This window comes from Impatiens glandulifera, chromosome 2 (assembly GCF_907164915.1).
Source record: "Impatiens glandulifera chromosome 2, dImpGla2.1, whole genome shotgun sequence".
In the NCBI taxonomy this organism is placed as follows: domain Eukaryota; kingdom Viridiplantae; phylum Streptophyta; class Magnoliopsida; order Ericales; family Balsaminaceae; genus Impatiens; species Impatiens glandulifera.
This window is the reverse complement of record NC_061863.1, coordinates 25,201,715-25,264,075: the sequence shown is the minus strand read 5'-3', so window position 1 is coordinate 25,264,075 and position 62,361 is coordinate 25,201,715. Positions and strand designations below refer to the sequence as shown.

Genomic DNA, 62,361 nt, shown 5'->3' with positions numbered 1-62,361 from the left:
TCGGTAACGACTTCAGTGGGTTTCCTTAATCAAGACACTATCTATGAGTCCTTGGCTCTTGCCGGCTCATTCTTCAATAGGCACGCGGTCAGAGTTGAGGCTAGTTAAATTTCTTGAATTGATAAAATAAACAAGAACTATTTGATTGAGTTCTTGAAGAGAAAGATTGAAATAATATTATTGATTGAATAAATAATCTTTACAATAGTTTATCTATTTATAATAGTAATAGAGAAATAACTAAATTGAGAAAATATAGGATTTGGTTATTATATTTAGCCTAATTAATATGAGATAAAATATAGGATTTGGTTATTATATTTAGTCTAATTAATAGGAGATAAATAAATAATTTCTCTTATTTATTTAATACTTTATCATCCCCCTTCAAGTGAAAAGGTGAGGCACAAACCGTGAGCTTGCTACGTAAAAGAGCAAATCGATGAGAAGAAAGACCTTTGGTGAAGATATCAGCCACTTGATCTTCAGTAGGAATATATTGGATGAGTAGTTGTTTACGAGCAACTTTTTCCCGAACAAAGTGAAAATCGATTTCAATATGTTTTGTGCGAGCATGAAATACCGGGTTTGCTGATAAGAATGCGGCACCAATATTATCACACCATAGAACCGGAGAAGAAGAAAGTGAAACTCGAAGTTCACTAAGTAGAGATTGAATCCAACAAAGATCAGCAGTTGTATATGCAAGAGCACGGTATTCAGATTCAGTACTAGAGCGAGCAACTACTTGTTGTTTCTTAGAATTCCAAGAAACGAGGTTGTCACCTAAAAAAAATACAAAATCCAGTTGTAGAACGACGATCATCGGGACATCCTGCCCAGTCAGCATCAGAGTAGGCAGCAAGAGTGAATTGTGAATTTGGACGAAGAAAGATCCCATGACGAGGAGTATGACGAAGATATCGAAGAATACGTTTAACCGCTCCCCAATGAGAAGATGTGGGAGTTTGCATGAATTGACAAGCTCGATTGACAGCAAAGGCTAACTCAGGACGAGTTAGTGTAAGATATTGTAGAGCCCCTACTATACTACGATAGAGAAACGGATCAGATAAAGGATCACCATCATGTTTAGAAAGGGATGAGCCAGCAGAGACGGGAGTGTGTAATGGCTTTGCTTGAATCATATCAGCCCGAGTGAGAATATCGTCAATATACTTGGATTGAGAAAGAAATAAGCCATCTTTGGTACGAGTGACTTCCATTCCAAGAAAGTAATGTAATTGACCTAAATCTTTAACAGGGAATAATTTATTTAATTGAAATATAATTTTTGTTAGAAACGATTTAGAGTTGCCTGTGAGAATAATATCGTCCACATATACTAAAAAGTATGCTGTTATTTGAGGTGCATGATACGTGAAGAGAGCCGTGTCAGATTTTGATTCTATGAAATCAAAAGATAGTAGAGCAGTCCGGAGAGTAGCATACCAGGCACGAGGAGACTGTTTAAGACCGTATATTGCTTTATGAAGTTTGCATATATGATTAGGAAAATCTGGATGAACAAAACCGGGTGGTTGTGCCATGTAAACTTCTTCTTGTAGAGACCCATGAAGAAATGCATTGCTAATATCAAGTTGATGAATGAACCATTGATAAGATATTGCCAAAGAAAGAATAACACGAATAGTAGTGGGTTTTGCCACAGGACTGAATGTCTCTTCATAATCAATACCTTGTTGTTGATGGAATCCTTTAGCCACGAGACGTGCTTTATGTCGATCAATAGACCCGTCAACTTTATGCTTGAGTTTGAAAACCCATTTACATCCAACAATATTATGAGATTGTGTACGAGGAATAAGAGACCATGTTTTATTCTGAATAAGAACATTATATTCATTTGTCATGGCAAGACGCCATTGCGGATCCTTATTAGCTTTGGTAAAACATGTAGGTGTAGTAGCGGAAGAAGTAGCAATGAGAGCTGATGAGGACATAGACCGTGCTTTATTGCGTGTGATCATATGATGAGTAGAAGATGTAGGTGCATTAACTGTTGTGATAACTGGTTGTGTTGAAGGAACAGTAATAGTAGTAGAAGAAGATGTTATAGTGTTTGGTGATGTTGTTGAGGTCGAAGAGGGTGATGATGAAGACGGTGAAGTGATATGAGATAATAGAGGTGGTATTGGTAAATTAAGTATAGTTGTTGGAAGAGATGTCTCGTTATCTTCTTGTGGTTTAGACAAGCGCACAAGGTCCTTATTTTTGAAAGGAAAAGTGAGTTCGTCAAAAGTGACATGTCGAGAGATAAATATTCGTTCAGACGGAATGTGAAGACACTTATAACCTTTATGAGATGAGCTGTAACCAAGGAAACTGCATTCAGTAGTATGAAAATCGAGTTTGTGTTGATTGTACGGCCGTGTGAGTGGATAACAAGAACACCCAAATGTCTTCAAAAAACCATAATCAGGAGAAGAGTTAAATATAGTCTCGAATGGTGAACGTTGATGTAATGTCGGAGTAGGAAGACGATTGATAAGATATGTGGCTGTTTCAAAAGCTTCACTCCAATAATGTAGTGGCATAGATGCATGAGCCAATAAAGTGAGACCAGTTTCCGTAATATGACGAATTTTTCGTTCAGCAATGCCATTTTGCTCACTAGTATGTGGGCAAGATAAACGATGTAAAATACCATGATTATCTGTTAATGATTTGAAATTTCTATATTCTCCTCCCCAATCAGTTTGCAATATTTTTATTTTACGACTAAATAAATTTTCAACAAGTCGAAGAAAGTTGATAAACGTATTCAAAACATCCGATTTTTTTCTTTAGCGGATATATCCACGTGAATTTGCTAAAATCATCCACAAAATGTACGAAATAACGACAACCATTAGATGAAAATTCAGGAGCAGGTCCCCAAACATCTGAATGAATTAGGTCTAAAGGAGCCATAGATGTAGATTTTGAAGCTGAAAAAGGTAGTTTATGTGCTTTCCCATATTGACATGATCCACAAAAAGAAATAGTATTACTACCTGAAACTGGTAATTTAAAGTGTGATATAACTAAAGATGTAGTAGCGCTAGAAGGATGTCCAAGTCGTGAATGCCAAATTTGAGTCGGAGATCTAATACCAATAAATGCTTGTTTATTAGAACATGTTGAAAACGAACTTTCAGTAGGTTCAACGCAATAAAGTCCGTCCTTGAGTAATCCCTTAAGAAGCACTATCTTCGTATCTCGGTCTTTAATAAGACAAATATTTGGGTGGAATTCAAAAAATACGTTATTATCTGATGAAAATCTCGCGACACTCATCAAATTTTTAGTAATATTCGGAACGTGTAAGATATTACGTAAGTAGAGAGATTTTTGTTGATTTAAAATTTTAGTCGTACCAATATTATAAATATTCATAGGCATACCGTTTCCGACTTTGATAGTTTGAGTACCTGTATAAGGAGCATGTACATGTAGATTATTAAGATCGGAAGTAATATGGTCGGTAGCACCTGAATCTGGACACCAAGTGGGATCTACAATAGTAGACGATGTAACTAACATTGTCGTAGAATTTGTAGAAGGATTAAAACGAGGGCACTCGAGAGCACTATGTCCTTGTACATTACATATTTGACAAGATGGATTATAAAAACAACTTTCGGAGCGATGACCAATTTTATGACAAAAATTACATTGCGGACGATTATTGTCTCGGTTCTGTCTTTGGTTCTTTCCGCCTTCATGCCTATAAATATAAGCAACATTCGCCGAAACGTTTGAGCGCGAAATATTTTCATAATGGAATTTTCTTTTCTTGAATATGAGTCGTTGTTCATAATTTAGAAGTATGTCTGTCATCTCATTAAACAATAGATCTTGTCCGGAAGTTAGAGCACATATCATCGGCTCGAACTCGTCTCCAAGCCCGTTGAGTAGAGTTAGTTGCAGATCTTGATCAGAAACATATTGTCCGGCAGCAATAAGTGCATCTGATAGGTTTTTGATGTGTTGAATGAAGTTAAGAAGAGAATCACTACCTTTGTGTGCGTTTAGGAGTTGACTCCGTAACTCAAATAGTCGGCTCTTTGATTGAGAAACATAGATTTTCTCTAAGGTTTTCCAAAGTTCTTGTGCCGAAGATGATTTTGAGACTTGTTGACGAATCTCGTCGGTCAATGTTGAAAAGAGCCATGCAAGTACCCTTTGATCTTGGATACGCCATTGTTTAAACTTTGGATTCTTGATTTGAATTGCATTATTTTGACCATATGTTTCTTGAAGAAATTTGGGAGGAGTTTCAAGATTTCTTTCTACTATATCCATAAAATCATAACCTATCATGATTGGAGTAACTTGTGATTTCCAATAGATATAATTATATTTATCAAGCTTTACGCTTCCAGATATTATTGGTAGAACTGAGGAGTGATATTGTTCTTCCATTGAAATCGTTTTCGGGAGTTTTCCCTTATACGCTCTGATACCAAGTTAAATTTCTTGAATTGATAAAATAAACAAGAACTATTTGATTGAGTTCTTGAAGAGAAAGATTGAAATAATATTATTGATTGAATAAATAATCTTTACAATAGTTTATCTATTTATAATAGTAATAGAGAAATAACTAAATTGAGAAAATATAGGATTTGGTTATTATATTTAGCCTAATTAATAGGAGATAAAATATAGGATTTTGGTTATTATATTTAGCCTAATTAATAGGAGATAAATAAATAATTTCTCTTATTTATTTAATACTTTATGAAGGCTCCTCCTAAGAAGAGCTTTTTTTACTAGTTATTTGAGAATTTTAATCCAAAAATTTATTTGATGAAAATGAGGTAATTTTGAATTTAAAATTGATTAAATTATTATAATATTATTTTTATTTAAAATTTTAATTTAAAATTTTAATTTTACAAAAATAAAGTAAAAAATATTTTATTATTTTAATTGATAAATTATGTAATTTAATGATTGAAAAAAAATAATAGAAGTTGAATTTTAGAAAGAAAAAAAAAACTAGGAAGAAAAAGCCCAAAAGGGAATAGGTGAGTATTAGTATTGCTCATTTTACTAAAAAAAACAATATAATACTATTTTTATTTATAAATTTAATTTAATTTTCTTTTTTAAATAAACAATAAATTTTATAAAAAAAAATGCATCAATACACAACCCAACAAAGGAAAGAAAGAAAAAATGAAGAAACAACACAACAAACAAATCACATAAATTTATCTAACAGGTAAGAACAGTATGAAAAAAAGGATAGTCTATATCTCATATGTGAACAAGTTATTACAAAAGTATGTTAATACAACCAATTATAATTATAAATTTATTCTTTTGACAAAAATAAAAGGCAACACTCATTACTCAAGTTTAGAATCGAAACCATTAAAACAAATAATTCATTGTAAAAATTAGAGTTATTTCTTGAATTCTAATCTCTCAACCAATGAACCAATTCCAATCTCCCACATTAACTAGAAGTTCTCATATTAAGGAATTTCCTTACCAATATTATTATTGGTCTTACTTATTCTCAAAATATCTATTGTTATTCTCATTGAAATGATATAAGAAAATTTAAAGTGTTAGATGGTCCTAGATGACCCACTTTATATTATGCATTTTCTTCCTATCATCCAAAAGTAAAGTTCTCTACACTTTCTAATCAACTAAGCAACAACTATTATAGAATTTGGAGCTTTCTATAGAAGCAAGGCCTTGTTGGATAAATAAGCTAGATCTTAAAAATCTTGTAATAAGATCAATTTTATAAATGGAAATGATAAAAACAAATTTACATAATAGAATCAAAGTAATCAAATTTGTCATCCCAATTCCCAACTGATGACTTGACTCATTACAAAAAGAAACTAACACAATACCAAAGCCAAAACACAATAAAATGGCCTGACAAAGACGATCAACAAATATAATATGTTAAGAATACTTGAATATTAAGCATATTAACCACACCACTACATTCATAATTCAACTTACACATTAAGAGCAACTTCAATGTTTCTAAAATAGAGCCAACTTTTACACATGATGCAAAATCCATAAATATAAACCACCTTTAAGAAATTATATATTTATCAACACAACATGAATGATAACAATGTTTAGAAAAATCCTAGCCATCACTGATAGAGAAACCTTTGAACACTAAGCTAAGAGTGTGAAATGGGAAAAAATTCATTTGATCAACCTGCAACTTGAGACAACATTATATCTATCAACACAACATAATCAATGACAATGTTTAGACAACTTCTAGCTACTGATAGAATCCCTTGAACATTTAAGGCTAAAAGTAATGAAATGGGAAAAAGATGCATTTCAACAAACTTGCATCTTGAGACAACAATATATCTATCAACACAACATGATCGATGACAATGTTCAGACAACTTCTAGCTAATGATAGAATCCCTTGAGCATTTAAGGCTAAAAGTAATGAAATGGGAATAAGATGCATTTCAACAAACCTGCATCTTGAGACAACAATATATCTATCAACACAACATGATCGATGAAAATGTTCAGACAACTTCTAGCTAATGATAGAATCCCTTGAACATTTAAGGCTAAAAGTAATGAAATGGGAAAAAGAAGCATTTCAACAAACCTGCAACTTGAGACAACAATATAAACCACCTTTAAGAAATTATATTTTTATAAACACAACATGAATGATAACAATCAATGCTCTATAGACTTCTAGCCACCACTAATAGAGAAGCATTTGAACAATTAAAAGTAATGAAATGAAGCATTTGAACAAACCTTCAACTTGACACTCCCTTCAATTTACATTTACCAGATAAGAGAAAAAAAGTGAAAATCTTATCACTTTGCCAAAAAAGAAACCACTGCATGTCTGCAAGAACTATTAACACAAGAAACATCACAAATATGAAAAGAAATGAAGTAACCATCTATTTAATTATGAAGTAAATATTTCAAACATGAAAAAACAAAAACATCATTATAATATCATTGTCTTTCGAATCAGCTAGATAAAAAAAATGACAAAGTAGGAGAAGATTCCAGTAGTAGATCAAAACCCTAGTTTTGTACGGCGCCAATGCCTACGCTTTGCGTTGTACCTAAAGAAAAAAAGAAATTAGGGTTCATTAATGATATGAATTGTTAAAAATTGAGAAGGAGAAAAGGTTATGTAAAGAAACAATACCTGATAGTATTATCAGTACGAAGACGGATCCAGTGAGGAATCGGCCTGTTCTGGCGCATCTTTTTTCCCAACTTCAGCTTAATCCTTAAGGTCTTGTGTGATGGCTGTATCATAGAAGAAAAGAAAACTCGAAATTAGAATCGAATCAATATTCAAAGGAATCACAGTGGAAGAAGATTATACCATTTTGGCTGGAAATTCGACTGCCGGACAATCAACAACAAAGCGTTTAGCGAGAAAACCCTAGTTTTATGAAGCAAGCCCTATTTATTTATAGGTTACAAGTTGCTCTAATAATTTTGAAAATAAATAATGAATAGATTAGATAATTTAAAGTAAATAAAATAATTAGACCTAAATACATATTCTTTAATCTCTTTATAATTATTACAAATTTGTACTAAGTAGATTCTAACCTCAATTTTGATTTGATTTTTTTTTTATAAATTTATGTATGACTAAAAATTATATATATATATAAAATAAATTATATAAATGAATTTAAAATATTATTATTTTAATTATTTAAAATATTGAAGTTATATTATTAAAAATGTCATTTGTTCAACAATTTTGAAGTTGATTTTAAAATATAAAGTGGTGTTAATTTAGTTAGTTAAAATATTAAACTTATATTATGAGGTTGCAAGTTTAAAAATTTGTGTATATTTCATTTTTATTTAATTTTTTAAGTTTTTTGGTGGGCGGGTCAACCCACGATCCGACCCACCCAACTCAAGTATCAATTTACTCTCAAATACATATCCAAATTAACCACAGTTTTCGATCCGATAATCCATACACTTTAAAAATTAAGGATTATATATATATATATATATATATATATATATATAAATTAGTTAGTTAAAAAGTTGAATTTATATTGTTAAAACATCTTGTATTCATCATATTTAGTATTGAATTTAAAATATAAAGTGTTATTAACCTAGTTGGTTTAAAGGGTAGTACTAGTTTTATTAGGTTTTAAGTTTGAAACATACATATAACATTTTTAATTTTATTTTTAACCGTTTTAAGTTTATGGGCGGGTCAACCACAATCCGACTCAAATATCTATTTACTCTCACATATATATCCAAATTAACCACAACTCTCGACCCGACAATCCAGACAATTTCAAAATTAAGGATCATTATATATATATATAGATTAGTTAGTTAAAAAATTGAACTCATATTGTTAAAATGTCTCGTGTTTATCATATTTGGTGTTGATTTTAAAATATAAAGTGTTATTAGCCTAGTTGGTTAAAGAGTTGTACTTGTTTTGTTATGTTGCAAATTCGAAATATACATATAGCATTTTTAATTTTATTATTAACCGTTTTAAGTTTATGGGCGGGTCAACCCACAATCTGACTCAAATATCCATTTACTCTCACATATATATCCAAATTAACCACAACTCTCAACTCGGCAATCCGGACACTATATATATATATATATATTATTTGTTAAAAAGTTGAACTTATATTGTTAAAATGTCTCGCATTCATAATATTTTGTGTTGAATTTAAAATATAAATTGTTATTAGCCTAGTTAGTTAAAGGGTTGTACTTGTTTTGTTAGGTTGCGAGTTCGAAATCTCGACCCAGCAATCTGAACACTTTCAAAATTAAGTATCATTATATATATATATATATATATATATATTAGTTAATTAAAAATTTGAACTTATATTGTTAAAATGTCCCGCGTTTATCATATTTGGTATTGAATTTGAATATAAAGTGTTATTAGCCTAGTTGGTTAAAATGTTGTACTTATTTTATTATGTTGCAAATTCGAAACATACATATAACATTTTTAATTTTATTTTTAACCGTTTTAAGTTTATGGGCGGGTCAACCTACAATTCGACCCAAGTATCCATTTACTCTCACATATATATCTAAGAGGAGTGATAGAGAGAGGGAATTTGGTGAGGGAATGACTTGGCATCACCTTCATTGGTTGTAAAATGTAAAAGTGGGAGGAAAGAGAGAAAAAAGATAAATTATTTGATTTTTTCAGCGAATAAGATTATGCCAAATCATTCCCTCACCAAATTCTCTCACCAAATTCCCTCACCTAATCATTTCTCTATATCTAAATTAACCACAACTCTCGACTCAACAATCTAGACACTTTCAAAATTAAGCATCATTATATATATATATAAATATATATTAGTTAGTTAAAAATTTGAACTTATATTGTTAAAATGTCCCGCGTTCATCATATTTGGTGTTGAATTTAAATATAAAGTTGTATTAGCCTAGTTGGTTAAAAGGTTATACTTGTTTTGTTAGGTTACAAGTTCGAAACATACATATAACATTTTTAGTTTTATTTTTAACCGTTTTAAATTTATGGGCGAGTCAACCCACAATCCGACCCAAATATTCATTTACTCTCACATATATATATCTAAATTAACCACAACTCTCGACCCAACAATCTAGACACTTTCAAAATTAAGCATCATTATATATATATATATATATATATATATATATATATATAGATCAGTTAGTTAAAAAGTTAAAATTATATTGTTAAAATGTCTCGCGTTCATCAAATTTGGTGTTGAATTTAAAATATAAAATGTTATTAGCCTAGTTGGTTAAAGGGTTTACTTGTTTTGTTAAGTTGCAAGTTCGAAACATACATATAACATTTTTAATTTTATTTTTAACCATTTTAAGTTTATGGGTGGGTCAACCCACAATCCGATCCAAATATTCATTTACTCTCACATACATATCCAAATTAACCACAGCTCTCGACCCGACAATCCGGACACTTTCGAAATTAAGGATTATTATATATATATATATATATATATATATTAGTTAGTTAAAAAGTTGAACTTATATGGTTAAAATGTCCCGCGTTTATCATATTTGGTGTTAATTTTAAAATATAAAGTGTTATTAACCTAGTTGGTTAAAGGGTTATATTTATTTTGTTATGTTGCAAATTCGAAACATACCTATAACATTTTTTATTTTATTATTAACCGTTTTAAGTTTATGGGCGGGTCAATCCACAATTCGACCCTAATATCCATTTACTCTCACATATATATCCAAATTAACTACATCTTTGACTCGGTAATCCGGAAACTTTCAAAATTAAGGATCATTATATATATATATATATATATATATATATATATAATATAGATTATCAACACTTTATTATAATATTAATTTATACCTAAACAAATTTGCATTAATTAATGATAAATATTAACTTTTTGCGTTATTTTTGTAAAATATATCTTCGTGTTACGTAATATCATTTTTGCAAACATTATTAGATCACTTCTTTGCGTCACACAAAGGAGTATTTTAGACTTTTTACATGCCAAAAAAGTCATTTTTACAAACATTACAAAAAATACTTGGTCATTTCTTTAAAATTTCTCTCATATTTGTTAAAAATTATATATATATATATATATATATATGATATAATTGTTAAAATCTTTTTATATTTTATGATAGAATTTATTTTAGAACAACTCCACAAGTTTTTATACATAATTTCCCATGTATAATAAATAAATTATCTTTCTTCATTAATTTAAATATTTGTACATATATATATTATATTCTTTCATAAATATATAATATTATCTTTCTATTTATTTATTTATTTATTTATTTATTTATATAAAATAATATATAATATATATTTCACTTAGCTTTATATATACATATATAATAATTTTAAAAACCAATATATATATATTATTTTATCTTCTCAATTCTTTCCTTTTATATATAAATATTTATATGTATATATAATTACATCATCAAATGTATAAGAAAAAAAACTTTATATATATAACCAAAATTTTTTTTTTAAGAGAATAGAAAAAGTATTATTAGTGTTTGGATAAATACCACACAAATTACAAAATTATAAACACAAACAATATATTTTTAATTAATGAATAAACTTGATAACTTAATTCAAATTCATGGATAAATTAGTATTTAATCCATATATATCAAAATCATATATTATATTATAATATTTAAATAAATTCAATTATACAAACATAAAACATGTCTATAATAAAATCTAAAATTAAAACTAAATTGTAGAATAAATGACAAGAAAATCACAAATAATTATAAAAAAAGAAAAAAAAAACAATACTTATTTTTTTTTAATCTTTTTCTTAGTCCATTTCTAATCTTTATTAAAAATAAGAAGAGAGATAGAGGAGAGAATTTGAGAGAGGAAATGAGGGAGAGAATGATGTGTCACCACATCATTAACTGAAAAAAAAAATAAAGGGTGAGGAGAAAAAAAAGAGAGAAAATTTGTTATTTTTTTAACAAATCAAATTGCATTTGTTCTCAAATTTCATTTCCCAAATTTACTTCCCAATCATTTCTCTTAAAAATCAATGAGCAAGGCCAAACACTTTAATTAAAAAAAACAAAAAAAAACATGATTAACTATCAACACTAAAAAACAACCACACCTCGTAAGTTAATCAAGTGAAAAGAATTATAAAAACGATTACAAATAATTATATAATAGTTTACATTAAAAAAACAATGGTTAGGATTAGAGATGGCAACGGGTACCCTACGCCGAGTAATGAAGTACCTATCCCCGAGCTAAATTTTCAATTTACTACCCGACCCCGAACCCGACATGTATCTCTATTTATATCTCTAACGGGTATCCCACTACCCAATACTAAATATTAAAAAAACTAGCATTTAGCCCGTGCATTTTCACGAGTAATAATATAAAAAACCGTGAAAAAAATTACGGATAACATTTTTAATTTTATTTTTAACCGTTTTAAATTTATGGGTGGGTCAACACATAATCCGACCCAAGTATCCATTTACTCAACATTATTATATATTAGTTAGTTAAAAAGTTGAACTTATATTAATATTAAAACGTCCCGCATTTATCAAATTTGGTGTTTGAATTTAATATATAAAGTCTTTGTACCCTAGTTGGTTAAAGAGTTGTACTTGTTTTGTTAGGTTTCAAGTTCGAAACATACCTCTAGCATTTTTAATTTTATTTTTAACCGTTTTAAATTTAAAAACGGGTAAACCCACAATCCGACCCAAGTATCCAAATTAACCACAGCTCTCGACCCGGCAATCCGGACACTTTAAAAATTAAGCATCATTATATATATATAGATTAGTTAGTTAAAAAGTTGAACTTATATTAATGTTAAAACGTCCCGCGTTTATCAAATTTGGTGTTGAATTTAAAATATAAAGTCTTTGTAGCCTAGTTGGTTAAAGAGTTGTACTTGTTTTATTAGGTTGCAAGTTCGAAACATACCTCTAGCATTTTTAATTTTATTTTTAACCGTTTTAAATTTAAAAACGGGTAAACCCACAATCCGACCCAAGTATCCAAATTAACCACAGCTCTCGACCCGGCAATCCGGACACTTTAAAAATTAAGCATCATTATATATATATAGATACTATATTTTAAATAACACATTTAAACTAAAATTAAATAATATTATATAAATTAAATATAATATATTAACTAATATTTTACTATAAAATATAACTGGCCTAAAACTATTAATAAATATTTTATCCTTAAACAATATACCGTTAATCATCCACACTATATAATATAAATTCATCCATATTACAAAAATACAAATAAACTTAAAAGTGATAGTACATATTTTTTTAACTAAACACAAATTTCAAAAATCAATAAATCAGTTTTCTTAAAAAAAATATCCTTCTTCAATACACTTCTTCAACATATAAATTATAACCTACAAAATCAATAAAAAAAAACAATCAACATTAACAAATTAAAAAATAGAATTAAGATTAAAGTATTTAAGTAATAACATACCTAGAAACAATTCAAGGTTAAAAAGTAAATGCTTCATTATCACATATATTATATACTAATATTTATAAAAATAATAAATAATAGTTAAACATAATAAATTTATTGATTTATAAAAGTGATTTAGAATTAGTAATAACTCATAATTTCAAAAATTCTTCAAAAGAATTAGGTGCCTTAAAAACTGACACTTTATTTTTGCCTTAAAAAACTAACATTTTATTTTTGTTTTAAAAAATTTACTCTTTGTTTTTGCCTTAAAAAACTAACCCTTTATTTTTGCCTTAAAACACTTACTCTTTTAAGAATTAATTTATGTCAAATGAAAATAATACAAAACATAACTTACTAAATAATAAATAACTTTAAAAATAACAATATTGAAATTAAAAATATATATAATAAAAATATTACTTACCTATATACGTATGTTGTAGTCTTATAGAAATTACAGAAGAAGTCAGCTTTATTGTTGTTAAAACAGAAGAAGAAGTTACAAAATAGAGATTAAAGATTAAGTTAATAAATAAGTATAAAAAGTTGAAGAATAAGTATAACTTTTATTAATTAATATTAAAATAAATAATATCAAATTTTAAAAACACTAATGAAAATATTACTTACTTGTAATTTGTTTTGTTATTGAAGACTTGAAGTTGAACAAAACCTAAAGAGAAGATATAGATAAAAGTTGAAGTAAGGTTGAATGAAGAATGAAAAATGAAGATTATGAGTATTTACTCATTAGAGAGAAACACTTATCTCTATATATATATAACGATACTTAATTTTTAAAGTGTCTGGATTGTCGGATCGAAAGCTGTGATTAATTTGGATATATATGTGAGAGTTCTTTTGGAATATTTATAATTTAAGGTTAGAGATTTGTCACTAAATGGACTAGAGAAACAACCCTTTTACATTTTTTTTGGAATGTTCTTAAATCCGCCACAACTATTAAAAAGTCCGAGCACCTTCATATCACGAAATGAGGCTTTGAATCAAAAGTTCAATTTTCCGATGTGATTCTTGAGTTTTTCGACAATTCTCTAGTCATGGACACATCACTTGATTGATTGCTAAGGCCTTCATGGACAAGTTCTTTATATGGCATAGAATCGAGTCACATTTTCAGTTCATGGTTTAGAGTGATATGTTAAGGGTTATGTTTTCTAGTTTTGGCCAAAATAGTTCGAGAAAAGGATTTGGCTCCTTTTATGATCGAAAAAAACAAGAGGTGTGCGACCCGGGGATTCGAACCTGGACGTCTAAGCTTCAACCTCAGATGGTTTCCACTTACCAAACTTGAGACTGAAGCGACCCACGCGTTGGATGAGTCCGGGTCTATTCTAAGGCCTTCAAGGAATTGGTCCACTTACCAAACCTAAGGAAACTCCCAAGCTAGTCGACTATGAGACCTTCAACGTCCCATGCCTAATAGGGGTGGACAAACCTACCGATCTGATCCGATCCAGTATTTTGGATCGAATATCTGCCTCTATTTTTAAAAAAATTTGTGATCCGTATCTGACCACTATCCGATCCGAAAACGCCTTATCAGATCGGATCGACCAGCCGAATACCCGCCGATCCAATTTTTTTCATATTTCTATTTTTTATAAAATTAATGTTTTATGTATAAGATTAAACGAGGCTGAATACTTATAAATTACAGCAGTTCCAAGCCTCCAATGATTGATTGATGACGATTTGAGATCTAAAATTAGGTCTGGATCTAAAGGGAACAAATTTACAAGCTTAGATCATTCAAGGAAACGAGAAGGAAAACAAAAAAGGGAGATTAGCTAGTCTTGATTGATAATTAATTATTTAATAATATTTTTGTTTGGGTAAACAGAGAATTATTTTAATTGACGGATGTTGTTTATTAAAAATGACCAAAATACTATTTCAGACAAATAATAAAAATAGACTGACTATTGTTTAGGCCCTTAAGGTTTGTAATTTTTATAAATATGTTATTTTATTTTTAAATTTTAAAACTTATCAGATCAGCTTCGGGTATCCGATTTTTTTGCCCAATTCGTATCCGATCCGAAAATTCGGTAAAAATATCGGATCGATATCCGAATCTGATGTATCGAATTCGGATTTTTTCGGATCGGATCAACGAATCGGATCTTTCGGATCGAATTTTTTCTCCACCCCTAGTGCCTAAGACCTAGCCTTTTCGGAGCACTACTGACGTTCGGATCACTTCTAAACTGGCCCAAAGCACGAGAAACGTATATTCCTTTTAAGCCTAAAACCCTTAACCCTATTTGTTTTTTTATTCCATTTTAATCCATTTATTAATTAAACACTCCAAGTGATTTTCTAAAAATTTAAAAACAATATAAAATAGATTAAAATATTTTTCTTAATAGTTTAGGAAATCATCTCAATTTTTTAAGATCATTAAAGGAATTTTCTCTATTTTAATCAACTTCCTAATCTCATAACTTTAGTTTTATAACTCTAAAATATATGAGAAAATTCCTATATGATTCTTATATTTTCTTGACCTATCTGAAAATTTATTCGAATTTAGATGACTTTAATTTTTTTTTTGACATTTCTACCCTCTCGCATAACAAATATGTAAGCTCATTCCTAATTGTTTTAGATACGTCCTATCACCACAAATACTTTAGACACGTGTTTAAACATAGGTGAAAACTAGGCTTAGACACTTACATCATTTAGAATTTAATTTATAAAATAGTGTAATAATGCCATGTCTTTAAAAAATCAATAGTTTCAGAGTATACTATGTCCTTTTGTACTAGAGTGTGGGTAATAGGGGTGATGGCCTTTTCCACACGTAACTAACACGTAACTAAGCAGCGAACCTAAAACAATTTCTTAAACTTTTCTTTCCTAATTTCTAACAGAGCAAATTACGTGGCACTTTGAGCCAAGAACATCATTTTGAGGATAAATTCGGACACACGAGGCTAAAATTAAATTATCCTATCCTTGCATTTGGGAATCGAGAGGAAGGTAAAAACATGAAGCCAAATGTGTCTCAAACGAGTTTCTTGAGGATGAGAAATTTTTAAATGCATATAGAAACTAACAACTCTACTAGGGACGTGATACTTAATTTGAAACAAACCTTTGGTTTTAATTGACATGGTCTTACACTAAAAAATCTAATATGAGGGGGATAAAATCCGAAGTTTGTTTGGTTACATTTTTAGCTTCATGGTCATGAGCACACTACCCTTTACTTGAAGGTAAGATTAAAGTGTACATTATACGACGTCACCCATGCACCTATTGAGTACGTCCTCAAGATTTGCCAACAAGACTTGGTGATTTGATAACATAACAATATTGTGAGAGGAATACCTCATAAAAACTCAAGATTAAACGACTTCCTCCTCACGGGTTGCTTGATCGGGACCATGATATCGGTAGTTTGTTGGTCTCTTATCCTTTGAAGCCTTAACATAAGAACTCGATCTCTATCCCAAGTCTCGTTTCTAATGTAACCAAACTTTTGCAAGACAAATACCTGACTACTATACATGTACATATGTGTATTCATATAGATAAATAAGTGTCCACAAGTACGTTTTGACTTTTAAAAATAATATGCATACATAAAAAATGTGTGTCCGTTAGATTATGCTACAATCATCCAAAGACCCAAGTCATGAAGGCCACAAATGATCTAGAAGAAGGAAAGACTTTGCATAAAGACCATTGTCACTCTTAGTCAAACCTTAACTCGAGATGAAGTCGAGACGAATGTGAAGGGACGTCAATCCGAGAAGGAGAACAAGACAACAACTACTATTAGGGATTATACTTACTTTCCCTCTAATCCTTTATGATTGAGTCGAATAAAATTCTTTTTTATTCGCTTTCTAGAAACGCGTGAGTATAGGTTTTAAAGCAAGAAATACAAGTGTTTAGGAGAATTACTAACCTCCACTTGGTACACAAATTCTCCAAAAAAAGGAGAAAATCTAGAACCAGAAAAGATGGGTGTCTATTTAATTTTTAAGAACACGTATGTGCATTAAACCCAGGTCATCATTTAAAGTATCAAAATGTTTGTCTCTTATCCCAAATTCTCATTTTAACGCAATTTAATTAATAGATCGAGAAATTGCGCCACCACGAAGAGACCCCTCAATTGGACGATCTCTTAAAGCTGAGATGGAAAAATCAAACAGTTCTAATGAAAGCGCTTTGAAAACCGAAGTCCGAGACTTGAAGTAGATGATCGCCAAGCTTAGAAAATTCACTCAAATCGCTATTCTCAACGTAATTAGATGATCTTGGATAATTTAGAAAGCTTGAAGAGTCCTACAAGGTTTTTTGTGTTCAAAATGAAGTTGAAGCTCTTAACTCCTCAAAATCAGTGGTACAAGACAATGTGACCCAGACTGGATCAAACTAGACATGCCTTCAGTATTTTATTCATAACTAAAGCTATATTGCTTCGAATTTGGAATGTGATCCGCAGTTACAAAGTTTAGACGCAACCAATTTGAATGAAATTGGTCACGTGACTCTATTCAATGGTTAAGATGGTCAATTTAGCTCAACAACCCGATACAAGTTCACTCATTTCAGTCCTGAAGAAAACTACAACATGATGTGAATTTGAAAATTCATATATTTTGATTGGCTCAACTATTTGGAGCAAATGATATACAGTTGGAAAGGTCATTGATTTATATTTCTTTATGATACCAAGTAACACTCACATTTTGGCCTACAACCCACACTAGGTCACTCGTAAGTCGAGCTATTCATTTCAAGACCACTAGCGTTCCATCAATAATTGTATATGTTAACGGACACAAATATTGTAACTTACAAGCACACTTTTCCACACACCCTAGCTCAACCTCAATGGTGATCTAAGTCAAAAAGCTATAACGATTTAAAGTTCGGTTGAACTAAGTCAATTAAGAACCGAAACCAAAAATGCTTCACTTCAAAAAAGGGTAACTCGACCTACACTTGACCATTTGGATCAAACAAAGACTCACATAAGCGGTTACCTACATGAATAGATTCAGCATAGACTCAGCTGAGTAGGGAAATAGGTCGGTTCAACTCATTAACTGAGTTACCGGTTTCCTAAAAATCATAACTCCTAGGTTACCCTTTCCTAAGGCTATTTAAGAAGGATATCTCATTAAATTGAGCATGGTTGTTTCATTTGCCAAGTTTTACATCCATACTAGAAAGTGAACAAGCTTGGAAAGAAAGAATCCAAAGTAAGAACAAGTTGAAGGAGATTTCGGTGAGATTCAAGCTTCTCTGTCGAGTTCGATTCCAACTTGTTTTCATTGGTTTAGTAGCTTCTTCAGGTAAGTCTCTCTAGTCCTATGTCATTGTAGTTCATTTAAGGTGTCGGTTATGTACACCGACGTTGATGATCATTTTATTCATAAAGTTTGATTAATTAATTTATGCTTTGTTAATTAGTTGATAATTTTTTTTAAAGTTTATTTGATGTTTGGTTTACCTTAACTACTAGAGTCCTATGTAGATTGAGTCTAGTATTAGGAAGTGGCTAGGTCTTGACTAGCCTTATTTCTCAATTTCTAAAATCGCCAAAATCATCAACATTTGGTCATCGGAGGAAGAATTGCCACTCAGTTCTTTAGAAACATTCCAAACTGCCTCCTTGAGGCAGCGAAGGTGCAATAAAAGCTCTAGACGACAAGGAATACTTTAGCGATGTCTGTGGAGCCAAAGTCTCGATAAACAACGAGTTACAAGAGGTAATTGTCGTTCAATTTTCTAGATTTGTATAGGAATCATCCTTCGATTCCTATGTTCTTCGTTTTCTTGTGTCGAAATTATTGTTCGAGGTCTTAAGAAGATAAGCGAGTCTCCGTAGAGACGAGCTCTAGTCTTCCGAAGTAGTGATGAGGCTAGAACAACACTCCGTCGAAGAATCCAAAGTCCAGATTGGAAGAACAGAGCACGACTCTATTTTTTATGTTGGATTCTAGTAGCCTCCAAACAAGCAAGCAACAAGGCGACAAGGACAAAGCTGATTTCGAGACGACGTCTATTGTTCAGCCTCTAGTCGAGGAATCTCTTTGAGTAGCTGAAAGCATTGCGTGAGGAAGACGACGGTAACTTTTTTAGCTTTTCTCGAAATTCTTCTTTTCTATTATCCTTAAAGTTCCGAGGTGCATTCAATTTGTCCCTCAGACTTCAAATCCTTTTAAATGTGTCTGGAAACTTTAATTTAGAATTAATTATTTAATTTAGAATTAAATAAGCCCTCCAACTCTTTGCCTTGTGTAATTTCAACCTCAAACTTCCAAATTTGGATCATTTTCAGTAAATACAAATCAATTTAATAATGGGATTATTGTTCACGTCCAATTTGACCCTAAATCTTTATATTTATCCAATTTTGGATATAAAGTTTCAATTTCCATCTTTTTGGGAAATTCGTTAAGGCTTGCTTGGTTCCTCTTACATCAAACAACATTGTATCTTCAATTGGAGCCTCTAAATGATTTTAGAATAATTTCAAAAATTCAAAAATGGAGAAAAATATTATTTTCAACAATAATAATATTTTTCATAATTTTTTGGGCTCGTTTGAAAAATGTCTTATTTTGAAACGTTAATATCTTAAGCTCCATAGCCCATAAATTTATGAAATTTTGATAGTAGGTTCAGAAAATTATTTTTTACCTCTTGGGAAATTTCAGAATTTTTGGAACATTTTCGAAAAAATATTCATTTGAGTGGAGCCATATTGGGAGTCTCGTAACCTCGAAAAGTTCTGAAATCTAGTGCAAAGTGTTTCTTAAAATATGTTTGATATGTATAAAACTCTCGAGATTTTCCAACTTTTTTGGGAAAATTCTCATTTTCGATTGTTGCATACTTTGGGGCTCCAATTCTCCTCTTCGATCCTTAATCCACATTTCAATACACTCATGAAGTCCATTTCGTACAAGGATTCACATTTCAGATCAACAAGCAAACTTTAAGACAAATATGCAAAACGATGAATTCACATGTGTTCCCGGGGAGTGCGTTTGAGATTCCACTACATCCTCTTTTATTTAGAAATACCTAATGAGAGTTCAGAATTACCTCTGAACTAAACATAAGACGTCCTATTAAATAGAATTAAGATACGTTAAATTGAAACCAAGAGAATTCTAATGGCTTGATGCCAACCTTTATTGAGATCTAATTAGAGCTAACATCACCCTTCTAGATTAGATACGAGGTTAGGGCATAGACAAGCAAAATAATCTAAACTCAGAATGCAAACGTGTAACATACCTTTACAAACAAATGGCCAACTACATTCGAGTAGAGACTATCCCACAGGATATGCGCATATAACATAATTACTTCGGCCTTTTCCTCATGCGTAACCAAGCACCGAACCCTTATTCTGTGCATACTCTATTTTCTTTTCATTAGTTTCTTTTTGAAGTAAACTAAATTGACGACTCTTAAAGTCAACCGGATTACTACGTCTTGTACACGTATTAATCTGGAACATGTTCGGGCCAATCAAAATAAATTTATGATATAGAACTCCACTTTGGTTCATCGTCTTAAATAGATAAGACAATATCATATATGGATAATTTTCTTATCTACTTTTTGTGAGATTCAAGAGGAAGATAAGCCATGGGATTATATAACATCACTTTCATAGAAAAAACTTTTTTCTAGAAGTGCACGGGTTTTGTTTACCATTCAAGTCCTTAGTTGCATCCCCTCCGTGGGCAGAGCACTCTAAAGAATAGGTAAGGCATGGGACATATCAATTTTGGATCGCACAAACCGCTCTTAAAGACAAAACATTTGAATGGATAAATATACTCTTAGGAACAGATCCTTTCATGCTCTAAAACAAAAGACGTTAGGAGAACTCTAAAATTGGTAGATGCATTATAAGAGAAAGTCTCACGTACATAAAATATTATAGATCGCGGGGGAGACAAAATAAATGCGTACACAAATTTGGCGACTTTGTTGGGGACTACTAGATACTTAGCTCAAAATATATAGTTGATCAAATTATCCTAACAAAGAAGGAGTTACAAACCTCCTTTCACAATAATCGTTTCTTGATGGAACTAAACATGTGAACACAATGTGAATCTCACATTTTCATTTGCTTGATTGCTTGTTTGCATGTGGATTAAACCCAACAAGACTCAATGCCTTTTAATTGAAGAGGTGTGTAAATAGAAGTGTTTTAGTAAAAACTATTTGCACATGAACAGGCTCGAACGCCTCATAAATATTGTTGTTGTATGGTCAAAGAGTATCTGTAAGGATACTAACTACACCAGCGGGACCCTAAGCCTTATGATGTATCTTCTAGAAACATATACATCCAATTATGGGTAACGGTTTTACTCACCCAAGTTCTCATCTCATTTCTTCTTGATTACGACAACTCGTGTGTCGTAAGTCAATCACTGTGTTTCTTTACTACGTATTTGCATGCTAGAAGAAATAAACGCTTTTAGGACAAGTGGAGATTCATCCTCTAACTTTAACAAAGTAGCCAAGTGAGAAGGTAAGAGCAACAAGCAAGATAAGACACAATCCAATCTAAGGATTCGTAGAGTCTAGTTTCCTCTTTATGAGTCAAACTCCTCTTATCGTGAAACTATTTCTCTTATCTTTGCTAAATTTGTGTAACTCAAACTAGAATATTGGAATTTATTTAAATGCTATATTAAACTCTGTTTTCTCCACATGAATTTACTAGCTAGGCATTGATATACGCTTATATATTAAAAATAAGAAAGATCTAATTGAACTCGTTTTCAAAATTCCCAGTCTAAACTAGGGGCATTTTTCTAAATCTGTGCAACTGTATGTTTTATCTCTCTCAACCCATCGAACTTGGGATACCTACGCTTAGGGTGCACTTAGAAAACCATGTCATCGAGGAGGGCCAACTCAAATCAAGATACAATCAATTATCTCTCATAGAGGATAAGAGGTTGGATGCTTTAAATAGAACCCAAGCTTATCAACGATGCATGTCGAAAGCTTTCAACAAGAAGGTCAAACCTAGACATCTGATGGCAGGAGACATAGTCTTCTGTAAGACCCGAGAGCTTCAGGATCTAAGAGAGAAACTCCAACCACCATGGAATGGACTCTATGTCATCAAGTAAGTTTTCTCTAAGGGAGCTGCGTGTCTCACCACAATGGATGGTGAAGACATCTTTACCCCATATAATCTTGACACCCTAAAAAAAATACTATGTTTGAAAGTAGAAAAGTGAAACTCTGAGAGTTAAATATCTTCTTTGAGCTATTGTTGTTCTCTGTTCATCAACATAGTTATGGTGAACACTATCCCCAAGCGGATTGTGTTCTATGTTTCATCATTCCCTTAACGGTGGTATCCCACATGTGGTTCTCCATCATAAGAGAAATTTCTAGAAAGTCACATCTTAATGCGCAATTCTTGATATGTCTTGAATCCAATGTCAAGAATCTTTCCTTTCTAAAAAATCGTATCTTCATGCGCAATTTTCTAAGATGTCTTGAATGTGATGTTAAGAATCTTTCCTTTCATATAATGTCGAATCTTCATGTGCAACTCTTAATATATCTTGAATCTGATGTCAAGAATATTTCCTTTATAAAAAGTCGCATCTTCATGCGCACTTCCTAAGAGCTCTTGAATCTGGTTGTCAAAAATCATTTCTTTGAAGAAAGTTGCATCTTCATGCGCAATTTTTCAAGATGTCTTGAATTCGATGTCAAGAATCTTTCATTTCCAGAAAGTCGCATCTTCATGCATAATTTTTTAAAGATGTTTTGAATCCGATGTCAAGAATATTTCCTTTCCAGCAAGTCATATCTTCATGTGCAATTTTTTCAAAATGTCATGAATCCGATGTCAAGAATCTCCCCCCTCATAAAAATCGCATCTTCATGCATAATTTATCAAGATGTCTTGACTCTGATGTCAATAATCTTTCCTTTCTAGAAAGCCGCATCTTCATGCACAATTTTTTAAGATGTCTGGAATCCGATGTGAAGAATCTTCACCTCTTAAAAGTCACATCTTAATGAGCAATTTTTTAATAAGTCTTGAGTCTGATATCAAGAATCTTTCCTTTCCAAAAAGTCGCATCTTAATGTGTAATTTTTTTTAAAGATATATCTTGAATTCGATTTCAAGAAAGTCGCATCTTCATGCGCAATATTTTAAGATGTCTTGAATCCGATGTCAAGAATCTTCCCCCTCCTGAAAGTCGCATCTTTATGCGCAAGTTTTAAGATGTATTGAGTCTGATGTCAAGAATCTTTCCTCTCTAGAAAGTCGCATCTCCATGCGCAATTTTTTAAGATGTCTTGAATCTGATGTCAAGAATCTTCCCCTCCTGAAAGTCGCATATTCATGCGCGATATTTTAAGATGTCTTGAGTCCGATGTCAAGAATCTTTCCTCTTCAGAAAGTCGAATCTTCATGCGCAATTTTTTTAAGATGTTTTGAGTCCGATGTCAATAATCTTTCCTCGCTAGAAAGTCACATCTTCATGCACAATTATTTTAAGGTGTCTTGAGTCCGATGTCAAAAATCTTTCATCTCTAGAAAGCCGCATCTTTATGTGCAATTTTTAAGATGTCTTGAATCCGATGTCAAGAATCTTTCCCCTCCTAAAATTCTCATCTTCATGCGCAAATTTTCAAGATATTTTAAATCCGATGTCAAGAATCTTTTATTTCTAGAAATCCGCATCTTCATGCGCAATTTTTCAAAGATGTCTCAAATCCGATGTCAAGAATCTTTCCATTACAATATGCCACATCTTCATGCATAATTTTTCAAGATGTCTTGAATCCGATGTCAAGAATATTTCATTTCCAACAAGTTGCATCTTCATGCACACTTTTTCAAGATGTCTTGAATCCGATGTCAAAAATCTTTCTTCTCTAGAAAGCCGCATCTTTATGCATAATTTTTTAAGAGGTCTTGAATTCGATGTAAAAAATCCTACCTTTCCTAAAAGTCGCATCTTCATGCGTAGCTTTTCAAGATTTCTTGAATTCGATGTCAAAAATATAAAAATTAAAGAGTAATATATATTTTAAAAAGGCCAAAATCGATTTAGTAAAGACCCAAGGAGCGTTGTGGGGCATATCTTGTCATTCTTTTGGTCATTTTCCACACGTAACAAAGCGTCAAACTCACATGAATCTCTACATGGGGCATGTATACGCATAATTTATTTTCCTAATTTTAAAAATTATGTGGCGATTTTGTAGTCGTGAGGTTGTTAAAATTGAAAAAAATTAAATAGCAATAATGCACTTTCCATTAAATATCTTAATCTCTCATAAATTCGACGGGATGGTAAGTTATGGAGTCATCTATAAAGTGTCAATTTATACTCAAATTTTTTTATCACTTAAAATTTATTCCTCTTACAAACAACAATTTCTAAAAATATCAAATCCCAACAAACAAGTGGTGACTCTCTAGTCGTGCACAATGTCATAAACAAGTCTTCAATACTCCGAAATTTCTAATGGAAGTTTTCCTACGCTCATGGACTCTTTTTCTACAAAGAGTCATGATTCAAATATTTAATCAAGCAACATGTAAAATTTTCACTTCACATTCGTGTCTTCTTTGTGCTCGGGAAACATCTATGGCTCTTTTATGTCAACCTTATCTAAGCTTAATAAACGCCTAAAGTCATCTCTAAGCAAGGAATATGGTTAACCCCTCATTTAGACACAAGTTAGGATAATCACAAGAGCAAAAGAGTTATTAACTCAGAACGCATGTGTAACAATCCTTTCAAACAACTAATGGACAACTATTTCCGAGTAGAGATTGTTCATTTAGATAGGTGTGTGAGCCATAGTGTTGAGACCCTTTCTTACATGTAACCAAACACTAGTCCCTTAAAATGAATATGACTTTATTTTTCTTTATTTCTTTAAGAAGAAAAATAAGATAGAGACACTTGAAGTCAATTAGATTAATACGTCCCAATGTGTATTAATCTAAAACATGTACGGGCCAAATAAAAAAGGTTCATGCTAGAAACTTTATTTTCAGTTCCTCTTCTCAAAGACAAGATAACTTTCGAAATGATAGTCTTTTTGTTTACATTTTTATGAGATTTGAGAGGAAGGTAAATCATTGGGGTTCTATAACATAACATATACGGAAAACATTTTCCTAATTAGTACCTTAGGTCGAGTCTACCATCAAAGTCATCGTTGCATCCCCTCTAAGGCGGAGCACACAAACGGATAAGTAAGGTATGGGGCTTAGGCCAATTTTCGTATTGTACGAACCGCCCTTAAATGTGAGGCACCTTTTAATGAAAAAATGGAAGGTTTTAGACGAGCGAACGATAAAAAATGTACTAGCGGGAACATGAGAATATCGATAAGGCCTTTTCTCACGTGTAAAACATAATCTCAAAAAAAATTATTTCATAGTTTATCCAATAATAAATTAGGTGGCGACCCTTAAGAAGTGAAAGCTAGACTAATCGGCACATAAAAAATAAACTTTAGGCAAGCCTACCATTTTGGTTTATCATCCCATTCAGGATTCGAGAAGAATGTAAGTTATAGGGCTTCGATCTAAGAATTTGATCCATTTTCAAAAGATCGAGTTGTAAGATGTACAAGACAATTTGGGAAAAAAGTTTTTTCTCGGGTCGTTCATGATCCAACACTTCTTGAGAAGCCTCCAAAACACAAAGTTGTTGCATGACTAGAGAGACATCAACAATTCAAGGTACACCATTCATGAACCCTCCTAACACTTATTAAATGATTATATTAGCAAATTCATGACAAAATAAATTAGTGTTATTTAAAAAAATTCACACATACAATTTGATTCAATTTCCTAACAAGAATAAGATTCCATGTGTAAAAGATGTACAGTCGAGAGTTGGGTTAAAACTATCAACTTAACAATTGAGTTCGGGTTAAACAACATGTTTTTCAAAATTTGAGAATGTCGTAAGATGGGCCAAACTACCATCTTTAGGCCCAAAAGTCGTCGAGACGCGTATATCGACATCAAGAGAAGCCTAGATTTTAAGATTTGGATTAAGAAAATGTTTAATTTAATATATGAAACTTCTTAAAGAAAAAAAAATAATGATTTATATGGCCAAAGGCCCAAAAGAAAACCCTTAAGTGTATATAAACTTCAAAAAAAATCAAAAATATAAAAAGTAAAGCGTAACATATATTTTAAAAAGGCCAAAATCGAATTAGTAAAGACCCACAGAGCGTTATGGGGCATTGTTTGTCATTCTTTTGGCCATTTTTCACACGTAATCAAGAGCCAAACTCGCATTAATCTTTAAATGTGGCGTGCATACGCCTAATTTAATTTCCTATTTTAAAAGTTATGTGCCAACTCTATAGTCGTGAGTTTGTTAAAATCGAAAAATATATAAATGAACATATGATGCACTTCCCATTAAATATCTTAATCTCTCCAAGATTCGACGGGATTATAAGTTATGAAGTCATCTATAAAGACTCAATTTATACCCTAATTTTTTGATAACGTAAAATTGATTCCCCTTACAAACAATAATTTCTAAAAAAACGAATCCCAACAAACAAGTGGTGACTCTCTAGTCGTGCATAGTATCATAAACATGTCTTCAATACTCCAAAATTTCCAATGGATGTTTTCCTACGCTCATTGAATATTTTTCTACAAAGATCCATGATTCAAATATTTAATCAAGAAACAAGTGATTTTTTCACTTCACATTTGTGCCTTCTTTATGCTCAGGAAACGTTTGTATCTTTTCTATCTCAACTTTGTCCCAACTTAATGGATGCCTAGAGTCATCTCTAAGTAAGGAATATGGTTAACCCCTCATTTAGACACAAATTAGGATAATCACAAGAGCAAAAGAGTTCTAAACTTAGAACGCATGTGTAACAATCCTTTCAAACAACCAATGGATAACTATTTCTGAGTTGAGACTATCCATTTAGACAAACATGTGGGACATAATGATGAGAACTTTTACTACACGTAACCAAGTACTAGACCCTTAAACCGAATCTCTAAATTTATTTTCCTTAATTTCTTTAAGAAGAAAAATAAGGTGGCGAATCTTAAAGTCAGTTAGATTAATACGTCCTAGTGCATATTAATCTAAAACATGTACGGGCCAAATAAAAAAGATTAATGTTAGAGAACTCTATTTTCAGTTTCTCATCTCAAAGATAAGACAAGTTTCGAAATAATAGTCTTTTTGTTTAAATTTTTACGAGATGAAGGTAAACCATGGGATTCTATAACATAACATATACTAACAACTTTTTCCTAAAACAGTACCTGAGGTCGAGCCTACCATCAAAGTCAATTGTTGCGTCCCCTCCGAGGTAGAGCACACAAACGAATATGCAAGGTATGGGGCTTAAGGCAATTATTGGATCGTACAAACCACCCTTAAAGACGGGACACTTTTTAATAAAAAACGAAAGAAGGTTTTAGGCAAGCGAACGATAAGAAAACACGTACAAATGGGCACGTGAGGCATAGCGATAGGCTCTTTATCACGTGTAACCAAGCACATAATTAAAAACATAATCTCAAAAACATTTTATTTCATAGTTTATCAAATAATAAATTAGGTGGCGACTCTCAAAAATTCAAAGCTAGTCTAATCGACACATAAAAAATAAATTTTAGGCAAGCCTACCATTTTGGTTTATCATTCCATTCAGGATTCAAGAAGAATGTAAGTTATGGGGCTTCAATCTAAGAATTTGATCCATTTCAAAAGATCAATTTGCAAGACGTATAAGACTATCTAGGAAAAAAGTTTATGTTCGGGTTGTTCATGCTTTTCAAAATTTAGGAATGACGTAACATGGGCCAAACTGCCATCTTTAGGCCCAAAAGTCATCAAGACGCGTATATCGACATCAAAAGAAGCCTAGAATTTAAGATTTGGATTAAGAAAGTGTTTAATTTAATATATGAAACTTATTAAAGAAAAGAAGAAGATGATTTATATGGCCAAAGGGCCCAAAAGGAAACCCTTAGATACACTAGGATTAGGGTTTTAATGTATAATTTATCCCCTACCATTTCCACCAAGTTTTGAGGACAAAAGAAAGCAAGAGAGAAATTCGCCGTCTTTTCCCAAAAGGGCTGCTAAAATACAAGAGAAAAATACCCTAAGAGTCGTTGTGTTAATATGCGCCTCTCGACTTCTTTGTGTACCCCATGCGCGCCGCCGCCGCCTCCTTTTTTTCTCTCTACCAAGATCTTTTTAGTCAAGAGATGAATCAATCACAAGATATTGGAGTCAATGTATCAGTTGAAGGATCAATGCAAATTATGCCAAAACGGCTCGAATAATCATCATGTTTAAAGGCATCGAGGGTGTGCTACATTGGGCCATAGGTGTGACAACCTACGCGGTTCCATGTAGTTTTGTGCCTCTATTTTGCAGTAGTTCATTTTGGTTCTTCTAGGTATGTACGATGTCTATTATATACTTTTCTAATACATCGATTCAATTCCTCATATATATGTTCAAAAGCTTTGAGTTGGTTGAAAGGTTTCGCTTGAACTTTGATATAGGCAATTTATTTGCGTTGTATCTAACTGTGGGATGGCCAATCAAATGATAAGCTTTCCTTTTACAAGTTTTTGCAAATCAAAGACATTTGAATTCAAGATGACATCAAAACAAAGAGGTATAACTTCTAACTCCTCTTTTTTTACACTAAAATAATTATGGTTTTTAAGTAAATTCAATTGAGTAGGAAATATGAATATTTAATTATTAGGCACATAGGTAAGTGTTGCATTTTCCCAATTCCCAATAAAGGTATCAAATCCACCTTGAATTCACCATTAGCTTAGATTTTATTTTTGTCAAACATAATGTGAATTGACAAATTTGTATGTGTTTTTGTATAATGTGATCATTTGAACTAGTTTAATTGCATAGTATTTATATTTAAACTTGTTTATGTCATCACATTATTCAAAAAAGAAAGAGTTGTGAATGATATTTTAAAAAATGTGAAATTATATTGTCATTGTTTTAGCTATTTTGTTTGAACTTGTAATTGTGAGCAATTGTTGGGATCACTTCTCAAATCTATTTTTTGAATGACTAACATGATTTCAATTTAACAACTATTTAACATTTTATTTTTCAATAATGCTGTCCATGTACTCAAATGGTGCATTGAGTATTTTACAAATATTTGTGTTTATTTAAGAAATGTTCTTAAATAAGAAAATAAAAGAAAAAATGTTGTCTTTCACATTTTAGATATCTCAGTGGCGTTTTGGTAGTTTTATCAAAGACTAGGGTCAATAAGTGACCCCCAAAATGGAAAAATATCAAAAACTCTTTTCCTTTTTCCTCCAAAATATTGACCGAGTCGAACGAGATCGCAAACTCAGTGGGTAATCTTGGTCCCTATTTTGAAACAATCTCAACCGTAGATTGATACATCTAACGGTGGAGATTATACTAGGTAGTTCGAATTACTTGGTTTTTCCGACAATTCTGTTGGGTGTGGGAGAAATCAGAATTGTGAACCCACCTCCTCGTGAACCCCAAGAAACCCTACCCCTCTTTTCTCTCTCTATCTTTCTCTCTCCTCCGGTAAAAATAATTTATTTTTCAAAAAGATTTTTGAAAAATAACTTCCCCCAAATCAACAAATGTGGGTTGCTCCAAATCGAACACTCCGGCGAATTTCAAACCCTAAAATTTGAGAATCATCGAATCGATCCACGCGATTTCGTTCTTTAACCGGCGGTTGCTGTTATCTGATGGTACGTTCTCCTGCATGCGTATCTATTCTCTTTTCCTGATGATTTGATCAATGTGGTTCGATATGGATATCCTGTTGCCGCAGCATTAGTGATGTTTTCTTATTTCTTATCTGTGCGAATCCATGTTTTTCTCAACTTCCATTGATGTTTTTCCGCTGAAATTGTTTGTTACAGATCTTAAATTCGCTAAAATTGAGTATGATGCGATCTATGAATTGGGGGTTATGTGTTTTGTCAATTGGATTGAATAATTGATGATGGAAAACGGTGATAGAAAGCTAAGTGGTGCTGGAACTTCGAAGAAAAGTAGATCATTGGATATTAATAGTCTGTATAAATCTGTAAGTCCAAGGGAAGGGCATAAGAACAAGAGGAAGACAATCGTGGATGATGATCGTGATAACAAAGTTAGTAAAAAGAAGAAGAAGAGCAGGAAAGAGGTGTCACTGAGTACTTTTGAAGCACAAGATGATTCACAGGGGGATGATGAGTCAAGGAAAATACTAAGTAGAAGTGGTAGAGCTGATGGTATTTCACTAACCTTGGATGATAAGGATGATGTTATAAGAATTCCGAAGCGGCGAAGGGATTTTATAGGCCGCAAGAGATATGGAAGCAATCAAACTTCCAAGCCTCAAAGTCCATCTCATAATGACATCATTAGTCCTGTTGATCACATTTCCAAGTTGAAAACAAGTTCCAAGAAGCATGTGCCTAGCTCTAACAAGTTGGGTGAAGGCGAATCCATAGTCCCCTTGGTTAAGTCGAATGGAAATTCTTCAGATAAAATTCTTTCTCCTAGTTCCAGGAATAAAAAAGAACTTGATAGCTACAGTCATACTGGAAAAAATATGATTCAGGATGTTAGAGAGGAAGATGATCATTTAGTTGTTAACAATGGTGAAGCATCTTCTAGAAAGCACAAGACCAATCATAAGAAAAGGAAGGCTGATAAATTGGCAGATAATTCATTCAAGAAGATAGGCGACTCCCAAGATGAGGATGAGGAGAATCTTGAGCAAAACGCTGCAAGAATGCTTTCATCTCGATTTGACCCAAGCTGCACCGGATTCTCTTCAAAAAGCAAATCTTCTTTATCAGCTGCAGATAATGGGCTTGATTTCTTTGTTCCTTCTGATAGCGACATTGTTAGTGGAAGTGCCAACTCTGTAGCTGCCTTAGAGTCCGCGTCGCCAGATGCTTCCAGTCGAATACTCCGTCCGAGGAGGGAGTTTAAAGTGAAGGGCCTCAATAGAAAACGTCGACATTTCTATGAGGTCCTTTATAAGGATATCGATGAGTACTGGGTCATCAACAGGAGGATCAAGGTATTCTGGCCATTAGATGAGAGCTGGTATTATGGTCTGATAAATGATTATAATGTTAAAGAAAAACTACATCATGTTAAATACGATGACAGGGATGAAGAATGGATTAATTTGAAGAATGAAAGATTTAAGCTTTTGCTTCTTCCTAGTGAGGTTCCTTGTAGGAAACCATCAAGACCCTCTGCTGCTAAAAAAAGGGATACAAATGAAAGGAACCTGTCTGTGGATGATGACAGTGTTGCAGGAAACTACATGGACTCGGAGCCAATAATCTCATGGTTGACCCGCTATTCTCAGCGTCTCAAATCATCTTCTTTGATTGGTTCAAAGAAGCACAAAACATCTAATCATACTCAGACCCATACGGAATCTAGTGGTACTTATGAGTGCTTGGGCATAGGTTCTTCAAAAACTGTTATGATAAAATCCTCTAGTGATTCTGTTCTAGAGGGTGGTGCAAATGAGATGTCAGTGCAAGCAACCACTAGTCACCACAAAGATAGAAGATTTCCTGTTGTTTATTACAGGAGGCGTTTTCGGAAGAAAGATGAAGATCTGGAACCTATGGAAGAGCATGATCTCTTTTCTAAAAGGCTGAACTTGCATGGTTTACGTTGTTATTTTAGTAGTGCAGAAGCAACCACATTGACCGTTCCCTTTATTGAACTAACAGAGTTCAATTTTAAGTTTCACTCTCCTATTCATGCCATTAAGTATGCATATAGAGCAGAGAATTCATGGTTTCGGCACATGATACTGCTGCAATATGGCTCAGTTGTTGTTGTATGGCCTAATGTACATTTAGAAATGCTTTTAGTTGATGATATAGTTGGATTGAGGTCCCTTGTTTTCGAAGTTTGTTTGGATCAAGCTGTGGAAATTGTATCCTTGATTTTCAGAATATTTCACCTACCTATGGAAAAGGAAAATTACGTGGATCCACAGTTGCCATATACTTCAGTGTGGTTTAAGCTTTCATGTTTTCATGGTATAAGAAAGGAGCAGCTCTATACATTTCACAGCTTTACTAAAAATAAATTTGCAAAGTGGTCCTTCCTTGATTACAAACTGCAGCAATATTGTTCTTCCTCCAAGACATTATCAATTTCTGAATGCACGCATGATAACATCAATGCGCTGGAAGGTGCAAGAAATCACTTGCATAAAAGTTCTAGTTGTAAGAAGTTCAGCATGTTTGAGGTATTTGATTTTGCTTTCATTGTTATCTTTTTCACTCCTTAGTCAGTTGATGATCTTTTGAATTATGCATATAAAAAGTTATATTGGTCATGTGTTCATAATTAATTTTTTTGGTTTTTTAGCTGTCCTTTTGTTTTTTTCATTGTTTGGTAACATTTTCTCAAGTGAAATGAGGACAATATCTTTAAGGCATAGAAGCAGTAAGCAACAGTAGCATAAAACAATCATTTTTGTATTGTCTACTGTGTATTGAGACTATCCTTGTCATTTGCAGGGACTACGGAACAAGTTTATGCAAACTAATCGCATGGGCGTTTCTAAGGAACCTTGCAATTTGGCTGTGAGTCCATCTTATCCTAGCTCCAATGGGAAGAACACAAAAATTCCCAATTTTACTCTTTCTTTTACTGCTGCACCTACTCTCTTCCGCAATCTGCATCTTAGTCTTCTTGTGGAAAGAAGTATTACATGTATGAGTCTTGATGATCATGATTTGATGTATTCACAGAAGAACAAGGAAGGCTTCGCTGCTCCTATTGCTGATGACTTTTTAGTTGAAACTTTCTCCAAGAGTGCTTTGGAAGTAGCTTCTCCTGAAAATCCTGGAACCACTTTGATGAAATCAGATAATTCTGGAATAAATGTTGTCCACTCCTTATGCTGTGATGGTGATCTGGTGAAATCTACTAATAATCTGCAAAAAGGTGGACTGAATGTTTCAGAAGATTTGATTTTATTAGAATGTCATGAAAAAAATCCAGTTGATGCGACTCTGGAAACAAAGAAATGTGATAACAATCACCTTGAATTAGAAAGGATTGCTAACTTTCCACAACCCATCAGTTCTGAGGTTCATTTGTCTGTAGACATATCTGCTGCCATGTCTTACTCTAGTTTGAACAGTCTTTCTGTTGAAATTCCATTGATGGAGCAAGTTGAACGGCATGATATTGCTAAAACACCTAGTTCCCATCGGCCAACTGATCTGTCTTGGAATCGGAGTTCTGGTTTAAATCATTCTTCCAATCATACTGGTCCTAAAAGAAGTGTGTGGCATCAAAACAAAAATGCTCCTACTTCATCCTCACTTGGAGGTATCTCACATGTGTCGACTGATGGAAAAACAGACTTATTCCAGATTGCCTTTGGACATGGACCAAAGAAGCCTCGCACTCAGGTTCAATATACCTTACCTTCTCTAGGTTTGGATGTTAGCTCTAAGCGGGCAAGCCATGGACCAAGAGGGCTCTCATACGGGAGGATTAGGAAATCCCATGAGAAGGGGGCATTAGATTCTTCCAAAAATGCTGTAAAAAATATGGAATTGTTAGCTTGTGATGCAAATGTATTAGTCACATCTGTGGATAAAGGTTGGAGAGAATGTGGTGCGCAAGTGGTATTGGAACTTGCAGATCAAAATGAATGGAAACTTGCAGTTAAACTTTCAGGGTCTGCCAAATATTCATACAAGGCACATCAATTCCTGCAGCCTGGGTCAACAAATCGCTATACTCATGCTATGATGTGGAGAGGAGGAAAGGATTGGGTTTTGGAATTTCCTGAGAGGAGTCAGTGGATGCTTTTCAAGGAGATGCATGAAGAGTGTTATAACCGTAACATTCGCGCTGCTTCGGTTAAAAATATTCCCATTCCCGGGGTTCGTCTAATAGAAGAGTCAGATGATATTTACACAGAAGTACCATTTGCATGCAACCCTTCTAAGTACATTTGTCAGGATGAAAATGATGTAGACATGGCCACAGATCCTGCACGGGTGTTATATGACATGGATAGTGAAGATGAAAGATGGATTTTAAATAAGAATATATCACTGCAAATTACAGGGACCAAATGTGAACAGATTCCTGAGGAATTATTCGAAAAGACGATGGACATGTTTGAGAAAGTTTCTTATACCAAGCGCCGTGAGAATTTTACATCTGACGAATTAGAAGACTTTATGGATGGAATTGGACCAATGGCAGTTGTTGATGAGATATATAAGCACTGGCTTCTGAAGAGGCAGAACAAAGGGATGTCATTAATTCGACATTTGCAGGTACTTTTCAACCTTTTCACTTGGGTTTAGACTGCAGTACTCATTGTTTCAAATATAGTCATTTTGAAATTCTGTAGGATCTAACTCGTGTTATCTTAGTGCACAAATGTGGTTAATAGTCAATATCACGATAACCTAATACTTCATGTCATAACCATGCTTATTTGAAGATGCTTAGGATGTGAAAGGACTGGCTGGTTGGTAATTGGTGTAATGTTCGGGATATATTGGTTTTTAATGTGTGAATTGCTAAATTTATTTTTTGGTGTAGATTTTAAGGATGACGATGCTGCCAAAGAAAATTAACTGATAGGATTTTTTTCCGTAGATTATAAGGGACTGATTTTAGGGAAATAGAGGTATCAATAACTAGTTGTTGTAATGAGGTTTGTGCATTGGTATGGACGGAGCCTGTTCAGTAGATTAATTACTCATTTGTCTCTATCGTATGCTTCTACAACATTTTTAGATAATGTTAGTTAGTTTATTATGGAACTTGTTCAGCAGATTAATTACTCATCGTCCCCATCGCATGCAGTCATTCTTCAACAGTTTTAGATCATTATTTAGTTTATTATGGTTGACTGGGTACTTTTTTGGGAATGAATTAGCAAATTACTTGTGTAATAATTCCTTTTTTCCACTTGAAGAAAATCTTCTTCCTTAAACTCCACACATCTACACTTTGACAAAAAATCTATTGCAAAGGCACTAGTCTGAAAATTTAATGTGATTTTGTTAAGATGTACGAAATGAAATCAGTGACAACATTAAAATGGGATGTAGGGAGCATAATGTTACAAAGAAGAATAGATAATATTACCTAGAAACATTGTTACTGCATCTATGATTATTTTATTTTATTTTTTTTCTATTTTTAGGTTTGCACTTAGTTCTCTTAATAGCATTGCATCAGATTCAAGTACTTTTCACATTTCTAGAATAGTGGCCCAGTTAAGAGTTTTATTTATTCTAATAGATCCAATAGCTTGAAACCAATCTAATATGCATGTGGTATTATAGTTTGTTGTGAATTGTGATACATTTGAATTGTGTTGAAGGGACAAAATTCAGGAGATTGGGGGTCTTTCCCTCTTATCTCCATGCCCATGAACAATAGGTAGCCAATGGATGTGATGATAGTAGTGGCAAGTTTATCTAGTTCATTAAATAAACGGAAGATTAGATGTTATAAAAGGTTAGGTGATCTGCAGGAAATTGTCAATCACTTGAAAACTCAAATAGAACATTTCATTATTAAATTTAGTAAGAAACCATCAAGTGGATAAGGAATAAAAAATTGTTGCAAGGATAGTCTGAATTAAGTTATATACTCTAACCTTGATTGTACTGTTGATACTTTGGATATGAAAAAATTGATGATATTTATTTGCTCAGAGACAATAGTTGACATATTGTTTGAGATTCTTCCTAGACAAATATATGTTACTCTATTATAACATTTTCTAGAGTTGAGACTTTAATGATATGTTAAACTAACAATAGGAATGGAGTGGAAGGGAGAGGAAAGAAGTTCTGACCCTTATTTGGTTACACTTTTATTTCTTTGGATTAACAAAGATTATATTTTCTTCTTACTATGTTTTCATTTAATACTGTTCTCATAATATTATTTTTTTTGTTCAAATTTGTTCTGAAAGAGCCCTAAAACAGTGTTTATGTACGAGAAGTTCACTATTCCCTATAAGAAACATGAAGATCATAAAATACTTTGTTACCCTTGCTATCCAAATGTGGAGTCGAGTTTGACTTCAGCAAGATGTGGACCTATAATATTAAAATTAATATTCACATAGAAATCAGTTAAGAAGGAAATTAGGTTAATATCCATGTTCCTAATGTAAAAGGCTCCATTTGTTTACAAGTCTGCAAAAATCTCTGCAATTCACTATTCGTGTTTAGAACTTTCACTATAGAAATTATTATTTGTAGATTGTATTTCAGAACTTTCTACATTTCCATTTGTAAGTTCAGGTTAGAAGTTTTCTATGGATTCTGTAATCTAGAGTTGATTTATATAGCTTTATTCCATTCGCCTATCCTGATCTGTTTTCGCATATTTGTTCTTTTTTTTCATTGGAGATTCATATTACTTTGACGACATTGTGTTATTTCTCATTTTCAAATTTTCTTATTTGTGTTTGTTACCTACCTAGCCGCCAATGTGGGAGATATATGATCACCAAGTAAAAGAATGGGAGAAAGCAATGACCAAAGCTAATAATGGCATCTCCAGTGGATGCCACCAAGTGAAAGCTTCTATGCAGAAACCTCCTGCCTTTGCTTTTTGTTTGAAACCAAGGGGTTTGGAAGTTCCCAATAAAGGTCCAAAACAAAGATCCCAAAGAAGACTTCCACTACCTGCACTTGGCAACAATTACATGGGGTATCAAGACAACCTCCATGCCTATGGTAAGTTCACTATTTTCCTCTTTCCCTCCATTATTTGTCATTTAATGTTCTTCATTTTTTTAGCTAAAAGGTGTTTCCATGTTCAAATGTTAACAAAATTAGTAATGTAATGTTTATTTAATTTAGATTTATTTGGTATATACAACAAATGTTCATCATATGATTAAAAAATATAAGTCATGGCTTGTGTGGGGATAAATAGAAGACATGATCTATATTACTTTCATTAAGTAAAGGGATCTGTTAATTTTTTACAATCTAGGATATATTAGGCCTTGTTCGATCTTGAATAATCTTTTTTGATGTAGGTTATTGAAAACAGGGTTGTTTGGGTAAAAATCATGAGGGGTATAAATATATAATGAAAAAATAAATTTTGTTTTGAAAAAGAGGGGGAATGGTACGTTGATATTTTAATTAATGATTTGAATGAACTGATTGAGGAGTAGATTATATAATGAGTTAATTGAAATTAATCTCAAATAACCTATTTCAAGCAAAACCTTAGAAAAAACCCTAGTTCGGGTAGCTCAAGTGTTAGCAGTCTTGAACTAAGTGATCATGGGGTTCGGTTTTGACTGAAAGCACCTTGATTGAAGTGGGATGTGCTAGCCTCCTCCAGAGAAAGACACCACCATGGTCTCAGAAAAAAAATGTATTGTGTTTAGTGATAAGAAATCATTAAAAATCTCACATTATTTATTATTGTTTTTTCCTTGTAGGGAGGAGATCAAGTGGGTCTGGTTATGGAGATGACAAGTTTAATCTCCAAGGAAACGGGCATGAAATGGGTGATGCCAATGGATCAAGATATGCCACTTTGGGTGGTGGCAGTAGTGAAGGAGGGTCTGAGTGGACTCCTGGTCCAAAGCTCCACAGGAGTAAATCAAAGAAGAATGGTACATTTCCATCCCCCATTAATAGTCCACGAATGTTGGGAAGTTCTTCCTACAATCAGAGGACAAGCAAGAGAAACGACAATGGTAGGATGAGTAATTGGAACACAGGTTTTCCGGAGTGGCCAAATCAGAAGCAGCAGCATCATTGCCATCTATTTGAACCGTTGGATGGAAAAGATCTCGATGAATTCAGGCTGAGGGATGCATCTGGTGCAGCTCAGCATGCGCTGAACATGGCTAAGTTGAAAAGGGAGAAAGCTCAGAGATTAATGCATAGAGCAGATTTGGCTATTCAAAAGGCTGCAGTTGCTCTCATGACAGCCGAGACTATTAAAGCTGCTGCTAAAGAATCTAATGGGGATGACGACGATGATGATGATGGCTAGTATTTTGAGAACAAAAGAATCATATAATATAGTGAATAGAAGACTTTTTTTTTCTTTCAGCTGGCAGTTAATTCTCTTTTAACTATTGGCCAGCTTGTATATGTTTCCTTATCTCTAGTGATTCTGTAGATCCGTCTAACTTGTTGACAAGCAGTGGCAGGACCAGTAATATTGCCATTTGCTACAGCTCAGGACTGCATTACATTGATGAAGAGATGATGGTGATGCTGGTAAGAATGAACCATCCTTTATACTTTTGGAATAAAGACTATTTGTACAGGTGAATCGAACCAACCATACACCCCTTTGAAATTTAGGGATGGAATTTGACCTTTTTCTGTTAGAATCTAGGGTTAAAAGATTGATCAAATTGGTATTTGAAGTATAGGAATCAGAATTAGTCATTTTTGTTTGAATATTTATTTGTATTGGCTCATAAATTTGTATTTTTTTTTATTTTTGTATTGGAGGGGAGCAGTTTTGGGGAAATAATACAAATGGTGCTGGGAGTTAAAGAAGAGATGAAAGTTGTTGGTATTGAAGAAACTTGGTATATGTTTTTGTTGGCAGAGAATAGAGAAAAAGAAAATCTGTAAGTAATTTTCTCTGAACTATTATTAGAAGATAGATCTCATTTTGAGCTCTAACTAAAAAGGCTTTGATTTCATGACCTTCTCTATGTATAGATGATGATGATGATTCATTTTGTTTGGCTCAGCATATTTTTCATGCAGTTTGCATGATCTCTTCGACAGTTATTTTATTTTTTTGGCCAGATTTTTTGTTTCAAATGTTAGGTAAGACCGAATTGCATCAGGGTGAACATGTTTTATTTTTCTATGTAATTCCAAATTGAGTTTTGAACTTGTTGGAAAAGTTCTAATTGATTATCATTTTTTTAGGTTTATTGAGTTTTATAGATATAATTGGTTTGCCACTTCCATAATTGTTGACATCTTTTTCCAGTCTCACCTTTTAAAAAGAAGAAAAATAGGGGCATTCAGTTTAGTCCTCAAACTTGGTTTTGGTTAATTAATCTTGTTTGGTTTTAAAACTTGACTATTTGGATAAAACTAAATCAATATATATATTATCAGAAGTTAATTCTCATATAAAAAATTAGTTTAGAAATAATATTTATAAAATTAAAAAAATTATTAAAATTTTTATTAACAATTTATAAAAAAAAATTCAATGTATCATACAATAAAGATGAATTAATTTGAGGATTTTTTAAATATTAGTTTAAATATTTTTTATTAAATATATAAAAATAATTTAAGATCTAATTATTTCTTCTCTTTTATTTTCAAGTAGAGGAGTACTTAAAAGTGGAATTGAATACAATAGAAAGTTAAGCATGTTTGAATTATAAAAATTTGAGTCTAAATTAAGACCAAAAAAAATTGTACCAAACAAAACACATTAATAAGTATAATTTGAGTTTAAATCAAGACAAAATAATTGTACCAAGCAAAACACAAACACAATACTAACTTGGAAATGCAAAAAGAGAAAAAAAATTTTAAATTAATAAATATTTATATCATTGTAATATTTATTATTTTTATCAAAATAAAATTTAAGTCAAATATCAAAATATATATGTATTTTCTATTAATTGTAATATCAATTATTTTGATCTAAATAGTCAACTTTTTAACCAAGCATTGTTATTGTCAAGTTCATATGCATTTATTATTAAGGGTGAAGGAATCATTTATTATTCAATCAAGTACATGTTTCTCCATTAGCTTGTGTCACGGTCACGGGAATTACTTTTTACAGCCCGAAAATAATCCATTTATCTCATTTAACTGAACTTTCTGTCTCCAACTCATTAGAGCTTGTTTGATATAGGATTATTTCAAAATTATTTGAGTTACTAGAAAGAAAAATATTAAAAAATATTTGGTGTTAATATTATTTATATTTAGTATTTAAAATAAAATAATTTAGTTTATAATTTCATTAACAATGTGATAAGTAAAATTATATATAAATAATCTCTGATCAGAAGGTATAAATCATACAAACAAATCATTTTAAACAAGTAAATTATTTAGAATTATTTTAATAAAATTTAAATGATAGTAATAATACATAACAAAAGAATAATACTTCAAAAAAAAAAAAAAATAATACTTCAAAAAAAATAGATTATTTTTATATTTGGTTGATGATCAGCACATTACATTTATTTATTTATTTTTTATAATTTTTTTTATTTAGATTCAAATAGAAATTATATACGAGAAATTAATTAATAAAATAAAAAAATATCTATAAAATTAATATAAATAATTGATTATTTATATATTAAATTGCATAAACAATTTACAAATATAGAATAGGGAAAATTTTAACGATCATGCGATTTGGTGAGGATTCCTACAAAAGACGGACTTATTTGAATTTTGAAGGATGAATGTTGAAATAGAGAAAGCTGAATGAATCAATGAAACAATGTCAAAAGATTCTCTACCAAATATTCTGAACGACAATAATAGTTATCTTTAGTCGAGAGTTGGTATGCAACTCTACCAAGTGAATATGAACAATCTATATATATGTCCGAAATACTGAAATATTCATACAATAATGAATGATACATATAAGATGTTCTCCATGAAATATCAAATCGATTAACTTTTTTTTATTAAAAATAAAAAATAACTTATTTCACGTCTTTTGTTGTTAAGAAGGAGACGAAAACAGACTTTCTTAATCACTAAGTATGATGTTATATTTGACATAATTAATTATTTCAAAAATTTTATTATTATATATTATTTAAACAATCCATCTAAATTAATCTAAATTATTTATTTTTACTACATCTTAAAATAACAATCATAAATGATTAAAAAAACAATGTATCTCTTGATATGGACTCGGCATTTCATTATGATACCAATACTTGAAATTAGGTTAAAAATTATATATATATATATATATATATATAATACTTATATTATAAAATAATTAATTAAATTATAAATAACTAAGTTCTAATTTTTTTTCGGGAATTAGATTCACATAATCAACTTTCTAGTAAGATGAAGTGATATCAACAAATCATTCAACCTTAATAGATTCATTTTTTAAAGATATATTTGAAGCTTACCTCTCAAAATATTTATTATTTCTCTAATTTTAAAAAAATATTTCATTTTTTAAAAAAATTTAATTATAAAAAAATCCTAAATTTTAAAAATCAAATAAAACAATAATTAGATTCTAATATCATCAATTAGTGCAATCTCTAAACACTTTACTTTATAATAAGTGAAACTATTTTAAATATCTTTAAGAAATAATGAAGTCTTAAGATAAATATTTGATTGTATGATATAAATTTTATTCGTTTAATTTTCTCTTAAAATGATCAATGTAAATGATATTATGAAATAGATAGTCATTTAAGCAAAACAATAAATATATTATATTTGTGAAGAAAAATCACACAAATGTTAGAAAATTAACGTGTGCAAAAATCTTCTAAAAGGACAATGAGCTATTCGACTGAATTTGTCGTGTTCTTACATCGAACCACATATAATATTATGATGATAGCATTGTGAAAGATTCACAACGGTCGTTTGAGATTGTTGAAGATTCTATGATTTCTCTCCAATAAAATTATCTACCATAAAATAATGGGAATATATCCCTATTGTTTTAGGCCTGAAAATATAGCTGCCTCAATCCACGATTCTTAACACGCACCAATGGTTCCCAACATAACTCAATGAATACCAGTAATACTTCAAAGAAGACTCCAAATATAAGCGATGCCCTTACAATGTAAAAGAAGATGAGGGTTCGTCTCCACCTCTTTAAAACATAGACGACATCGACTAACTAAGATAAGACTTTTGCGCATACATATCTCATCAGTTAGAATACTACCGTGAATTGCACTCCACTCAAAAAAGAGATCTTAGTAAGAATCCTAAACTCTCATAATTTCTTCCAGAATAACTTAGTTAGAACAACTCTATCAAATAGATAATAACAATGTCCCACATTAAACTTATTCAAATCTCTCCATCGTATTGCATCATAGTTCAACGAAGATACACCTTTGTTGTCCACTAATGATAACAATCTATTATGAGAATAACTCTTCTCAAATGATAATATTTTTCTATATATGATGCGATGCACATAACCTTGAGAGCGATGGTCGTACATATCATTGACTGTGATATCTCTACAAATAGTAATAGAGACTAGCACGGGGAAGATAACAATAAAACACTTATCCCACACCATGCATCCTCCCAAAAAAAATTAATGAACCATCGCCCACGATAAACAAAGAATGTTCACGATAACTTTTTTACATGATTGATATGCCACTCCATATGCTATATTTCATTGGGAAATTGAATATTTTTGTGAATCAATTAGACCAAACCAACCCATATTTGCTTCTAATCATATTAACCTGGAGACTTCTCTACTCTTAACCAAAACGAGCACACCACTTTGACAATAAGGCTCTCTTAAGGGCACACATAGGTCACGAAAATCCAAACCTCCTTCATTTTTGGACATTTTTACTTTGTCTTAATTAACAAAATGTGAAAACAAAGACTTAGAAGGCCTCCAATAAAAATTTACACATCAACCTCTCCATTTTCACTACAACGCTTTTAGAAATAACAAATAATTACATATCTAAGTATGCATAAATTTCAGCACCTCTGGATGAGAACCATATGATCTCCCTTAGAGATTAACTTGTTTTTTTAGATAGAGAGTTTTTTTATCTTAGAGATAATCGGAACCGAAGAGGCTTTAGAGTGAGCCTTTGCTCCTAGTGGAAGACCAAGATAATGGTCGGAATACATCTAGCCTCCGTTTGGTTAGAGATACAATATTGTAGATACATGATATTAGTGTTAATAGTAAATTTTATTTGATGTTTGGTCAAATGTTTTTGTATAAATAGTGAAGGTAGGGTACAACTTATACCTCAAACGAGGTATAATGTTGTAACTCGTATGACCAGGTATAAATTTTTTAAATTTTTTCTTTTCCTTTTTAACCCTACTAAATTTTCAATTTCCTCAAACATTTGGATCATTCTTCTTATTTATAATCTAAGTTTTTAGGACAAGTTATCTTCTTCATATTTTTCATCTCAAACGTTTAGATATTCTTCTTATTTATAATTTAAGTTCTTTAAGACACGTTATCTTCTTCGTCCTTTTCATCCTACGGTAGTGGACAATGGTGGGTGCGGTGGAGGAATTTACTCTTTTGGTAGTCAAAATAGAAAGGATTAATTTATCTAAGGAGTGTTTAACCAAGTTAAAGAAAAGAGACTAATGGCTTGTTTAATGTGAAACTAGTAACTCTTTTCAGAAAATGATACATGTTTAATAATTTGGTTGTGATTTTGTTATTATATATTTATTAATTTTAATTATTGATAAATATTATAAAATAATCATATATATTTATATATTCAAAAGAACTTATATAATTATATAACATTATTATTTATTTAAAAATATTTATATGATAATTATATTTTTTAATTTAAATATAATTAATAATAAAAAATAAAATAAGATAAGATAAATAATAAAATAATTTATATAAATATAAGGATGAAATAGTGTATTATTTTACTATTTAGTTGTACTAACACCCCAACACAAAATTATAACTTATATAATTTATATATCTTTTATTTTTCCAATCAAACATTAATAATCTATATAATTTATATATCTCAATATCTTAACAAATGCCCCATAAATGTCAAACCCTAAAATACCCGTAAAACGAGATCTTCTCATAACCGACACAAAATCAGAAAAAAGATTTCAGACTTCCAAAATTAACACAAAGTCCAAACAAACACCAAATAATCACAAAATATCAAGCACCAAATAATCACAAAATATCACAAGAATGTTTGAAAGTTCTACGGAAAGCCTAAATCATATTTAACATTTATCAGCAAAAAGCAAGTAATCAAAAACGGAAAATAGAGTCTTTCTCAATTCGCAATAATCCTCATAGATAAGTGAGTTATTTTCAGCAAAAATCATCATTCTAGAAAGAGCTTACATGACAATGACAATGAAAAAAAATAAATTAAAATAATGGCTCTCATTAGCTAATTCCTTTGAATTCTAAAGAAAAACTTGAGAATTGCAATTCACAATAACGGAAAATCCAAAATTTTAAAATTCAAATAAAAAATAATTTAGATTAGTGGATGTAATCTCTAAAAACTATAGAATATATGAAACTATTTTAATAATCTTTTGAAATAGTGAAGGTCTTAAAATAAACATTTGATTGTATAGTTTTATTCTTTTAGTTTCCTCTCAAGTTTATTTAGAAATTATATTGAATTTCTTATTTTTTTTAAACAAATAGTTTAATATCATACTTACAATTCGATAAACTCTAATAAAATATTAAATTAATAAAAATAAGCAACAACAAACAAACAGTTGTAAATATATTATATAAAGTACACAATTTATATAAAAAAAATAAAAAAGGAATCTCCTCCGCCACAAGCGGTTTTCACCGACACAATCGCCCTTTACTTTCACCGACCCTGTTATGGCCATTTCATTTTGACTCAGCCCCTTTCTCTCTCTATCTCCAACCATTTCTCCGATCAATTTGTCTCTCTCCCATCCACACCACTGTATAAACAGAGATTGATTAGGAAATACAGAGAAACCCAAGTTTCCAATCATGGCCGCTCGCACTATTACACTCTTCTTCCTCTTCATCATCATCACCATCATCGTACCTATTCATTCACGTCTCTTCGATCCAGAACCCGACGACCCAGAACGAGACTGCGCTGATCGTTGGATCCACATCCGTAATCTCCCTCACCAATTCAATCTAGACCTCATCACCAACTGTTCCCAATACCCTCTATTCGATAATTTCTGTCCTTACGTTCTCAATCACGGCCTCGGTCAAAAAACTCATAATCGCTCTCATTCATGGTATCGCACCGATCCATTGATGCTTGAAATCATTTTCCATCGTCGTATGCTTGAATACCCTTGTCTTACTGATAACCCCACATCCGCATCCGCCATCTATTTACCCTATTACGCTGGAATCGATTCCCTCAGATATCTATACGGTCCTGACGTTAATTCCAGCTTCGAACATGGTCTCCATCTCTATAAATTCCTAACCCAGATTGATTCACCTGAAATCTGGAATCGGAGAAAAGGACATGATCATTTCCTTGTTATGGCTCGTCAAGCTTGGGATTTCACTCAGCCGTTGACCAACGATCCCCCAATTTGGGGAACATCTTTTCTAGAATTACCTGAATTCTTCAATCTAACTGCTTTAACACTTGAATCCAGAGCTTGGCCGTGGCAAGAACAAGCTGTGCCGTACCCGACTTCGTTTCATCCACCGAACGTCGCTCTTCTCGAATCGTGGCTGAATCGTGTCCGCCGTTCGCGCCGGACGACTCTTATGCTCTTCGTTGGCGGCGGTGGAATCTCGTCTTCTCCTAATATAAGACGGAGTATAAGACTTGAATGTGATAGTTGTCAAAATCTAACTGCTAACAGTTTTGGGTATTCGAAACTATGCGAATTTGTTGATTGTTCTAACGGCGTATGTGAGCACGATCCGATTCGATTCATGAAACCCATGTTGCAATCGAGTTTTTGTTTGCAGCCTCCGGGAGATACGCCGACGAGAAGATCGACATTTGATGGAATCTTATCTGGGTGTATACCGGTGTTCTTTGAGGAACAATCGGCAAAGGGTCAATACAATTGGCACTTGCCGGTGGAGAAATACGGTGAGTTTTCAGTTTTTATATCGAAGGAGGATGTGGTTTTCAAGGGGAAGACGATTTTGGAAATTTTGTCGGCGATTCCTAGAGATGAAGTTCGGAGAATGAGAGAAAAGATTGTGGAATTGATTCCTAATGTGATGTATAGGAAACATGGAAGTTCATTTGGATTGAGATCGAAGAATTCTGATGCTTTTGATATTGCCATTGATGGAACTTTGCAGAGGATTAAATCCAGGCTTCAAGATGTTTCATTGGAGTGATCATTTTTCCACGATTCCATTTCTTATGCATATGATTCAATTTTTAGTTAGTTTAGTTTAGGTTAGAAGATGATGAAGAAGAAGAAGCAAATTAATCTTGTACCAGTATTTTTTTTTTGTTTGTTAAGATAATGAAATTCAGAATGTTCTATTTCAGACTTCTTTTGCCTTGTGTATTGTCTTTAATTATTTACCATACTCAAGAAATTGGCCTTTTTGGTGGAAATGCAATCACTCAAAAAAAAATAATAAAAATGTATGTATGTGTATATATAATAGTTTAATGGGAAATTTGAGGAAAATGACCCACTAGTCACATTTTTTTAATGACAATTATACCCTTACGTCGCAACTCAATAAATTTTTTTTTTCGTCTCGCGATTGCGTGACACAACTTGGGCATTTTCGTCTAAGAAAATTCATAATTAAATTTTTTGACAAATAAAAAAATTTCGTCCAAAAACAATAAAGGATCACCAGTGTTTTATTTTAACTCTCCTATTAGGCCTATTAGTGGAGTCATCTCCTCAAATTTTCCTAGTTTCTTTAATAAAAGAATGTAACATATATAATATTTTTTCTTTCTAATAAGTATATTTTATTACATAGTCTCTCTTTAACCTTAGTCCTGAAATAATCCTCAATTAATATTATAAAAGAGAAAAATAAGTAAAAAGATTATTATAAACAACTATCAAAGACTTTGTATACAAAGTCAAAAGTAAAAACAAAAACATTATAATTGCCTAGTCTAAAGGTAGGATTTAGATGATATTTAGTTTTAAAACACAAATACTTTATATTATCATAATTCTAATTATTCATCTTAATTTATCAACTAAATAAATTTAAATATTAAATATATTAAATAATTTATTCTTAAAAAATTAAAAAACTCAATGTTAAAGAATATATTTTTTCGCCTTGTTTGGATTTAGATTTTAAAAAAAACCTAAATAGAAAAAAAAGTAATGATTGATGATAATTTTGAGAAGGGGATAATTATCTTTATTTTAAAAGATTAAAAGATATTGATATATAAATAAAATAAAAAATAATAATTTAACATAAAGAGTATTTTAATGTTTTAATTAATAAAATAAGTGATGTGATTTTGAGAAATAATTAATTAGAAAATTAATTTTGGATAATTTTTTTAAAAAATTCTCAAAACAACTAGTCTTTATATAAAAATCTAAAAAAAAATAAAAAAATATAAGATTAAAGAACTTAATGTAGATGTCCTTGAATTAGGTTACAAGTTAGAATTTTAGCGTGAAATGAGCATATTGATTTGAAGAGGAGTAAACCATACTAAAAAAATATCTAATAAATGAAGCACATGCCTCGAGAAAAGGTAATAATTATTCTTTTTCTAAATAATAGGACAGATAATAAAACTCTATCGCCCAGAAGTTATTAATTAATATATTTCGTCTACAAACTTTTATTTATATTTTAAAATATTTCTGTACTTATTTTTTTAAATATTAAAATTATATAATATTTTAAATCTAAGATTAATAAAAAAAATATAATATGGTTGGATTTAACTAAAGAGAATAAGTTTAAACTTAACATAAATATATTTTCTTTAGGTTGTCCCATCATGAAATATGATTAAGGAAGAAAATATTTTCTAATTTTATTATTTTTTTAAAGGTAAATTTATGTTGGGTAGAGGAGACAATTTTTTGTAAGGAGGAATTGCCATGTCGCAAAAGTATCATGTGTCCTTGTTATCAATCACCAATTAAAATAATCATAATATTATATTATTAAACTGAATTTTCTTAAAAAATAATAAAAAAATTCAAATTCAAACTCAAGCCCAATCCATTCCTTTCCCATTCTATTGTAAATTGATCCTTAGTAACCAAAATTTATATTTCCCACTCTACACTTGATCTGTTATAATTATTTCATACATAAGTGATTATCTCTTCCAATTTTATTATTTTATTACGATTTACGATTTTTCTCTATAGAACATTCATACTTTTTCAGAAATAAGCTCACAATTCTTTGTCGAAACTCTATTTCACAATTTTTGGTTGGAAACTTATATAAAAATTTTGTCTTGAATAGTTAACACAAGTCCTACAATGTTTATAGACTTTTGCACATTCAGACCAGCTCCCAATACAAGTCCAAACGAAATCTTGATATCAAAAGTTTGTTGAGAGTTTGTGCAAATGTGTAAAAGTAATATAGATAGAGGCAAAGTTTGAGCATGGAGATGTGAATTGTTTTACACGAGAGCGCTTTACACAAAAGTCGATGTACAACGCTCTCTTGTGAAGCACATTGTACAATGCTCTCATATGAAGCGAGTTTTACACAGAGCAATGTACAACAAATATCGTATAAAGTGCGCTTTACACAATAACCGATGTGTATCACTCTCATGTAAAACGCTCTTCATAGGATATTTGTTGTACAACGCTCTCGTGTAAAACTCGCATCATAGGAGAGTGTTGTACATCGATATCGTGTAAAGTACAACACTCTCCTGTGATGCGAGCTTTACACGAGATATTTTACACGAGATTGATGTACAACAAATATTTCGTAAAGCGAGCTTTACACGAGATATTTTACACGAGATTGATGTACAACAAATATTTCGTAAAGCGAGCTTTACACGTGATCGTTGTACATCGCTATGTACAATGACTATTGTGTAAAGTGCGCTTTGTACGATATCTGTCGTACAACGCTCTCATGTAAAACGAGTTTTATTTAACAATTATTAATTTTAATTAAAAATAATAATAATAACATAATATAAAATAAAATATACAATTACTATAATTCATAATTTCAAAATAATAGTACATAAATATAATAATTCATTTTCATTTTTTATTTTATAAGACTTAGTTTTATTATAATTCAACAATTATTAATTTTATTTCACAATAATAATAACATATATTTGGTATAAAAAATATGTTTAATGTAATTAATAGTTTCAAAATAACACCACATAAATATAATAATTCAGTTTCTTTTTTATTTTATAAACCTTATTTTTATTTTTATTATAATTTAACAATTATTAATTTTATTTCACAATAATAATAACATAATGTTTTGTATAAAAAATATATGATTATTATAATAATAAATTTAAATTAAAAATATAAAAATGTAATAATTTTGTTGCACCTGTGACACTCGTTTTACACGAGAGCGTTGTAGAACGAGCTTCACATAATATTTAGTATAAAATGTTTTCCCGCTGTTGTCTATTTAATTTATCTTGCTCTCAACTTTCTCTCTAGATAATTTACGATATTTAACCCTGATTCACTTCACGATTCTTTGCTGGAAACAACCACCGTAACACGCTAAAATGGTACGTTTTTAACATTATTTGTACAAAACGAAATGCTACTTTGGATGGTTTTAGAAAATCATATTGACCATGTGAAATATTCTTGTTAATATTTAGGAAACAAACAAAAAAATCGTCGCGGTATCCAACATTGACGAAAATGATGCGAGGTAACGTATTTCATTAATAGTGTATTTCTAGTATTTCTAAGTCTACTCCTAAAAATGTTGATTCTTCAAAAAATGTTGAAGCCTTATCTCTCATCGCTTCTTGTGTAACTACCGATCCTAAAATCTTAAATCCCCAAAAGAAGTTACTTTTAAAACCAGAACCTCCCCAAACGACCTTTTTAACCTTATTCAAAACCTCTCCGACCAACATAAGGAAGTAGTCACGGCCATCAGTTTTGGTTCCATTCTTTCACTAAGCATCTCAAAATGCCCGATTCACTTTTCCAAACACCTCGTGAGAACTTTCGACGTTAATAAAAGATGTATTATATTAAACAATGGTAACGAGATCTAGATTGATGAAGATGTTGTCTAGTTTGTGTTGAACATCCCTAGAGGGGAATTGTAAATAGTTGAGACAATTGGCAACAACTCAAAAGAACCTGAATATAATGCTTTCCTAATCCATTAGAGGAGTAGATGGGTCTTCAACAATGAAAAGGGAGGTGCTAAAACAAATGTAATGCCACGTACAATATTAGAAAACATAAGTGCAAACAACAATTTCAAAATTGACTTTTTTTTGTCTATGTTGTCTCAAGTTTTCTTTGGATAACACAAAATACACTATCCTGATATACAATCTTTTATTTATATGTTCTCTTCTTTCTTTATATTGGTATTCGTGAATACTTATATATCTATTTTATTAATGCAGATTCAAAATTCCGAAATCCTTAATATATGTTGATAACATAAGGAACTTGAGTGTTGAATTTGATACCTAAGAATTTAATTCCGGAAAAAATTTAGGACTTTCGTCCTATTTCATGCTGCAATGTTATTTACAAAATTATTTCTAAATTTTTTTCGCAACACTTGAAAATAGTTATTGATAAAATTTTAGGATTAGGGCAATCAACATTTATTCCTAAACACTTTATTTCCCATAACATCTTACTCATGTAGAGCTATTTGAATGGATATGGCAATAAAAACATATCTTCATGTGTGACTTTCAAAATTGACATTAGAAAAGATTTTGACTCATTCAGATGGGGAACAATCCACGAATTTCTCTTTACTACAAGTTTTTCAATCATTTTTATTGATTGAATTATGCAATGTGTTTCCACTCCTCACTTTGTTATGAGTGTGAATGGTATTCTGGAGGCTTCTTCAAAGGTGAAAGGGGAGTAAGGGAAGGAGACCATATATCTCCTTACCTATTCGTTTTAACAATGAAAATTTTTGACTACATTTTTAAAATGCTTATGAGAAGTCATCATTTCAAATTTCACCCATACTTCAAAGAACAAACAATAACCCATATATGTTTTTGCAAATGATCTATTTTTTGTGGCTCATGAGGATGTTGAATCTGTTAGTATAATCAAAGAAGATCTAACAATCTTTTCGAGTATTACAGGTTTATACATCAATGAGAACAAAAGTCATGATTTCTTTGGAGGGGTTAATGAAGAATGGAAGGAAAACATATTCAATATTATGGAAATTAAGGAAGGTGAACTACCAATGAAGTACCTTGGAGTACCCCTATCATCAAAATAACTCCGATATAATCACTTCAGACAACTGGTAGAAAAGGTTAAAAATTATGTCTTGGGTTGGGCTACGAAAAAACTGTCTTATGCAGGTAGAATCGAGCTCGTTAAAAGAGTCATGTTTGGAATTATTGGCTACAAAACACAAAAAATAGTCATCCCAAAGAAAGTAATAACTGAACTGGATAGAATCATGAGAGATTACGTTTAGGGAACACAAGACAAATGAGGTAAAAATGTAAAATGGGAGGATGTTTGCACTCCCATAGAAGAACGAGGACTAGAAATAAAAAGTTTTGTTGAATGGAACAAAGCCATCACCATTAGGAACCTATGGACGTTGGAGCAGAAAGCAGACTCCCTATGAGTCAAATGGGTGCATACAAGATTTATGAAAGAAGAACATATTATCAGGACACGAAGCATCAATGGAAGAATGGCATGGACATTGAAGAAGATCCTAAAAACAAGAAAAGATGTATTTCAAATGGTGTAAACCACAATTGGAAATGGAAGAGGGGTACTATTCTGGCATGATCTTTGGCTAGATAATATTCCCATTATGTTCAAAGAAGAAATGCAAGGAAGAAAAGTTAGAAGAGAATGTATCAAATACTCATTTAGAGACATCTATGAAGGTAAATGTGATTCATTTCTGAGGCATATTCTAGAAGGTGATAAAATCCTAAATCTAATGAGGCAGAAGCAACTCAATGAAAGATATGATGAAATATGATGGAAAACAGAAAGTAATGAGAAGTTCATTATAGGAAAGAAGAGCATATGAGTGAATACAAGATTTATGAAAGAAGAGCATATTATCTAGACACGAAGCATTAATGAAAGAATGTTATGGACATTGAAGAAGATCCTAAAAATTAGAAAAGATGTCTTTCAAATGGTGTAAACCACAATTTGAAATGGAAGAGGGGTACTATTCTGGAATGATCTTTGGCTAGATAATATTCCCATTTTATTCAAAGAAGAAATGCAAGGAAGCAAAGTTAGAAGAGAATGTATCAAATACTCATTTAGAGACGTCTATAAAGGTAAATGTGATTCACTTTTGAGGCGTATTCTAGAAGGTGATAGAATCCTAAACCTAATGAGGAAGAAGTAACTCAATGAAAGAAATGATGAAATATGCTGGAAAACAGAAAGTAATGAGAAGTTCATTATAGGAAAGGCATGAGAAATGGTTAGAACAAGAGGACAAGAGGTAAATTGACATAATTTGGTATGGTCTCCAAAGATTATTCCTCGTCGCCAATTTCTTCTCTAGCTGGTATACAGGAAAAGGTTGACAACAAAAGACATAATTCGAAACTACATAAACATTCCTAATATCAACTGTGTCCTATGTTCGTGAGTTGAGTAAATCATAAACTATTTATTTGGGTAATACTCTTTTGTAATACAAATCTAGAGGAGGTATGATGCAAACATGAACATCATCAACTTTCTAGGAACATGGGAAGAAATCCAAAAGTGAATGAAGAATAAAGGAAAAGGAAGATCCTTCTATATAAATATGCTGAAATGCTACTTTGGAGTAGTAATTTACAATTTCCGGAAAGAAAGAAATTCAAGAACTCACAGTGGAAAAAGTAGAACTATTGAAGATATTTGAGGAGATATAACTTCAGATGAAAATGCACTCATTCAATCCTGGAGAGGAATCGAAAGGAATGAAGAGAATAGAAAGCTCTACTATATATGGAATATTTTGTTTGAGAAAGTCACAAGTAGAATCAAAGTAAAAATGCTATAAACACTAATTGATTATTGTTGATGTCTGTAATTCAGTTCTTGTTTGATTGTTAAATCTAGAAATTTTCTAGATCTGATCTTAAACTTTTGTATTTTTTCTCTCTTTTGTTTTTTTAATGAAATGGAACTAAACTATTTTCTTCCAAAAAAAACATAAGAAACTTGAACTGGTGCAAGTTCACAATGAGAGGATTTGTTGAAAGTGCCAAAAATGGAAAAAAACAATGAATCCTTCTTTCATGGACTTCTAACATTTCTAATGGTAAATCTTATATTAATATATAACAACTCCCTTGTTTATGTTTGATAAATTTTACTAACATGTTTAATATATTTTTTTTCCTGTTATAATATCTCAATGAGGTGTTTGAAAACAAGCTAAAACCACATCAGAAGTATTTTCCAATCATCTCATGCTGGAATGATGTTAAAGTGTTCAAGAGAATCTCGGTATAATCTCTAGGAGATAGTTTTGGATGTGTGGACCCTATTGTAATTCGTGTTTCACTTTTTAAAGGGGGTCATCCTGAGCATCATCCTAAAATTTGAGATAAGGATTTTTGAGAGGAATATCATCATGAGATTCAAGATAAGGATTTGGGAGAGGCTCCTCGTGAGATTCCAGAGAAGGTTTTGGGAGAGGCTGAACATGACATTCCAGACCAGGATTTGGGAGAGGCTCAACATGAAAGTTAATTTATGTACAATTATACTTCATAGGGATGTTGTAAACTACCATTTGAAGCCCTTCATATTTAATTATACCGTTATATGGTTTAAACTCTAAACTATTATGATTTCAAAATACAGATATTGACATCCAAAGTCGCCGATGCTTTCAAGCATATGGCACAACATCTCATTGATCTATCAAGCGAGTTGGAGAAACACGACATTGATTCCAACCCTATTTTTGATGTCGGTATCCACAATTTTACCGAGTTAGTTTTTTTTCAAAAAATATGCCAAGAGTTGGAGAAATAATGTCAACGAGGCCGATGATGTACATATTGAAGACCATCCAAAGGCTCAATGTTAAGATGAGGATATTGAAAAAGAAGACATTTCAAATAAAAGTCCCCTAATGACTGAGATTATCGAAAAGTAGGATGGTGTACATATTTAAGACCGTCCAAAGGCTCTATGTCAAGATGAGGACATTAATAAAGAATACATTTCAAATAGAAGTCCCATAATGACCGAGATTATCGAAGAGTAGGATGATGTTCATATTGAAGATCATCAAAAGGTTAACTATCAAGATGGAGACATTGAAAAAGAAGGCAATGCAAACATAAGTCCCCCAATGACCGAGATTAATGAAGAGCAAGATGACAATTCAAACAGAAGTCCCTCTATGGCCGAGAGGAATGAATACCATCCAATGGACGAGAGTGAGAGTGATGAAGAGACGAGTTGCGTAAATATTAAAGACTATCCAAAGAGGAAGACTCGTTGGTCCTTTGAAGCCCTTATCTGGAAAACATCCTCCAGAAGCTTGGTAAAGTTTCAATCAACGTAAAGCTAATGACGAATCTTGTATTTTTTGAAGAACTGAATCCAATGTAAAGTTTTTCTCAAAATTTCTATTTATTAAAATTTTGTAATACCAAGTAATATATGTTCTTAATGTGCTTTGTAGGGAGTTGCTTTTGGTCAACCTAAACTCCAATTTACAATATCAAGCTCTTACAACAATGAAAGAAAATATGCATGTTGCAGTGAAGCAATTGACGCTTGGGCCAGAATCTTGAACATCAATTTTAAGTGACAATCAATGCATTAAAAATGAAGAATTTGTTTCACGACAATGTTCTATGCAAGTTTTAAAAACATACTTAATTTTTATGTTTTATACTCAATGTTCATGTGATTGATATTTAGAATTTATTTATAGGTGTTGAAGCATCATGATCCTAGTTATTTTAATAGCACACTTGATGACAAAATGACTCATTTTAACATATCAAGATAATGCCTCAATCTTGCTGACATTGTAAGTAACAAATATAGTTTATGCTTTATTCACTAATAACCAATAACTTTACTTTTTCAGATATTCCTTTCGGTAATCAGGATTGAATATTTTTATGTTGTTTGTATAAATATGATTATACAAATAGTAGAAATACTTGACAACAAGTCACTTCCAACTAGTGTTAAGTTGTATGAAAATTATATTGATAAAAGGTGTTAGGATCAAATACAACAATAGAAGGGGGGTGAATGTTGTTATGCTAAACTTTGACTTTTAATGCGGTTTTAATCATGTTATGGACTTAAAACTTGTTTCTATTCTTCACAAATTATCGCAAGTTCTTGAACAGTTTTAAGTGCGGAATGTTTGCTAGATTTTAAGCTACGAATGCAAGACGTAAAGATGCGGAAAGTAAATAACACGAGAGTTTTATGGATGTTCGGAGATAAAACTCCTATGTCACCTCTTCTATTTCCAGAAAGATTCCACTAGAAGATTTTGGTTTAAATAGAGCCTATACATACCCAGTTAGAAACTCATGACTTAACAGATGCCTGTTTTGAACTTTTAGCACTCACTCTGTTAAATAAACAATTTTATGTTTAACTTACAACACGAATATGCTCTTAGCTTATACAATGTATGTTTTTACAGTTAGAGAGAGTAAGAATTTTAAAGCTCGTTGACTATGTAAATTCTTAATTGTATATCGTCTGAGAACTAGAGAACTAGGGAGAATCACCGTTGTATTCTATAGCTCTTATATAGTGAAGTGTAGAAACAATTGACTCTAAATCTTGGATTGTGAAATGACCGGAAAAGATTTGACGTACCTTAAATCCAGATATTCGGGGATCCGCTGTACTAGAGCTATAGTGATTTGTCGTTCATAAGTTCAGTGATTTGACGTTGTACTCTGATGTGCTTTGATGTAGGCAACGACCGAATCTGATACGTAGATATGTGTCGACTTTCTAATAGTTGAGCACTTGGTGGTAGTTGTAATAAGCTGAATAGGAAGTCTGCTTATAACGAACTCTAATGACTGTGCTGATGAGTTGTGTAGATAAACATATCACTTCTTTAGACTGCTGCTGAAGCAAGGCATCTGCTCGTGCTTCCTTCAGCTTTAAGACGTCTACTCATCTTGAGACATCTGCTCATCTTAAGACGTCTGCTCATCTTGATACGTCTGGTAATCTTGATACGTCTGGTCATCTTGAGACGTCTGGTCATCTCGAAATATCTACTCATCTTGAGACATCTGCTCTTCTTCACCTGCTCATTAAACATGTTTAGTTTAATTCAATTAACGCATCATCAAAACAAGTTGCTCGCGGCTCTTCAACTTTGCCTATGCATTACTAAGTTTTACTTTATAATCTACGCATCATTAGAACAATGTTGTATTAAATAAACTTATTTCCTAAGTTCATTTTAATCAATTTAATTAAATCTAACAATTTCCCCTTTTAGATGATGTTAAAACTTAGTTAGAAGATCAGGGAATAAAAGATAAGTTAGCTATTTATATATGAACAAAAGATGTATAGACATATACAACATGTCTAAAAATTAATTTCCCCTTTAGGATAAGAGGAGTTCTTCCTCCTCGACTGACTTTCTACCTAATCTTCCCCCTCGATTTCTTTCCGGTGCTTTTCCCCTGTTTTATCAGCATTGAGAAGTTCAATCAGTTTCAGTAGCTTGCCCAACAGGCTCATTAACAGACTTTGCAGTTTTTTTTTTAACTCTCAACTTTCTTCTCCTGACTAGAGTAGGGCGTCTAGGGATAGTAGATCGCCATGAAAGGTTGGTCTACTGATCATCCGACTATTGAACGGAGGTTGCAAGGCTTTTGTCCTTGACTCTTGTTAATTTGAAGAAGTAGTTATAGACCCATTGGCCGTCCATAACTCTGTTGACGTTGATGAAGACTCCAATTCTCACTTTAACTTGGAGATGTTCGAATAGTCTACTAAGTTAAGCGACATAACCAATTTGCTTCTTTGGCGAAAAAAGCAACTCCAACAGGTTATTAAATAGGGCATACAACCAGTTGATGACTATTCCTTTGGTTATAACCACCATTATCTCAAATCTTTCTTGGGAGAAAACATTAATGGATCCTAACTTTGCATGGAGAGATTTGAAGATGATGTCATTTAATTAAAACTAAATGACATCTTTAGACGACTTGCGTGTGGAAAAGAGCCGTCAAGGATGTTAGTTATATCTTTAATCATGATAGACATGTGTCTTCATGTGATTCATTTTTAAAAGATTTTTAGAAGACAAGATGAAATAAAATAGATATTTATTTTAAGTAATCTATTTCAAAATATTTTGAGGGAAAACATTTATTTTAAAATGTGACCGTTCATTTTTTTTAAGAGGGAATTTAAACGACAGCGTATTGATAAGATCAAAACAGCTGTCTCATTTGTCTTAAGACAAGTCGTCTTAAATACACTCAAACGTCCGACTGACTATGATGTCAGCATATCTTGCATTTAAGCTTAGTGAGACGTATGTTTTAAAGGCGTCTGATAACTTTCAGCACAGTTGTAATCTACATCAGAATAGCTAATTAAGTTGAAACTAAAATCTTTTGGATACCACAGTCTAACACCTTGAGTTCCCTTTAAATATTTTAAAATACGCTTAGCAGCTACGTAATGAGATTGTTTAGAATTAGCCTAAAAATTACCACACACGCCAACGACGAACAAGATGTCTCGCCGGCTGACTGTTAGGTAGAGCAGGGATCCGATTATCCCTTGGTAGGCTGTGATGTCAACGGTTTGACAATATTTGTCTTTATCTAACTTGCTTGATGAGTTCATGGGTGTCGAGACAGCTGAGAAGTTCTCCATGTTGAATTTCTTCAACAGCTCCTTGGTATACTTTGCTAGATTGATGAAGGTTCCAGCTTCAAGTTGTCGAACTTGAAGACCAAGGAAGAACGTCAGCTCACCCATCATATTCATCTCAAACTTATCATGCATAAGCTTAGAAAACTTCTCACATAGTTTGAGGTTAATTGACCCAAAAATAATATCATCCACATAGATTTGAACAAGTAAGATATATGAATCTTCAACAAATCTAAAAAGCTTTTTATTTACTATGCCTACAATAAAATCATAATCATATAAGAATTTAGTTAAAGTGTCATACCAAGCTCTAGGAGCTTGCTTAAGACCATATAATGCCTTATCTAATTTGAAGACATGATTAGGTAGAGAATGATCTTGAAAGCCAGGAGGCTATTCAACATAGACATCCTCATTAAGTACACCATTTATAAAAGCACTTTTAACATCCATTTAAAAAACTTTAAAGATTTTAAAAGATGCATAAGCTAGAAAAATTCTAATAGCCTCAAGTCTAGCTACAGGGGTGAATGACTCCTCAAAGTCAATTCCTTCTTCCTGTCTATAGCCTTGAGCCACTAGTCTAACTTTGTTTCTCTCAACTAAGCCATCTTCACTTAATTTATTTCTAAAACCCATCTAATTCCAATCACAAATTGATCATCTAGTCTTGGACTAGTTGTCAAACTTTATTTCTTTCAAATTGGTTTAATTCTTCTTGCAATGCTTTATCAATTTTATTGGGTTCAATTTGAGAAATAAGTATAGAGTTTGCAATATCATCCATTAGTTGATTTCTAGTTCTAAGAGATGCATTAGGATTATATATGATTAGTTCGTGTGGATGGTTTTTGTTCCATCTGAGATTTGGTCCCAGAGGGTCAACCGTCTAATCAGCTGTCTCAGCAACATGCAAACTGTCAGTAGTCTATTAACTTTCAGTCTGGTTTTCTAGTTGAGCTACAACTTGATTAGCTGGCTGATCAGATGGATTAGCTTGCTGATCAGACATGCTGTTTCTGATGACCTAACCTCATCGTCACTATCGGATTGAAGATTAACAACTTCCAATCTGTTAGCCACTTCGATGAATACTTTTGAATTACTTTTAACATATTCATCAAAAACAATATGGGTAGATTCTTTAACGGTCAATGTTTGTTTATTAAAAACTCTATAATCTTTACCCACTGAAGAATATCCTAACATTATACTAGGATCTGCCTTAGCATCAAAGACAACCAGATAAGTTTTGCCATTGTTGTGAATAAAATATTTACAGCCAAAATTTCTAAAAATGAAATTTTAGGAACTTTGCCATAGAAAATCTCGTAAGGTGTTTTATTAAAACTTATTAATCATCAATTTGTTTTAAGTATAACACGCTGTGTTGATAGCTTCTGCCAATAGCTTTTAAGACACGTCGGAATCTGCTAGTATTGACTTAGCAGCTTCTTTAGTGTTCTATTCCTCATTTCAGCAACACCATTTTATTGTGGAGTTCTGGCACTAGACAACTCGTGTCTAATACCATATTCTTCAAGGAAAGAAGACATAATTCTGTTTGTTAATTTTGTATCTCTATCACTTCTAATCTTTATTATATTTAATAATTTTCCATTTTGTAATCTTTTAATGATTTTTATCAAATTCTCAGCAGTTTGATCCTTATATACTAAGAAAATAAATCAAGTAAATCTAGAAAAATGATCAATTATGACAAGGGTAAATCTCATTCCCCCTAACATGTTACTAGGATTGGAACAAACAAATCCATGTGCAATAATTCCAAAAACCTGTCAGATTGAGTATTCCCTTTATTTTTAAAAATTGATCTGACAAATAGGACAAATCTCATCTTTTGAAAATTTCAATTTAGGCATACCTACTAAAGATCCTTTTAACATATATTTTTAATAGTTTTAAAGTTTAAATAATTTAACCTTTTATGCCAAAGCTAGTTCTGATCATTCTTAGCTATCATGCAAATAGGGTTAGATGTTTTAGGCTTCTAGTTCATTTTGTATGAGTTTCCTACTTTACTTCCTATCAGCAGTGGAGTACCCTACTAATGCTTAACTATACATGTATGCCTTTTAAAGTCTATAGTGAAACCATTATCACACATTTGACTAATGCTAATCAAATTATAACACAGATTTTCAACTAATAACACGTTATTAATAGTAAGGTTACCGTAGACAATCTTACCCTTACTCACAGTTTTACCTTTGCTATTGTCACCAAAAGTGATATTTGGTCATATGCACTTTGTTATGTTAGTTAATAGCCATCTGTTTCCTGTCATGTGTCTGGAACAACCGCTGTTCAAATACCAAATAGACTCCTCTAGGATACTGTCTTATTGTACCTACATATACACATATTTACATCTTTGGTACCCAACTTCATTTGGGTCCATGGTTATTTAGTCCCTTGAGGATCCATATTTGAGTTATTTTTATGGATCATCAATTTTGTGATGTTAATAAAGAATAAGATTTAGACTTGGCAGAAGTCTTTCTACCAGCTGATGATACCTTAGCCTTATAACATGATTTTTGTTTAAAGCCTTTTGACTTTTTGTCAAAGTTTTGTTTGCCCGACAGCTGTCTGCCAGCTTCTTAGGCTTGAGCCAGCTAGAAGTTGGCTTAACATATTTAATATCATCTTTTAAGGTTAAGTCACCACAGTTATGACTAGTCCCAATATCAGTATCAATTAAAGTATTCTTGACAAAGCTTATGGACTCAAACTTGCCTTTAACTGGTTTTAACTTTTTATTAGACTCATCTGGAGAGCTGTTGTTAAATCCTAGACCAAATTTACATCCAGCAGACCTTTGATCAGTAATCATTTGTGCAACAACTTTCTCAGACTTTGTCCAAGAACTAATCACATAGTTCAATCTTTGGTTTTCAGTAGAAAGAGTTTTGATTGTTTCTTTGAGCTTCTCATTCTCTGATGAGAACTCGTTTATTTCTTTATCTTTCAAAACTTCAGTTTCATTGTTTTGAGATGAGAGACTTGTACTATCAGATTTATTTTTCAAATCTTCCTCAATTAAAAAGGTCGGATAGTTTCTTGTACTCAATGACCAAGTCATTGAGTGAAATGGTCAACTCATCTTTTGTGAAGTCGTTAGAAGAGAAATCAAATACCTCAAGTGCAGTCAGCCATAAAACATTTGACACCCTCATCTTCACTTTCACTAGATGAGCTATCGTCTGAGTCACTTTGAGCCCATTTTCTCTTGCTTTCCTCTACTAGCAGAGATTTTTGCTATTTTCTGTTTCTTTTATCAGACCGCTTCTTGTTGTCCCTCTTGGGCTTTCTATAATCTGCCTTGAAATGTCCTGGTTTATCACAATTAAAACATTTCAAATTAGCCTTTGACTCATCTTTATTATTATATCTATTAGAGTTGGAGTTAGGATGGATCTTCTTCAATAATTTTCCAAACTTCTTGACGAAGAATGACATTGCATCATTGCTCATCTGCTCAATAGACTTCGCAACTATCGCGGCAGTTGGCTCTTCAACAATCACCAACACCTTTGTGATGATCGATGTGGATGGCTCCTCTTCATTCCTTGAGTTTATCTCAAACGCATAGGATTTCAGATCGGCAAATAAATTGTACAGCTCAAGCTTGTTGAGATCTTTAGATTCCCTCATCGCCATCGTCTTGATGTCCTCCCACTCTCTAAGAAGAGCTCTCATGACTTTAATATCAATTTCTATGTTGTTGTATGTCTTTCCTAGAGTGGAGAGTTCAATAACAATGTTGCTTAATCGTTCATCGAACTCAATCATTGTTTCTCTAGGCATCTTCTTGATGCTATCAAACTTTTGCGTGACAACCATAAGTTTGTACTTTTTCGTTTGACTATTGCCCTCGCAAAGTTGACTGTTATCTCTTTGGTTGTGGAGAATGCCTTTATTTTTCTGAACATATTATTGTCCAACTTCTTGTACAAAATATCTTTGGCCACATTATTTAGATTGTTCTTCCTCTTTTCTTTATCAGACCACTCATGTCTTCGTTTCTCCTTCATCTCAAGAGCACCATCAGTTGTAGCCGTGCTGATCGTCTGGATTTTTATTGGACCGTCAGTGATAACGTACCACATATCGTCATCAAGATTAGACAAATGAACATGCATCCTGATCTTTCAATCATCATAACCTTCCTTAATGAATATTGGAATTTTTTTTAGGAGATACATGATTTGGATGATTTCTTTGCTTGAGAATAGAAATTCCTGCCCTGATACCACTTGTTAGGATCGAATACAACAATAGAAGGGGGTTGAATGTTGTTATGTTAAACCTTGACTTTCAATGCGGTTTTAATCTTGTTAGGGACTTAAAACCTGTTTCTATTCTTCAC

At 31.9% G+C, this 62,361-nt stretch overlaps 3 protein-coding genes across 5 annotated transcripts; 2 read left to right on the top strand and 1 right to left on the bottom strand.

The window, feature by feature from the left end:
• Positions 1–6,912: 6,912 nt before the first annotated feature.
• Positions 6,913–7,476, bottom strand: LOC124927696 (60S ribosomal protein L39-1-like). Its single transcript, XM_047468152.1, has 3 exons — positions 7,379–7,476; positions 7,196–7,299; positions 6,913–7,109 (listed from the first exon to the last, which is right to left on the bottom strand). Exons 1-3 carry the CDS (start codon positions 7,379–7,381, stop codon positions 7,061–7,063), a joined length of 156 nt encoding a protein of 51 aa, XP_047324108.1. The 5' UTR covers positions 7,382–7,476; the 3' UTR covers positions 6,913–7,060.
• Positions 7,477–29,663: 22,187 nt separating this feature from the next.
• LOC124926890 lies at positions 29,664–39,101 on the top strand. Of its 3 annotated transcripts, XM_047467208.1 has the most exons (7): positions 29,664–29,885; positions 30,060–32,413; positions 32,688–32,753; positions 32,922–34,472; positions 36,650–36,905; positions 37,628–38,420; positions 38,669–39,101. In XM_047467208.1, the coding sequence occupies exons 2-6, from the start codon at positions 30,140–30,142 to the stop codon at positions 38,188–38,190; spliced, it is 4,710 nt and encodes a 1,569-aa protein (XP_047323164.1). In that variant the 5' UTR covers positions 29,664–29,885; positions 30,060–30,139; the 3' UTR covers positions 38,191–38,420; positions 38,669–39,101. The 3 variants fall into 3 exon arrangements, with proteins under 3 accessions (XP_047323164.1, XP_047323162.1, XP_047323163.1); XM_047467206.1 differs by having other exon boundaries at positions 32,688–34,472; XM_047467207.1 differs by having other exon boundaries at positions 32,688–34,472; positions 38,661–39,101.
• A 5,709-nt stretch (positions 39,102–44,810) lies between these two features.
• On the top strand, positions 44,811–46,425 carry LOC124925652 (probable xyloglucan galactosyltransferase GT19). The gene has a single exon (XM_047465718.1). It carries the CDS (start codon positions 44,926–44,928, stop codon positions 46,267–46,269), a length of 1,344 nt encoding a protein of 447 aa, XP_047321674.1. The 5' UTR covers positions 44,811–44,925; the 3' UTR covers positions 46,270–46,425.
• The last annotated feature ends 15,936 nt before the right edge of the window (positions 46,426–62,361 follow it).

Bases quoted from the DNA above. Each gene is read 5' to 3' on its own strand.
- LOC124927696 (XM_047468152.1), bottom strand. The intron at 7,110-7,195 runs GTATTGTTTCTT...TTTTTTCTTTAG, and splicing joins CGTACTGATAATACTATCAG to GTACAACGCAAAGCGTAGGC.
- LOC124926890 (XM_047467206.1), top strand. From the start codon at position 30,140: ATGATGGAAAACGGTGATAGAAAGCTAAGTGGTGCTGGAACTTCGAAG. The intron at 32,414-32,687 runs GTATTTGATTTT...TGTCATTTGCAG, and splicing joins AGAAGTTCAGCATGTTTGAG to GGACTACGGAACAAGTTTAT. The intron at 34,473-36,649 runs GTACTTTTCAAC...TTACCTACCTAG, and splicing joins CATTAATTCGACATTTGCAG to CCGCCAATGTGGGAGATATA.
- LOC124925652 (XM_047465718.1), top strand. From the start codon at position 44,926: ATGGCCGCTCGCACTATTACACTCTTCTTCCTCTTCATCATCATCACC.